Here is a 72089-nt window from a genome sequence, read left to right as displayed (position 1 = left end):
ATGCTACTTCCCATGACACTTATGTTTGTTGTGGCCAGTGTTTATGCTACTTCATATCAGTCTTTATTTCAAGTGTGTAAAACAGAAGTGGTACCAGAATTTCTAGTTATGGTATCTGTGCTGATCGTCTATGCCATTCATGTCCAGATTGTCAGATTGTTAATCATTCTAGTCCAATGGTTGGCGTATATCTAGTATCATATTATCCTTAATCTTCAAGTTTTATGCAACATATTATAGTTCCATATATTATATACATTAGGTCCTTTTTTCAAATTTACCATGTTAATTATGTTCACTTTGGTCATTGTCTATGCTACTACATATCTGGTTTATATCAAGTGTGAAAACCGAAGTTTGTACCTGAATGTTTAGTTATGTTAAATGTCTTGAGTTTATATGCCATTCCTGTTCAGATTGGCCGATTGTTAATCGTTCCATACCAATTGTTGGCATATATTTAGTTTCATATTTTCTGTAATGGTCAAGTTTTATGCAACATATTATAGTATTATACAACGCATTATATAACCCAGTCATGCAAAATATTAATTTCCTCAACCAAACATAGGTCATTGTGCTATTACAAATTTTTAATCCATCAACCTCTCTTTTTCACACTTCAAATTATTCACCCAATCCCATATGCTCAGCGGCTGATTCATTTTCTACTTCTTCATCAATACGATGTTTTTAGCAGTTGAGGTTTCATTCCATTGTGGAGCAGTTGTTTTATTGTTTAGTCTTGATCCGGCCGGTCGTCCTCTCTTTCGATTAGCCAGTCTTGCTAGTCTTGCCCTGTTCTCTTCCACAGACAGACACGTCCTGCTGTTATGTCCATCTACAATTCCACACAATTGGCATCTCCTATTCTTCTTTTTTTCTCCTTTGGCACCTAGTTTCATAATCCTTTCTTCCGTATTTTTTATTGTCCGTCCTTTTGGTCTTGCATGATCTGACATACTCAGATTTATAACATCCACATTAAAATTTAACCTCTGTATAATACAAAAACGATATTAATTAGTATACATATATATATATATATATACAGTATTTTTGTACCACTCAGCAAAATCAGTTCTCAATGCTGACCTTCTTAGCTTCTGAGGATGCACCAATCTGTTCCATTTGGTCGTGTGCTACGTGTAACGGAGAACTTGTATCACAAACCTCATGTTGAATTTTCATGTTGTCCACCTATATAGCATAACCCAAATACATCATCATTTCAATGCAGCATAAACATCTATTGCATTATATACAAATGAACACTAATTTTTGAATATGTACCTGGTTACCAGCTGTTATTAATTTTAACGCATGTCCACATCTAGTCATGGTGTTATGATCATCCTACAAAATAAAATATTTTTTAGTACATTGATTTCATATATTCATTACATACAATGCTTCATGCAAGATTATATATTTATCTTTTACATACTATTTTGTGGCATATAATTGAATTGTCATCTTCTTCCATTCCATCGCCAGCATTATTATTATTTATTTCTCCTTCCTGTTACAAAAAATATGTGACCATACATATTCATATGTTCCAAATAGTTTATCCTTAAAAAATTGAATTTTATTACCTGGTTTTCCTCATCATCACTAACATCACATGACTCATCACATCCAATGTCTGGCTCTAATCGGCATAGAACGCCATCAAGCTCATCCAACACATCCATTGCCTTGTCGTACCCTGCTTTTGACATACACACCTGGCGAACAACTTTTATTGTTTTCGTTAGCAACATTTTCTGTCTGTATGATTTAGTAACTCCATCCTTTCCCCTCAAGCTCTTATCAATTCTTTCAAACGGTACATCTTGTCTTGATGAGACAGTGTACCTTTGCAATATATACTTTGAAGGTATCTTTTGAACTTGTAGATGCATGAAGGCTCTTAAAAGATGAACACGTGATAGACCTGAAATCATGAAGACCAACCATTATTTTTTAATGATAAACATTATTTTGTAATACAATCAAAAAATTATATAATATGCACTTTTATTCGTATAATCAAGACAATATGTACAAACCTGTATGTTCCCACTGTTTGCACTCGCATGTATACTCTCCAGCTTCTATGTCCGTTGTTATCTTGAATTGATGTTGTCCCCACACAATTTTATTAGACCTTTTTGTATGTTGTACGATCCAATCTTTATCACAACCGTCTGTGTCCTTCAATATTCTGTATGCAGTGGCGTATTTCATTGATTCCTCAAATCTATTCATAATAGCTCTGGTGTATGCCCTAGAGACTCTCACTTCGAACCTATACAATGTATATGTTGTCCTTGCATTGGTCCCTATAAGACGTTAATATCATAATTAAATAATGTATTTACATAAACATGTATGCCATACATTATTGATAACAAACACGATATACCTTGCTCATCAATGCCTCCTTTGATTCTTTCATTTTCCTGCTATGCAACATTTTCATCATTTGTTTAGCGAACTCATGCAGAGGGGTGTTCGCATCTACATGTGATTTCTTCACTAATCTGTTCATGCTCTCACTTCGTTGTGTAGACACCATTACCCCACAGAAGTCATTTTAAAAAAATGCTGGTATCCATTCTTTCCTTATTTCATATAATTTGCTTAGATGAGTCATATCTTCATGCAGATTGAATTCTTCTAGCATCATTTCCCAGGCACATTCAAACTCATGACGAGTTAAAGGATGATGTATAATAGATTGGAATGTTGTTTTAAAATCCTTATCAGCAAACCTTGCATATAATTCATTTAAGAATGACATAAATCTATTCTGGACATGCCATAAACACAGTCTGTGAATTGTTTTTGGAAATACAATTCTCAGAGCAATTGGCATTGCAGGATCTTGATCTGCAGTAGCTCACAAACTATTATTTTACTATCACAATAAATTATTTAACGTGTTTGCATAATAAATTCACATACCACATACCTGTTAGCATAACTCTCAAACCCTCGCATCCCATACATGTTTTGAATGAATTGAAAGCCCATTCAAAAGTCTGAACTGTTTCATCTCCCAACAACACAAATCCGAACACTGTACACTGCAGATGGTTGTTAGCTCCAATAAACATGCTCAGTGGTTTATCATATATATTCATCTTGTGTGTTGTATCAAATGTCACAGCATCACCATAATCAGCATATTCCCCCTACATACTTGCGTGTGACCAAAAAATACTCACTATTTTCCCATCATTGTCTAGCTGAAAATCACAAAAAAAATTGTGGATTCTGTTTCTTGCATTCCGTAAAGAAAGACAGAAGTTTGGCTACATCATTTGCGCAGTTTTCTCGTCTCCTTGCTACCCTCCTACATTTGTTGTACAAAAAATGAATATCCAAACATTTACTATAGTAATATTTATGGCACTCAATATATACATAGTCAACACAAAAGATTTCGTACATGTTTTTCAGATCTTGAGCAGTTACCGGTACGTTCTCTGGCCCATCATGCATGTCTGATATAAAATCAAATATGCAATGCTGGGGCACTCAGCTATCATGCATTGCATCAACAAAATTAATGAATTCAGCATCCCTACTTTTGTTGCAACGTAGATGTTGTTTCTCCGCTTCATCAATTATGAACTCATGGTTATGCTCCAAATTCACCAGTTCAATCTTTGCAGCTACCACCCTTTTTTTCATCATCATATATTTTTTTAATTTCATTCCAGCCTTACATTGCGTACGACCCGAATTCCTATTCCTCATCCTAGGTGTATCATTTGGTTTTGGTGCACTTTTACCTTCACGTGAATAATTTATCCACTTACTGAATGTCTTCTCTCTGTATTTCTTCAATGGAAATCCAACTTCATATGCATACCTTTTATAAAATTTATATGCATCATCAACATCCTTGAAAGTCATCCCTACTGTTGGCACTATATTCGGATCAATGTTTTTTTGCTGCAATTCATTGACAATGTTGTTTGTACCACGGATTATGATCATAACAATCTAATCATTTAATAATAAAAACAACAATTGGACTTACATGTGAATGCAGTATTTGAGGCGTATCCATCTCCCTGGAGCTAATATTGGACATTGGCGGTCTAATCCGTTGTTGTACTTCATCCCCATGCTTGAAGCGTCGATTACAGGCCCCAGTAGAGCAGGAGGTGGTGTAACCATTAAGTTACCATCAACTACTCTCTCAGTGTTTGGACCTAGATGACCGCCATCTCCTACCATCGCCGGCGATTGTCCAGAGCCGGCCATCTCCACCGCCAACTAGTTCTCCAGTAGTGGGATATTTTTTTCGAATGCAAGGAAATCACGGAGGATACTCTAAACAAGTAACTGCACCCACGTTTCCAGGGTATTTCCATAATTTTTGAAACCGTATCGATATTTTAGCAGTGTACATGTAATACAAAAACATTACAAACTTCTTACGCACAATGACTCAACGTTTTACGCCATTCTGTATATACTATATATGCAACATTTATAGCGTACCTGTTTTATGCCAAACCATTCATCATCTTATACGATATTACCTTTAACTGTCGCCATTAAACCTCATGCAAGATCCTTTCGCGCCCACGTTTCAGAGTACGCACGTTTGCATGTGGAATCTAATCCCTATAATTCTGCTCACTACCATATGATTCCCGCCTTTCCATTAATCCACCCCGTCACGGCGCCGTCGGTTCTGCATGGTCTCCATCTCCTCTCCATCAGACCCACGCGTTGTCGGCTAAGCGGACCAGACCCCGTCCACGACCCGGGCTCTCTTTAATATTCGAAGCCCAAGGCTCCCGTTATACCTGCCTTATATATATATATATATGATAAGGATATTGGAAGTCCTGATCTTCCAATAGATACATGCCTGCTAGTCTCTTGCAGCATGCGTAACATTCCTTGTATGCGCGCAGGTTGTTTCCATTTGTATGCGCGAGAAATTAGAAAGTGTATTCGTTAACTGCTGCATGAATGGAAACAAAAAAACCTGTTTTGAAATGCTTTATTCCGTCCATAAATATAGGATCTCTATAACAGTCGTGCAGCTAGACTTGTTAGAAACATTTTATGATATATAATACTATTACTTATGCTACATGGTGTATGTATTTATGCAATATGGTACGCTGATAGAAAGTATGTTTCCTTCTGCATGTTCACAAATTTAGGATGACAAGAATGTGCGTTGAGAGTAAATAAATTGACATGCATGGAAACAAAAAAAAATCTGATTTAAATGCTTTATTTCCCCATACACTACACCAAAAATATAAACTCCCTACGACTTCTTAACTTCCTACAGCTTTTATAATAAACCGTAGGAAATTACTAACTTCCGAGAGGCTACTGATAGGAAATAACCATAACTTCCTATGGTTTCAAACATGACTCTCGGAAGTTAGATTTCAGCTCTTTAACCAACTAGCGCGGTCAAACGGACATCTAACTTTCGACGGCGTACTCTAGAAAGTTAGTCATGACTGCTAACTTGCTACGGCCTCCTCTAGAAAGTTACTTAATTTACTAGAGCACTTGTACAGCCTCTAGGAAGTGAGCCACACCTGCTAACTTCCTACGAATTCCCTCTAGGAAGTTAATTTTTTACACTAGTTATATGCCCGTGCGTTGCTACGGCTTCTATATATCGCATAGATTAACCTTATTTAAACGAGATAGTTTTTTAAACACGTTCTAAATCATTGCAATGATTTATGCTCTATTTGAATCAGTCGTTGTGCTTGATCTCAAGGAGTCTACCATGTTACCTGAAGCAAATCTGTTTTAAGATATTCTGAGTTAGCAGATTTTAGTTGTTCCTTCATCTCATCCATGTATAAGTAAACTTGCATCTCTCAGGTTCCCTTGAGATAGTTACCTTAAGGGCTAGTTTGGGAACCTCATTTTACCAAGGGATTTTCATTTTCCTAAGGGAAATTAGTTCATTTTCCCTTCGGAAAATTAGAATCCCTTGGAAAAACGGTGTTCCCAAACTAACCCTAAGTAATGAATATTATGCCACAAACAAAAGCACAAAGGCAGAGGTTCAAGTCATCACTAATTCAGTCTTGTCTGCATCTGCACCAAGTGAAGGCGACATCAACCTACTGCATCAAGCTAAGGGTTAAAATAAGAAGAAAAACATAGAATTTCCTAGGTTCACCGTCATCCACTTTCTTGATGTTACAAAGTGAATCCTATTCAGTATTCACTATTGTTTAAGGGGGTGTTTGTTACCCAGATTATATAATCTAACAACTTTTGAACTAACACTTAGTTCAAAAATTGTTGGATTATATAAATCTGGGTAGATTATAATACCAAACAAACACCCCTAAGTATCATCCACGTAACTGAACATAGCTAACAGGCTTAAACACAACCCAGAACCCATATTCATTTTAGTCTTCCAGAGCAAAACCAAAAGGACATGATTTGAATATTTCTGCAAAAAATGATGCAGCATGCCAATGCTAAAAATTACAACAGATTTAGTGCCTAATCAGAAGCAGACCGTTTTGAAATAGATATGAGCAATAACATTTACAAAGGTCAGAGTACAACAAGAATAACAATAAAATATCAGTAACAAATAAATAGTAAATAATGGACAATTAATCAATCTAAGTAATAGATAGGCAATGACCACTTTATATCAGGGGCTAGCCAACACAACCCAGGAAACATAGGAAAACATTTGCCAAGGTACCCACATTGAGAGAAGAGAATATGGAAGCACACTCTTCTTCAAGGTTTATGAGCAGCGGCGACATTCCAGAAACTACTCAGGCTAGGGGAGGGAAGAATGGTTGAGCTAACAGATCTCCGGTCACAGCTGCCAAGTTTCTTGTCCGCTGTGCCTGTGGGTGTGCAAGAACCATCGAAATCCAGGACTCGTGCCTCGGTCTGCAATGTAAATTGCAATTAGAATACATGACTAATCTTTAAACCAAAAGCATATTTGCAATTCCACCACTAATAAGGCTTGAAACGTGCATAGCTATCCCACATTCAGACATGTAGCTATGCACGTTATAAGGGAGATGGCTAGAAATGGCAGATAGTAAACTATGGTTTCCAAGAGAGATTGTTTCCTGATTATCAAATTACTATCCTGTAACAAGTTGTTGTTACACACTATGATTTTAGTCTATGATCAATGCACACAATTGGGCAAACGACGATATAAAAACATAGACTACAAATTAAGGATGCAAATATAGTTCAAATACCGAAAAGAAATATAGATAATTAGCTCCCTCCATAAATATCTTAGTCTCTTGCCCAACAGGCTAAAATCGTAACCGGGAGGATACACACATGAACCTCATATCGACTGGCCAAGTCGAGCAGAGTGTACCAAATCAAGTAACTGCAACAAACAAACCAAGTTACGTTACGCAAACAATAAAATACACACTCATGAAAATCAAATTATACATGTACCAAACTGAACAAGCAAGCATCGCCAATGTCCACACAATCAGTATGTGATGACCAAACAACGAACTAATAATGGACAAATCTTTGAACAGATCATGCCAAAATCATATGGCAACCCTATAAGAGACAGAAGAAACAATACTGGACAAGAGGAGCATTCTTCTATGTAGCTAAGTCTTCCCTCAAAGAACAACACAATTCTTTTACTTGTGCTCTTAATCTTGGTATTTATAATGACCAGGGTTCAAGAAAAAGCACAATGGTGTATGAGCAGTGACAAATGCAATACAACATGGGAAAATGTACCTACAAGAAGATCAATGGGACGACGATCTAGTGCTTTGATGTCCTGCTATGCTTAGCTGATGTACTCTTGCGTATGGTTGAGAAAAATAATCTATAATTCAATTATTAGTTCTCAGGAACATTAGAATGTTTGTAACAAGACAACATCTTTGGCGACTAATGGGTACCCTTAATGATTGAACGACACTATGACAGCAACAAGATGCAGTGAGGAATCAGCCAACAGCCATACCTGTGTAGGACGCCTTGGCCTAATTGCAGATTCCTCAAATGCAAATGTCAAATAGTTGGGAATAGCGAGGCTAGTGACTCAAATTTTGGTTGCATTCTTGTGAGAATGGGCACCACGAGGCATAGAAAACTACATCAACATAATCATCCTTGTTTGCATGAAAAAGATTAACTACCATTGACAAGGTGACCTCATCTCCCTGAAAGGATAGAAATCGGTCAGATTCTTATTTTACAAATAAAACTGACAGAAAGCCCTTATGCTCAAAGCTTTGGTTGCTCTCTATTATAGTACAACCGAAAACAAAAGGAAACAGTAAGGCACATACCTTGCAATACCTCACATACTGCCAATCAAATTAAAACCTCACAAACTGCCAATCTTCAACAAAATAAGAACGAGCCCTAAAGCTCTTCTTTATCGATGACAAAAACAACATAAATGTAGAAAATTTAACTCAACTAACACTATGTTTGACACGAGCAAATGAACAGTTGTGGATTACACAGCACGCTGGCACGTTTCTAGACCATATATCCATCAGATGAGCGTGTGGAAACCAAATTCACTCAAGAGTAGTTCCCCATCATATAGTTGTAGCGGATCTTGCGCTGCTCCCAGTGAGCTGGCTCAAGCTGTCCATCCTCACCATGGCCTCTGTGAATCCCTCCTGAAGGTGTCAGCATAGAACCTCACGAGGGCGTCGAACAGCTGCTGGTCCAAGTGGAGGACTCCATGTTGCGCAGCAGCGAGGCGAAGTAGGCGCCGTCAAACCGCACGGGCGTGGGAGATGTACCGCCGTGGTGACGATGACCGGCTGGAGAGGGACAACATATGGAACATGATCCAGGTGCAGAAATCGCAGATCCAAAGACGTGCTATGGGGGAAGAAGGGGCGACAATCGCAGATCGGGATGGGGGGCAGACAACTATTTTCAACAATAGCAAATTAAATCACTTCATATTTGAGATCCAATTTTACTTTAAACCACTTGTCTACTTTCTCCAATAGTCTGAAGCTCCTAATACAGAAGAGGGTCATATTAATTAGTAGTACATGTAGTCATGTAGAAAGGACTGGTAGCAATAGAGAGGAAATTCGGACAGAGATGGAAGGTTAACAGTTACCATAACAAGGAAAAAATGGTTCGTTCAGCATTCCAGTTCAGCTGCCCAATAATAAATAGTGCCCCGTGCTTTGCTACGGAATCTTGAACATGTTAGTTCCATTGTCACAAATAAGGGGCTCTCATCATTTGCCATTTGATATAGATTCTGGAACAAAACAAGACGATGAGACAAAAGGTAAAATCAGTAACATAATATTTATCTCAATAGGAAACAACATAATGCTTGGTATTAACAAGATAACTATATTTTCAGCAAAGGAAACAGGACAAAAGCACTCTCAACGACTATCAACCAAGACACATAGGACCTTGGGTCACCTCTATTTTCAGATTTAGCAAAGGATTCAGGTGAATCTTGTCTATATTGACACTCATCTAGATCTAGAAATATAAATGTCTAGGGAAGTGCATATAACAATTTACGTACTAACAACAGTTTCCTCCCTGATTCTGCACGAGCTCAAGCGCCTGCTGTTTGGAACCTCGACAGCTTCACGACAACCTTCCTCTCCTTCCCAGTCCGAGAAGGTGGTGGTGCCGGAAGGCCTCTGCGCAAACGGAAAGTGAAGAGAAATGTGTGTGTCAGGTCTGCCAGTGGTACAATGGAGTGTTAGCCGCCAGTGTGAGGAGTTCAACAAAGAAGTCCTGCAAACCTTGCTGGTTTGGTTGTGTAGCGAGAGGATGAGAAGGAAGGCGACCCGGCGGAGCCAGCTGCTGGGTGGGGACTGGGGTGGTGCTAGCAAGGGGATCATGGTGGGGACTGGGGGCTGGTGAAGATGCACAGGAAGAGAAGAGGGCGGCGACGGAGGCCTCATGAAATATGTCAGTGTGAAACTTCTTTGGACGGATTAAATGATCCATGGATAAATTGTTGTGGTACAACTGCTAGAATATATACTGCATTACTGCTAGGTTGATTTTTTTTAGGACTGCAAAGGTCAGCCTCATGAAATATGTCAGTGTGAATTTGGTCTGACTATCTGTTCAACTGATTCTCTTGCAGAAGGAAGAAGTGGGTTTTGAGCATCAGGCTGCAATCATGCCTGATGTTCCTCCGCCAGAACAGGCAAGGATTTTTCTCTCTTTCCTTTGATATCTGTGGATGAAAAAACAGATATCTAATAAGCAATCAAATGTAGCTCTCTTTCCTTTGATGTATCTCCTTCTATAGATTGGCTTTAATTTGTGCAACCAAAAAAAGGCAGACAAACAGAGAGCTCGTTCCGCACTTTCTGAAAATTTATTGCATTCCGTTTCTTCCAGATCTCCAAGATGGTAAAAGGGGTGAACCCATTTAAACACCCTTGACAGTTCCATTCCATATCTATGCTACTTCCTTGAAATTAGAGGACAATTAAGAGCATATACAGTTGGTTAGGAAGAAGAACATTTGCTGCAGATCACTTATGCACGGTGAACTAATACCAAGGAAGTAGCATAGAAAACAACTAGAGCAGAAAATAAAAATAAAACTTGCACTACATCCATTTAACTATAGAAGCACTTTGAGCCAAAGATGATGATAGGCTACCAAGAATGACATCATGCACATACCTGTCTTTGGCTAGGCTGGTTTCGTGGGGGTGATCCACCAAGCGACGAGGGACGAGAGGAGCCTTCACTATAATTTGTTGTCTGTTTCTTCTCATTAAAAAACAAAGTGAGAAGCTGAACCAAATCCTGTTGTACCAATATATGAATGATTATATGATTATACAAATTAAATCTAAGAGAAAAGAAAAAATATTATGTGATTGCTAACAATGACATAAGCGATCCAAAGTGCAGGGGCCATTCATAGATAGAAAATATCCACATAATATCCATAATCATGATACATGAATTGATATATTCTGAAGAAACTCTTATATACAAAGCAGGGTTAATAATTGGATCACACAAGTTGTTAAACATCGCAAAACACCACTATTGCATCAAAATAATAGATATCCGTACATTTCAGCAGTATCAGAATTGAATCAAAACAAAAATAACAAAGGTTTAAAAGTAAAGATTACATTGCTTTTGCATCATGTCAAAAACAAGCAAAGCAGTATGTCATGTTTCTTTGGCATTGTTCTAAAAGAAAAAGATAACACTAAATTGAGAAGAGCAGACCGAGAGCCCCCGGATTTGAGAAGATCTCCCAGACCCAGACCCATGTCGTCACACCGGGAGATCCACCACGGCTCAAAGCAACCTAGCAGCGGGAAACATAGACGTGGAGGTCAGATGGCCACGCACAGCCATAGGGCATAACATGGCCACACTTTGCAAGTTATAGGGAATAAACTCAATTATTGCTTGAATACTGTAGTTTAGATTAATTAAACCAATAGAACACTTGCTTTTTTGTTCTGGTCACCAAGCAAGAAACAAAACTGAAACATAAACTGGGAACTCACTATATTATAAGCAAATATTGACATCTTAAGAAACATTCATTGTATATGCTCAAGTGATAAATAGTGGCAACACAAGACAAGATTATACTCTAGAATAATAGCAGTTTGACAATATGTGTGGTGATTTGAATCCCTGTCTGGGCGCCGCGGGTGACCAATCCAAGCAGTGATCGTCGATGTTCCAGTGTTGCGCGTATTCATGACAATGAACTGAAAGCGGGACTCAGAGTTCCTGGACCAATCGAGCACATTTATGACAGAACCAGACCGCATAGGAGTGCAAGCCAAAAAAACCCCAACATAAACCATCACCTCCTAACAACAAACAGCGACCCCTCGATGTCCTTCCAGCTCTGCACGAAACAAACCAATAACCAGAGAATCTGCCATGAGATGATGCTGGCTCGGATAATGGTCCAGTAAATGGAGCGCGAGGAAGGAAGAATCTATGGCTCACCTGACGTGCGCGGTAGTGTCCACCGTGAGATCTTGTTGGATCAGATCGGGGTCTAGTAAATGGAATGTGGGGGAAGGGAGAATCTATTGCTCACCCACTGGTTGAGGTCGGTAGGAGCAGAGGATCATATCACGCGGGCGACCGGTGCTCCAAGGCCAGATGGTGGTCGGTGGAGAGCATCACGACGGGGAGCGAGGCAGTGAGGCGGATGGTTCATCAAGTTGGCGCTGGTGGTCATCGGAGCCCCCTCGCCTCCCGATAGGATGTCGCGCGCCTGCACGCGCGGGGCCACCGCCAGGAGGGTTCGGGGCTAGGGCGGGGTGGTTGGGCGAGAGGGAGACACGGGTGTCGCGACGGGGGACCGGTGCTCCAAGGCCAGATGGTGGTCGGCGAAGAGCATCACGATGGGGAGTGAGGCGGGGAGGCGGATGGTTCATCAGGTTGGCACTGGTGGTCATCGGAGCCCCCTCGCCTCCCGATAGGATGTCGCACGCTTGCACGCGTGGGGCCGCCGCAAGGAGGGTTCGGGGCTAGGGCGGGGCGGGGTGGTTGGGCGAGAGGGAGCCACGGGTGTCGCGACGGAGGCATCACGAGCGAGCTGTACCGATTCACTATCTGGGCCGCACCAAACATCGCTGGAATATGGGCCACATGAAGATTTTAGCCCAGGACACCAGCATTGTTTGTGGTGCTTTCTTTACTATTGTGGTTAGTGCCATACCGGCTAGTGAAACAGGTAGAGAATGGCTTATAAGCATTGGTGCAGCCCCAAATGTCAACTTGTTTGTGACTCAATGGCGTTGGTAGAAAACGATTTAGGTAATGTAGATATTTGTTTTGCTTGGCGAGGAAATGGGCGTGCTGGGTTGCATGTGTTGGGAGGGCGCGAGAGGAAGCAGAGTTGCGTCTTGGTGGGGCCCACGGCGTGGGAGGCAGGGCGCGAGAGGGAGCAGAGCTGCGTCTTGGTGGGGCCCACGGTGTGTGAGGCAGGGCGCGAGAGGGAGCAGAGTTGCGCCTTGGTGGGGCCCACGGCGTGGGAGGCAGAACCGTGCACCACCCGGGTGTGGACGCCTACGCTATGGTCTTAAGTAGTAGTAGAGATTTTATTTGCTTAGTAATTTACTTTGTTCATGATGCATCTCAGGTTTGCACTGGATCATGCAGCAAAGTGGTCTAGAAGAACTTACACGGTGATCAGCAACACATAGTGCATGTGATGTTGCAGCTTCTAAAGATCTTTAACGACCAATCGTAGGTCGCTTAAGGCGCCTTTAGCAACCAATCGTATGTCACATTAAATGAACCATCGTGTAGTGATGGATGAGATGTTGTGATATTGTCTCTTATGACTATGGATGAGATGTTGTGTCTTATGACTATGGATGAGATGGTGTGTCTTATGACTATGGATGAGACTTTTGTGATATTGTTATGTAATTGATGAGACTATGGATGCAATTGTTGTTTTGTGATTGTGTGTGAGATATTTTATGTGAAAATATGTTGTGCTATATCTATTAATATGTTTGTTATGTTGTGGAATGTGGTGTAAAATGAAAATAATCATCATTTGTAATGCTGGTAAAATTAACTTCCTAGAGGCTAACTGGGCCTCTAGCTAACTTCCTAGGGGCTACAGTAAGTCGGAGGAAGCTAGCTGGCTGACGGCGCTAACGGCGTGAACCTACTAACTTCCGAGAGGGGCAGCTGGCTGTAGGAAGTTAGCTAACTTCCTAGAGGGCTCTAGAAAGTTAAGCTAACTTTCGACAAAAGAATTTCGAGAATTAAACTTCCGATGGGATAGCTTTACTTCCGAGGGTTTCGCTAACTTCCTAGAGTTTAGGGCTAACTTCCTAGAATTTAGGCTCTAGCAAGTTAACTGTTTTGGTGTAGTGATAAATATAGGATCTCTCCAACAACAATGCAGCTAGGCTCATTGGAACCAGTTTATGACATATATTGATACTAATTATGCTACACGACTTAGATATTTATACATTGTGGTACACCGTGTAAAAAACTGTTTCTTACTGTATGCCCACAAATTTAGGATCACAAGACGTGCGTTGAAAAGAAATGGAATGACATGCATGGAAAAAAATCCGATTTCAATGCTTTATTTCGTCCATAAAAGTAGGATCACTACAAACAGATATTTAGCTAGGATCTTTGGAACCAGTTTATGACATATACTGATACTAATTATACTACACGGTATAGATATTTATGCAGTATGACACACCGTGTAAAAAATTTGTTTTCTGCTGCATGCGCATAAATTTAGGATGGTAAGAATGTGAGTTAAAAAGGAAATAGATTGGCATGCATGGAAACAAAAAAATATGATTTAAATGCTTAATTTACTCTATAAATATAGAATCTCTTCAATAGTCATACATCTAGACTCGTTAGAACCAGTTTATGATATATACTGAGACTAATTATAGTACACAGTGAAGGTATTTATGCACTGCGATACATTGTGTACAAAATCTGTTTTATGTTGCATGCGCACAAAATTAGGATGGCAAGAATGTGAGTTGAAAGAAAATGGATTGGCATGCATGGAAACAAAAATCTCATTTTTAATGTTTTATTTCGTCCATAAATATAGGATTCTCTAACAGCCATGCAATTAGGCTTGTTATAACTAGTTTATAATATATACTGATACTAATTATGCTATATGTGAAAGTTATTTATGCATTGTGGTACACTACGTCAAAAACAATAAGCGTTTACATAAAATGATAATAGAAATATCATAAACATACAAAACATGGAAGGAACCATAAACTGACAATGTATCATAAAACCTATTGACATTGGTATAAATATGTATACAAAATCACATAAAAATAGGTTCGTCGATCCACCACTGCTCACTCCTAGGGAAGTCCATCATCGTTGCTCGCGCAGGAGGTGGGACGCCAATGGGCGCCACTTCGGGGCGCACGCCTCCGGGGAGCCGACATCGCGCACACGCCTTTGGGATCCGCCACCGCGTGCGCACCTCCTAGATCTGCCGCTGTCGTGCTCCCTCAGGGCCACCACGGTCGCTGTTGAAGCCTACCGCGCCTCGCGCAACTGTCGTTGCCACTAGGCTTGGGGTGCGCTGTCGCTCGATACTAGGGGAGCGCCGCCGTCGGTCGCCCTCCTCGGGGCACCACCGCTGCAACGCTGCTTGTCCCTGGGATCGCCACCGCTTGCACGTCCGAGGAAACTGTTGTCGCCACCGCTCGCTCGCTCGAGAGAACCACCGCCCCGCTAAAACCTAATCCCTGACGGCCTAGGGGTGTTTTTATAGCCGCCTGAACCTGGTGCGGTTGAACCGGATGGCACCATTGTGGCAGGGCTTCCTCTAGTTATTGGAAGCCTAGGGCTCCAAATATACAAAAACTATATATATATATATATATATATTAACTAGACTTTAGAATGACTTAAAGTTATCTAGAATGACTTAAATGTTGTCTGCATGCTAGAATGACTGAACCAATAACGTAAGAATGTCTAAGATAACCTGGAAAAAATAACTGAAATAATAATAACTCAATGTTTTCTGAAAAATAAATTAATATTTATGTTGCCTAGACTTTGAAATAACTTAAAGTTACCTATAATGACTTAAATGTTGTCTCAACGCTAGAATGACGTAATATTTTCTGTAATGACTGAAACAATAACATAAGAAATATCTAAAAAACCCAAAAATGGCTAAAACAATAATAACTTAGTGTTTTCTAAAAAATTATTTAATATTTACTAGAATGACTTAATGTTGATTGTAATGACATAATGCCGGAGGGGGCGTTGTGATCGGTAGGCGCGCGCCAGGATGGTACATGTGATGGTCCGTTGGGTCCATCACCTGGACCATCATGGCGCATGTGCCCAGGCGCCCAACCGCGTGCGCCCCTCCCACGCGGCTCCGCCTCTGTGCGGCTCCGGCTTCGGCCCCGCGCGGCTCAGCCTCGCATGGCCCTGCAGCTCACGCCCCGCACGGCTCATGCCCCATGCAGCTTGTTTCCTAGCCATATTAAGTCATTCCAATCAACATTAAGTCATTCTAATAAATATTATGTCATTTTTCCAGAAAATTTTAAGTTATTATTGTTTTCAGCCATTTTTCCTATTTTTTCTCGGACATTTCTTTTGTTATTGGTTCAGTCATTCCAAAAAAAAATTATGTCATTTTAGCCTCCAAACAATATTTAAGTCACACTAGGTAACTTGAAGTCATTCCAAAGTCTACGTAACATAAACATTATGTCATTTTTTCAAAAAACAATAAGTTATTATTGTTTCAGACATTTCTGTTTTTTCTCAAACATTTCTTATGTTATTGGTTAAGTTATTTCAGAAAATATTAAGTCATTCTAGTATCCAGACAACATTTAAGTGATTCCAAAGTTTAGGTAACATTTAAGTCATTTTATGCTACATTAAGTCATTCATAAACATTAAGTTATTTTAGACGAGGGAGCTCGGATCGACTCTTGCGCGGGGGCGGCTCCATTGGCCGGCTGGACGGGCGCGAGGGCGGCTCGGTTGGCTTGCTGGGCGGACGCACCAAAGTGGTCCAGGTGATGGACTGTTGGATCCATCACCTAGGGTGATGAATTGATCCTAGGTGATGGAAGCCCTAGGCTTCCAAATGTTAGAGGAAGCTCTGGCCGATCACTCTCGACCTGGCTGGACCGCACCAGTGTGCCCACCTACACCCCACGCCAGGATGTCAGGTGCGTCCCCCCCCCCCCCCGCCCATGAAGCAGGCAACCTCCCCCACATGCGTTAGTCAAACTCCCAGTCCAACAACCAACCTCCCGCGTGGAACACAAGCCATAATTTGTGGTTCTGTTTTTTGCGCAAATAGCATAAATAGTCCATAGAAATGTGTAAATAGTTCACAAAGATTGTATAAAAACCCTGCCCAGCCACTGGATCACGTGCACATGCGCAGGTGCATGCATGTAGATCCTATTTTTATGGTAGATCCCATAATTATGGTAGTTCGTGTGAGTTTTTATTGCATGTACGTAAATTTTGGATGACATTTTTGTTTCCATTGGATGCGCAAAAATTGGATGACTCCATAAATATAGGATCGCTCCAACAACTATGCAACTAGGGTCATTAGAACCAGTTTATGATATTTGCTGATACTAATTATGCTACACAATGTAAATATTTATGCAATTCGGTACACTACGTAAAAATTTGTTAACTACTACATGTGCATAAATTTAGATCTTGCATTTCCTCCATAAGTATAGGATAGTTCTAACAGCCATGCGGCTAGGCTCGTTACATCCAGTTTATGATATATACTGACACTAATGATGATACATTGTCTCGATATTTATGCAATTCGGAACGTTGCATAAGAAAACTGCCACATGATACAGTGGTAGACGTATCTCCAGATTCGAGCGTAAAAACATTAAGTTTTGAGCATAAACCCCCTCAGTTATGTGCGTAAGTACCGAGCCATTTGAGAGAGGTTGATAACTCTATTGTGTTGTATTCACGATCCTATTTTCATGGTAGATCCAAAAACTATGCGAGTCGAATGCATGTGGTTTCTATTTTTATGCAGATCCAAAAATTATGGAAGATCGTGAGAGTTTTTATTGCATGCGCGCAAATTTGGATGATATTTTTGTTTCCACTACACGCATGCAAAAAAATAGGATGATATCACACAGAGCATAAATTCGTATACAAGGTCGCATAAATACATACATCGTGTAGCATAATTGATAAAAAAAACCTAATATCGGTTCAACTAACACCACCGCAAGAATTAGGAACAGTTTTATGGCAGAAGTAAAAATGGTATTCATCATCGTAAAAATCATCACTGGAATGCATAAATAGTGTAAGTAGCAGGCATAAAACATAATCATCGATGGCATAAACATGGATTGGATAGTTCGTCACCGGAGGACGATCCAGAAGCCGCCAGATCAAAGGACGCCTCACAGGCCATTAGGTCGCAGGTGGTCGGAGGAGGACGCCCTCCGATGCACCGCATCGAAGGAGATTGTTGTCTTCGGATGTCACCACGGACGGTCTCCGCAGCCATCGCCGCTCGCGCCTCGGAAGGTCGTCACCACCGCCACAAATCGCGCCTCGAGAGGTCGCGGTCGCCGCAACCACTCACGCCTAGGGCAGTCACAGCCGCCACTCGCCTAGGGCCGCCGCTCGCGATGTCGCCTAGGACCACCGCTCGCGCCTTACGAGTTACAACGCCGCTCGCGTCTCATACCGCATGAAGTCGTGTTCGACGTCTGATCGCACTCGCAACCGCTTGCACCTCACGAGGCTGCGGCCACTGCCAGGCGTCTGAAACCCTAATCCTTAGGGGTCTAGGGTGTTTTTATAGACTCCTGTACCTAGTCCGACTCAACCGGATGGCACAACTGGCCTAGGTTTACTCTAGCTATTAGAAGGCCAGAGCTTTATATATATATATTTATATATATATATATATATATATATATATATATATATATATATATCACAAATTAAACTTAGACTAAAACAAATTGTACTATTATTTCTCTAAGAACTACCTAACATTTTAAAACCATATTTTAAGAGTTTACACTTCATACCCTTTCATCATAATTTAACTTATATAATGTAAGAGGAAAACAAATAGACCGATGCAGTTTGCACTTCATAGTAAACGTGACACTAAGTCTTCAAATTCAAAACATATGGATTAATCATATCAAATTGGCGCTTGTGTGTGTGGGTGGGTGGGGGGGGGGGGGGCAAATCGCATCCACAAACAAGCAGCTTTACTGAATAGACAGTATTATTGTTATATAAAAAAGAATAATGTAAGTTTCTCGAAAACATAGAAGGCAAGTCATTTATTAGGTGCCGCAGCGTAACAAAAGAACAAAATCTAAAGGCTCGGCTTCAAAAGCCCAAAAGTGAGCTCCAAAAATTGAAGAGGATTCCTTTCTCTTAATCTATCAAAATTGAAGAAAATTCAGCCTGTCTAGACAGTCTAGTATTATTATTCGTAATACTTCCATCTCCTATTAGTTCTGGATCTCACAAAATTCCTTGCATCTTTTCTGGACTCTACACAGGATTGTCGGTACCTGTAAGGTAGTGTAAATAGAGTGGTTAATAGTGCATGGCAAATCACCAAAAAACTTGGAGCATAATATAGATAAATCAAAGGAGATTTACTGTATGCTATGTCGGTTCTATTAGTTTTTATGCTCTAGAATCAGTGCTCTAGTACTGAAGTGTAAAAAGAGTGGTCAAGGTTATCTCATGAAAATAGCACAAAGTCAATAATGTTAAATAAGAAGGAACTGCATATGGTGCCTCCTAAGTCCTAACACTAAATTTACAAAAATGGGTAGAATCACAGTTCTACAGTTGAATCAGAAAATGGGACAATACTCAATAGGTGAAGATCTTGTTACTTTGCAGCATAACAATTTAAAATGGTGTTCTTCGACTATTTACAAAATAAATTTTCTCCCGTCCCTCTCATTTCTACAGAGTTGATTAAGTCATATTATGTCCTCAAATTTCACATGCTAACTGTACCAATAATCCTGATGGATCAATGCTGTAATGACTTTCTGCTCCAAAGAACTCTATGACATGGTTGATTTTACAACATAAAACATCGAAAACTAGTGCACATACATAGATGCTGTCAATCATAAATATCACCCTTCAGAAGTTCCAAAGGCACTAAAACAATGCTTATGTTTATGTATGCTGATTGGAAGAATATTTAAGTAGCTAGAACTGCAATAGAAACTTATCTAGCAAATAGAGAAAGAGTTGAACATGAAATAACCAAAGAAATTGTTGCAAAGATAACATACCGTATTTGAAATGAAAAAATATTTATCCTTTTTGAATAGTTTCGAGTGGTGGGATTTCATATCTGCAAAAAATATTGACAACTAGCATATCAATGAATGGAATATTATGGATAGACAGGGAATGTTTATGAACCAAATTTCTCATTACCTGGAATATGGTATGAGAATAATGCTGCCTTCCAAATAATAACTTCATTTCAGTACATTTGAATTGGAGATCCATGACAATTTTCTTTTGGGTACTAATGTCATAATTAGATGCTTTAGAATTTGCATAACCTAGTTGCCAGATGAAACAACTTCAGCAAAGGACACACTTGAAGGCCTGAAGATGTCATTCTCTCTGACTACTTTGTTATAGACAAGCTTAAATGAGCGTGACCCATATGTCTTGTTAAGCAAACTTATTGGGATTCTCAGAGTTTGTTTCCGACGGCTTTTCCCCTTTACATATATCCTGAAACTACCTTCATCATGCTTGTTGTCTTCTTGCATTTCAGGACTCAGTTCAATTCTAGTGGCATCCTTTAATTGTTTATCTTGATCATCATGTTTGTTGCTTATCAAATTGCCACTTACTGCCACTGCAGGAGTCTCCATCTCCTCTTTGGCCACTACAGCGCTACTGTCCAGTGAAGGGCCTATACTAACAACAGCTGCATCAGATTGAATATGCTTATCTGCTAAAGATTGAGAAATAGGATCAACAACATGTGGTGTGGGAATGAAGTCAATTGTATGGCTACTTGACCATGCTGACATTGGCACAAATTCTGATGGCGCTGGGCCCATATAAGGTTGCCATCCATAATGGTTAGGCCGAAAAATATTAGTGTTCATGGGAAATGTGGTGTTTGGAACCACCTGTGGTTGACTATATGGTGGATAAATAAATGGCACAGGATGCATGAGATTAGGAGATCGGGGAGCAGGAGGGTATAAATGATGAGGGGAAGTGCACAAAGGAGGACCACTTGGCACCATAGTTGAATGCCCAGGATGCAGGGATACATTCACAGGCCAAGGTGCTACTCCTGGAATGGCACCTGGTGGCGGGAGACCAACATTGCCAGAAAGTGGGCTAAGTACAGATGGTGGAGATGGATTAAACGGTGGTGCAGAAGCAGATAGCTTCTTATTAGGCATCTCTCTCAAATCAATATTACTTAGCACTAAGTTAGGCTTGGACTTCTCACTTCCATCACCTCCAAGACTCCCTGTGTTTGTAGTAGATGCTGAAACTGAAATATTTTCTATACTGCGGGGTAGAGCTTCAAAAAAATCCGTATCAGACTTCTCAGTCTGTTCAGTTTTTACAGATCCAGTTGACTCCGAAAACTCAATGGCTGCACCATCATTGCTACTACTTGATAGTTCTTGACTTGTGTTACTTAACACATTGGCATCTTTTTTACTATTTACAGGCTCACTTCCAATTCCAGATTCCTCAGCCTTTGGTATTGGCAAATCTTGTACCCTGTCTTTGCACAGATTCTCAATCTCCAGTTCCCCTTCAGAGAATTTTGTTTCTTCTAATTTCTGGAGTTTTCCTAGCACATTGGTTTCTTCTTTAGAATTATTGGTATTTGCAGAGACAGGTCCCTGTTCCACTTGGAGTGAATCAACCAAAGAATCTTTCATTTCTTGTGCAATAATCTGACCAAGTGATGGTTGGTTCTGTGGTACATCGTCTCTAGGTTTCTGTATTTGAGTCTTGGCAATTGTTCCAGGCCGTGCTAGTGCAACATCTTTGTATGATGGAGCATTTCCACTACTTGCAACTAAAGTTCCATGTGACTCACTTCCTTTGTGATCTGTTGAGGTAGGATTGTGTGCTTGTGAGTTTGCTACCTGTGATTCTGCTTTACCACTCATCTGCTCTGTACTCTTAAAAGTATCTAGCACCTCTGTTGTTGCAGTCGCTGGCTTAACCCGATAGGTCACAGCCTTGTAAATCTTGCGACCAAACCTGGCACCAAATGTCTGAACTTTCACATGCTGTTGAGGATCTGTGTACGTTGTAGGTACAACTGTTCTCTTCCTTAAGAAATAATACCGGTTATTTGAATAGGAATTCCTTGCCTTGTATTGTGAAGTATATGTTGGATCATGACTATCAGGGTCATACACCTTTCTGGTGGTTGGGCGATAATGTTTCATCTGTTTTCCTGAACCCCCAGCTGATTTAGGTCTTTGAACAGGCTGCCAACCATCTTCAGGTTCTGAATTTTCAACTTCAATAACTTCCTTAGGTGCATTAATGTTCGCCTCAACTATCTCTAGTTGTGGCTCAGAAGGTGCTGGATGCTCAAATGATTCAGGAGTCTGTTTAACTTCAGCTTCAGAAATACTTTTAGTGCTGTCATCTTTTGATGGCTCTTTAACTTGCTGTTCCTCATCTATAATGGGATTTGAATCTCTTGGAGATATCTCAGGGCTTGCTCCATTTGAACTTTCATTTGAATGAGATAAAACCTGACAGAATGAGTATGGGTGAATAAATTCTTAGACAAAAAACAAATTAAGGCAGAAAGAAATAAAGGTAACCAACCTTTATGCTTGAGTATCTCCTTTTTCCAAATTCAGAATCTCTTCCCTTGCTCTCTTGGTCAGGATTTATGTAATCAAGCAGATCAGATACACTGGACCAAAGTAGAAGTCAATACAATATCTGAATATCTATTCAAATGGAGCATCAAAATAGCAGTGAACAAGTTTTTTGTGTACTAGCTTAGTGCAGGACAGAAATTTATCCAAGGATTTATTATATGCTTTGGTGAGAAGTGTAGAAGGAAACCCTAACCTAGCAGGGGTTGAGAGATGCATTTATAATAGGAATAGTTGGGCCTAGGCCCATTACAGAGGGACAAGAGGGTGGACCCTAATACATTTCTAACACCCCGTAGTCATAACGCTATCCTGTACAGATGTTGAGACTGGACCGAAAGTCTAGGAATACACTCGTCGGTAACCCCTTGGTGAAGATGTCGGCGAACTGCAGCGTGGTGGGGACGCTAAGAACCCGAACGTCACCTGCAGGGACACGCTCGCGGACGAAGTGCAAGTCGATCTCCACATGCTTCGTGCGCTGATGTTGCACGGGATTGGTGGAGAGGTAGACGGCGCTGACGTTGTCACAATAGACGAGGGTGGCACGCTGGAGTGGGTTGTGGAGCTCGTGGAGTTGGCGCAGCCAAGAGGCCTCCGCCACGTTGTTGGCCACGGCGCGGTACTCAGCCTCTGCGCTGGAGCGAGAGACGACGGGCTGCCGCTTGGCGGCCCAGGAGACGAGGGTGGCACCCAGGAATACGGCATAGCCGGAAGTGGATCGGCGTGTGTCAGGGCAGCCGGCCCAGTCAGCATCAGTGTAGACCACGAGCTCTGACGTCGGGGGGATGGTCGGAGGAGCAGACCGTAGTCGAGTGAGCCACGTAAGTAGAGTAGAATCCGCTTGAGAGCGGTAGGTGGGGCTCCCGTGGTGTGTGCATATGAAGGCACACCTGCTGAACGGCGTAGGCGATGTCGGGCCGGGAGAAGGTGAGGTACTGGAAGCGCCTGTCAAGCTCCGGTAAGACGTCGCGTCGGCGACCGGGGGGCCGTCGTCTTTAGAGAGCTTCGCCTGGGTGTCAACAGGTGTGGAGCAGGGCTTGCAGTCGGACATGCCAGCCCGCTCCAGGATGTCGAGGGTGTACTGACGTTGATGCAGGAAGAGTCCCTGGGGCCGACGTTCGGCAGTGATGCCGAGGAAGTGATGGAGAGGCCCCAGGTCCTTCATCGCAAACTCCAGCTGGAGGGCGATGATTGTGCGCTGCAGGAGGTCGGCGGTGGATGTCGTGAGGACAATGCCGTCGACGTAGAGGAGGTAGACGAGGTCCTCGCCCCGCCGGTAGATGAAGAGGGATGTGTCCGACTTGGCCTCGTCGAAGCCGATGGAGGCCAGATAGGTGGCGAAGTGGCTATACCAGGCCCGCGGCGCCTGTTTGAGGCCGTAGAGTGAGCGGTTCAGCCGGCAAACCAGGTCCGGGTTGGCGGCGTCGATGAAGCGGGTGGGCTGGCTGCAATAGACAGTCTCCGTCAGAGTACCATAAAGGAAGGCGTTCTTGACGTCGAGCTAATGGATCGCCCAGTTCTGGGAGAGGGAGAGGGAGAGGACGGCGCGGACGGTGGCGAATTTGACGATGGGGCTGAAGGTCTCGTCGTAGTCCACGCCGGGGCGCTGGGTGAAACCCCGAAGGACCCAGCGGGCCTTGTAGCGGTCGAGGGAGCCATTCGAAGTCAGCTTATGACGTAATAGCCACTTGCCAGTGACAACATTAGTGCCAGGAGGACGAGGCGCCAGGTCCCAGGTGTGGTTGGCCAGCAGGGCCGCATATTCCTCCTCCATGGCTCGACGCCAGTGAGGGTCGGCGAGGGCTGTACAGACGGAGGAGGGGACCGGGGAGGCGTCCGGTGGAGTAGCAAACGTGTCGGCGGCTAGGATCAGCCTGTCAACAGGCCGAAGGACACCGGAAGCACGACGAGTCACCATTGGGTGAGTGTGCCCGGGGGCGCGGTGAATGGTGACGGGGTGGTACACCATCGGCTCAGGGACCACGGGCGTGGTCAGCCCGCGGCGATGGTAGATGACGGCGGGGTCGGCGAATCGGGGCGCATTTGTCGAGGGGCCCGGGTCCGTGGGCGCCGAGGGAGGAGCGCTCCCGCGGCGGTGGTAGACGATGGCGGGGTCAGCGAAGCGGGCCCCGCTCGTCGACGGGGCCGGAGTCTCCGAGGTGGTATGAGGTGCAGGCGGTGTCGACGTGGCCGCGCGTGGCGCGGGCGGGGTTGACGGGGCCGTGCGAGAGGGCGGTGACGCGGCACGAGGTGCGGGTAATGGTGCGAGGCGAGGTACCTGGGAGGGAGGGGTACTCGGATCGAACTCAAGGAGGGAGTCAAGATCGGGGGGCGGGGACGAGCCGGCAAGGGGAAACACATCTTCGTCGAAGACGACGTGACGAGAGATGATGTTGGGATGTGAGCTCAAGGTAGCGGCACGCCTTGTGGTCAGGGGAGTAGCCAAGGAAGAGGCAGCGAGTGGAGCGTGGAGACAGCTTATGAGGGGCAGTAGCGGAAGTGTTGGGATAGCAGGCACAGCCAAATACGCGGAGGTGGGCATAGGAAGGGGCGGTGTCGTACATGGCGAAATAGGGAGTGGGGTGGCTCACTGCCTTCGAGGGGAGGCGGTTGAGGAGGTGGGTGGCTGTGTGAAGGGCCTCGGCCCAGTAGCTAGTAGCAAGAGACGTCTGAAAGAGAAGGCAGCGGATCATGTTGGTGATGGTGCGAATCATGCGTTCAGCCCGACCGTTCTGGGCAGATGTGTAGGGGCACGAGAGACGCAACTGAATGCCACTGGCGAGGAAGAACGGGCGAGAGGCATGGTTGTCAAACTCGCGACCATTGTCACACTGCAGTGCACGGATGGGGCAACGGAGGGCGTTGGCGTCCCAGCCTCCAGCCAACGGGGACCATGGTGTTGTGGTAGATGTCTCCATAGGCTGGAGCGGAGGTGGTGTTGGGTTTGTCGGTGGCGCGTCGTATGGTGGTACGCTGTAGGCAGGTGGTGTGGTTAGGAGAGCTGGCGCCGGAGCCGGAGGACGAGAGGCACCAGGAGTCTGACCCGGCCACATGGAGATGGTGCCGGTCCAGGGGTTATAGAATGACGACCAGTTCTGGCTGCCGCCCCGGCCGGTGGTACCTCCGCGCGAGGAACTGTCACCCCCACGACCGCCCTTGCGAGGGCGACGACCGTCGTCGGTGGTGGAGGCGTGGCGAGGGGTCGCGGAGGGGGGCGAGTGGGGGCCCCGGTTGACGAAGTGCGGGGGGCTTGCCTCCCGGAAGACGCCTGGGTAGCGGGGGCTGAGGCCACGCAGGAGGTTCAGCACCAAGGTGCGGTCTGCCACCGGCTCGCCGAGATCACGGAGGGAGTCCACCAGGCCCTTCATCTGGCGGCAGTACTCCCCCACGTCGAGATCCCCCTGGGAGAACTGGTGGAACTGTGTGTCGAGGTGCAGGGCGCGAGCGTCCCGGTTCCCGAGGAACTGTTCCTCGAGGGCGAGCCACGCCTAACGGCCCGTGTCCGCCTGGTCACGGATGATGTCCTGGAGCTCGACGGTGATAGTTCCGTGGAGCCAGGAGAGAACCACGGTGTCCATCAGGGACCAGGCCGGGGACGACGGGGTGGTGACGTCATGGAGGACGTGGTCGTCGAGGGCGTAGCGCCGCAGGGTGAGGAGGACCTACCCTCTCTAGCGAGGATAGTGGGAGGACGTCGGGTCCAGAACGATGGACACAAGGGACCGAATGTTGTGAAGTCCAGCGGCCTGCGCGTGGAGGGCGGCAATGTGGTCGGCGTCGAGTCCAGTGGCAAGAGGTGTCTCGGGAGGTGGCAGGGGGTTGCCGAGGCGGTCGGAGGGTGCCCGAGGAGGAGACGCTGAGCAGATGCCATCTGGGCGGTGAGAGCGGCGCTCATGGCGCGCTCGCGTTGTAGGACGAGGGTCGCAGCGCGCTCGCGGTGGCGGGAAGCCTCCACGCCCGCCTGTATGGTGGCGATGGCGGTGACCAGTGCCGACGAGGTCGGGGGGGGGCAGTGGCATCGGCCCACGTGGCGGTTGCGTGGGCGGAGAAGCCCGGCGGGGATCCACATTGCCGCTGCAGTTGGTGCTGCGCAGTGGGGAAGTCGTCGGGGAGGGGCCCAAGGCCGGAGATGTAGGGGGCCCTACCAACAGCGAGTTTGCTGCGAGGCCCGCGGGGATGCTGGTCGGCAGCGACGTGCGCACCGGGGCCAGCTGTCAGGCCGGCAGCAGCGCCCGCGGGCAAGGCCGCGACGGCGACTGCGCCCTGGCCGGCAGCCACGCCGGCGGTGGTGTGCGAGCCCGGGGTCGCAGAAAGGAGGCCAGCAGCGGTGGCGTGCGTGATCAGGCGCGCATCTGCGCCGACGTGGGCAGGGACAGCCGCCTCCACGGCAAGGACGGTCGCGCCGTCGGCTGTGTGGGCGCCGACATCCTGGAGGGCGGCGCAAAGTGGGTCTTTGGCCGCCGCCGGCGTGGGGACAAGGGTTCGGCGGCTGTGAGTGGAGGGAGGAGGGGGAAAGACGCCGGCGGTTGGGGGCGCCGCAGCCGAAGCCGAAGAGGAGGCCGGAGACGACGACCAGGATGTCCTTGACGCGGTCCTGGGCGGACGAGGCGGCAACCTCTGGCTCGACGGCGGGGATCCGGCGGCTGGGGGCGCCGCGACGGGAGAAGGGGGCTGCACGGCTGGGGAGGGGAGGGCAGAGGAGGGGAGACGCGGCTAGGGGCAGGGGAGGTGGGAGGGAGCCGCCGGCGGCTGCAGCGGGAGGTGGGAGGAAAACCCTAAACCTAATCCTCTGATACCATGTAGAAGGAAACCCTAACCCTAGTAGGGGTTGAGAGATGCATTTATAATAGGAATAGTTGGGCCTAGGCCCATTACAGAGGGACGAGAGGGTGGACCCTAATACAGTTCTAACAAGAAGTATCCAGTTAAGGTCTCACCTTAGGTGTCCTTTACTAGCTATTGATGCGTCAGGCTTCCGAGTTCCATTCCGTGCAGCTTCTTGTTGCTCAATTACCTTTGACTCAAAGTATTCAAGCCAAGCAGCAGCATCCTGCATTCAGAAAAGGCTAAAAGATTATGAATACCCCATAAGTCCTTGTCTAGGAAAATCTGGGTGCCTATTTCTCCTTCATATAAAGCCACCTAGTTCGTTCTAGGTGGCCAGACTTTTCGTTTTATATGTCACAAAGGAGGGAATGTTTTCTTTACAAAATAAAGGAACTGGTATGTTCTAAAAAAAACTACACAGGTGTCATCTTGGACAATGAAATGCTCTATAATGTACATTTTGACTAATGACTAAATCTGTATAGTAATATGCAACTCACCACAGTTGCCTTTTGCTTAGACATTTGAAGCACCCCCATATATAATTAGTGGTACCATTTTATTGAGTTTTTCCTATTTTTCTTCTGCTTGTGGTTAACTATAAATGATTCTACCACTCTCATCAACAAAAGCATCATTTCTAGTGGGAAACATGTAATAATTGAAGGACAACCAAGGTATCTACCTATATTCGTGTGGAGTATAGAGGACCGTTTAAAGGGAGTAATTCCATTAACAGAGTTTGTTGGAGATACTTCTGATGACTATATAGTGACATTATTCTTATCTGACCAATTTCATTATTAAGTTAATACAAGTAGTGAAGCAATGTTTAAAATGCCCTCTAATTGGAGGCAGCACTTTTTGTGCATGTCAATAATCATATTTCAAGAAAGCATACCTGAGTTCTTAGATCATCTGGTCCAAGCTTTGCACGAAGGATTTGCAAGGTTGTTTGCTCATGCTGGACACTCAAGGAATATGCTTCCATCAACGAGAGAGCTATGGCTATAGCATGGTAGCTGGCAGCAGTCTACAGATTGCAGAAAATAAAATAATAAATCAACTGAAAATTCTAGAATCAATAAAAAAATGTCCTTGCAAGGACACATAATATTCCACGCACACTACATATATATAATTGTTACCTGTATATGATCAGGCCCTAGTAATTTCTGGTTGCATTTTAAAGCTTTGTGCAAGTATCTTAGAGCTACATGCACATTGCCCAATCCTTCTTCCATCATAGCTACATTGATATATGTAGCAGCTGTATTTGGATGAGATGGCCCGCACGTAAGATGCAGAAGATATAGCGCACGCTTGACATACCTAATTTACACCAGTAGTCAATATTTGCAGATACTGTTGCAGTTAATTTAAAATCATCAGAACTGCACATTCTACAAGGACTATCAAACAAACAAGTACAATCCACTTATGTTTAAAAAAAAAACTTCCATTTTCAGATATTTGAGCTTTAGCAGAACATAACAAATATCATAAAGAAAAATAAATGACCTAACTAAACAAAAAAATGATAGAAGAAAAAAGATGACTCTTCTCTTTCATCCTTTCTCAAAAAATGAAAAAAAAATGTTTGTGGATTAACATATTTGTAAAGGAATCATCATCTGCGACTTCACTTACAACGTGTATTGCATGCCATGATAACATTATTGAATAAATTCAAGTTTCACATATTATTCCATTTCCAACAATCTGTGTATGAACTATCATTTTAAATTTTGATTCACTTCAAATATAAAAATGTAGCAACAAAGAGAGAACCAAATATGCATATTGATGTGACAATTTTTTGAACAGAAAATCTATACTACGAGTAACAGAAACAAATCAATGCATGCTTGACAGAAATAACAAATATGTTTCATTGTCTCTTGCCAAATATCATTAACACCATATGAATAAACTAGATAGAATACTAACGCCCAACCTAGATCTTGAAGATAGTGAGAGATACAGTATTAACCTAAAAGGAATATTGTGGTCCTTTAGGCTATTATTAATTTATTATGAAACTATAGATGACATTCATGAAACAGAAAATGAAAGAATGCTATAGATGTGCCTTTACTTTAGGGCCAATTCTGTATGTTGCAGACGGTAGTAGAACACAGCAAGGTCTCCATAACTCTTCATAGTATCAGGGTGGTCAAGTCCAAGTTCTCTCTCATTGATGTCTAGGGCCTTTTGCTGATAAATAGTAGCCTGCAGTATTTCTTTTAACATGTCAAATGCTAGAACAGAACACTGTCACAAAGCTTATTATCTAGTATCTATAGAAACATTGGCCTTAAAATCATCAATTGATTAGTCATTACATGCTCTATGGTACTTCGTCTCACCATACACATCTAACACAAATTCTCCTTAAAAGAAATCATATTTATTTTACTTTCCTGAAATGTATCATGTCATGTCTTTAGTGCTATGATTAGTTTATTTCTTTAACATATTGTGCAAGCACTAAGCATATATAATCATTGTTTTGAACCATGCTTAGCTGTAGCCACCTGAATTGTCTGAAAACCTTTAGCAGTTTATTAAATGATCTGATTTGTTTACAACTGCAACACAATATACCTGATTAAAATCACCAGTATGGTACAAAACAACAGCTAGCAGACTATAAGCTCCAGCTGTCATTCGGTGGTAGGGACCACATACAGTTATGAGCTTGGAAAGAGCCTGTATTGTCGTAGAGAAAATACAAATCAGTGAATATTTTATGAAAAAAGATGTGACATTTACACGTGATTTAAGAAAGATACCTTGGTCCCATAATTGACAGCATCTTCAAGTTTACCCTTGTCAAGGGCAGTTTTAGAGGATTCTAGCAGTTGCCTACCATCTGCAGATGAGCATGCAACTTGCTGCATATTATGGAAAAATCAAGTTAGTTGCATTTTTATGTTATTTCCTGTCAAGCCTAACAAAACATTTCATCAAAGAAACAATATAACTGATTAGATATGATGAACCCAATTAATTTCAGAAGGATAATAACCCTATCTTGCAAACTTTACCTTATGTACAGGTACCAGGCTAATAATGTCCTGCTTATGGAATGGGAAAGAGCAATCCATAATGAAATCTCGGGGTGCAAAATCAATGCCCACCTAAAAGCAATGATTATCCTCAATTAAAGCACACCACATCAGGATGTATTTTTTTTAATAAAAACGATAAAAATATTAACTTTTACCTTATGGCACAGTCCTCTAAGGACAGCATATTTCCTCACATCATGGTAATGTTTCTCCGTGAGCTCAAATTCATATCTCTTTTTCAAGAAGATCACCAGCCATCTCCATACTAGGGGATGCACATTAGGAGAACTTCCAGAGACATCAGATTCAGGGACACCAAGCAATAAGTTCAACGCTGCAGCTATTGTTAGTGCTAATTGTCGAATGTCTGAAATAGCAGCAATCACAGAACGGACGATATGCTTGAAAGCACGCACTATCATCTCATGCACACATAGGGACTGAACATGTGAAAGCTTCTCTGAAAGCTTGACCTATACAGATAGTTATCTAGTCAGCATTTACAAAGAAATTGGAAATTCTATCAAACATAAAACAGAATTTGAAACTTACAACTCGTCCTAGAGAACGCATCTGTAAGCCTCTGGTATGCATGAAATCAGTCAAAGTCCTACCGTCAACAGGTGAAAGTTCCAGAGAACCAAAATCAGCAACCTGAATATATTCTTTGATTAGTTATTAGGCTTCTGACTAAAAAGATAAATATAAAATTACACCCATGGAAATCTATCACTAGGGCGGACCCAATGTCGGAGGCTGCCACATGAGTGAGAAGAGATAAAGCAAGGCAAACTTTTCCCTGCAAATGCAGAGAGGCTTTTCCGAATCCGAGACCTGGTGACTTTAGTAAGACGCTCTCACTATTGCACCAGACCTGCCCTCCTAAAATCTATCACTTGTAATGCCACAAAACTTGACCACAGGAGAAGGTGTTCCCTTGGGTTTGTCATAAAACTCATAATCTCAGTTATTAATACATACCAGCTTAGGAAGTGCAACTTCATCATAGTACTTCAGAGCCATCTCAATCAACTCAGGTGGTGACTGTACAATAAACAAGGTTACTCTACAGTCTTCATGGAAATTATAATACAATGAACATTTGCACGACAAAGATTGTTTTACCATTCAACAGTTAAACACGATACAAATAAAGCTAAGTTGATTTTTCAGTTGTATTGATTATTGAAAAAGAGATGCATCACCTTCTGGTGGAGCCCAGTTTCAGATTCTTTCAACCTGGTAAAAGCAGATTCTGGTAATAAATCCTTCAGCAGATTTTCATTCTCAGAAGCACTGGACTCTCCTTGAGGCAATTTAACATCTGATGGCTTATCTTTCTGGCTTTCTGCAGAGCTTTTGGGTCCCGCTGAGGAACCCAGGTCAGCAGAATCAACATTTTTTGCATTCTTAAGAGCTTTGAGAGGCTTCCCTAGCCCTTCAATCTTTGGTTCTTTAGATTTGTCCAGTGTTTTTTTCTTATCCTTCTCACCACCTTGCTTTTTATCCTTATCAGAATTTTTCTGATCCTGCAAATGCTGAACCCAGCAGGCACCAAGTTCCCATCTCATAAATGAATGTTTTACATTTTCCTCTTCCTCAAGCTTTTGAAGACTTTCCTTCAATAACTTCTCAACAAAAGTTTGTGCCGCAATTAGTTCTTCCTGCCTATGATTTTGTGAAAGGTTTGATATCTTTTTCTCCCCGGTAGAGGTGGCTTCATTAAGGAGCATCCTCAAACTAAACAAATGAGCAGCTCATCAACAAAAGACAAATATAGGATGAAGCACAAACAAAATCTAGAGAATAACATAGAAGCATTGTTGTGCTCTTGTTATTAACCTGTTAATGTTCAATGCATGTGCACCCCCTTCAGGTTGATCTGCGATATTCATAGGCTTGATAGAAGCATTTACTTTGGTTTTGTCGATGTTGTCCACCTTTGCTACTGCAACATATCCACAATATCTAAGGTTGATAATGCCCAAACTGTCGACATCCTGCAACATTAGAGAGAAAAATAAGGAATTGCTATAGTTTGTGCAGAATATGAACAAGGCAACTTAATTTAGAACCCTTACATGAGCAGCTGTGTTTTCATCTGCAGTTATTCCTTTCAAAAGGTTTCTTTCCGCAAGATCCTTAGAGTCCATTCCTGTGGCTCTGTTTCCATCTATCTTAGTGTCCATCTTGCAGCTTGCATCTGAAGAATCTCTTGTGACAGTGATGCTAAAATGTCCCACTGTCTCAGAATACAAGACTTCATCTATATTGGTTGATGCCGATAACTCTGTACCCTCCATTACATGCCTTACTGCTGCAATAGCCCGAAAGATGGCAACATCTACAAAGAGGCTGTGAAGTAGGAATGCTCTCCTGTCACGGAGTTCCCTCTCCTCAGCAGTTTTGCAAGGCATGGATGTGAGATAGAGAAATTCATCTGCCCATGGCACCATGTCGCTCTTTCCATCCCTTCCCCAACCACCTCCACTGCCTCCCCATGTTTCATCCTCAGCAGGAAGAGGAGGAAACGTTGATGGTGACTGCGCAGCAATTGGAGGAACAAGCCATGTATTTGCACGAAACCCATAAGGAAAATTTCCAAACTGCAATGTACGAGCGACACCAACTAAGTAAGGACATAACAATCGAATAGGAGAAATGTTTATATCAAAAAAAAAAATCTAAACTGTGATGTAAGAAAGATACCAGCTAGGTAAAGGACATAAAAGTGGAATAGAAAAAAGAATTATCAAACAAAGATGCAATGTAGCTCAATATACTCCCTCCGGTCCAAATTATTGGTCGTTTTGGCTTTTCTATAGAAAAGCTACACCTAGATACAGAGTAAAAATTATGCTAGAAAAGGCAAAACAACCTATAATTTGGAAAGAAGGGAGCACTTGGGTACCAGAAAACTAGACTTATCCATGAGGATCCAACAATTTTGCAATAAATGAATGTTGAATTAAGGTGCTTCAACAAAAGTAAAAGGCTATGCAACCAATCTTGTTGGAACAGGTTTATGAAGGTACATGAGCATATCTATTCGAGCATTCAGCATCTGCTTACCAGCTGTGTGTTTGCTAGGGATTTCTAGTACAGGATCTTCTTAGGTTTGGGACTAACAACTCGAACTCCTGATCGGTCTGAATTATCTTTTGCGGAGTGGTGGAGTAGAGTGACCAAACACCTGATAAAACCTACGAGAAAGGGTGTAAACTCGCTGGTGATCGTGGGTGCTTCGTCGGTCTGAAAGCACATAAATGCTGTAATTTTTGAAGGGGCTCAGCCTTGCTTGCAGACAGCTGTTCGATCTTTTGAGGATGAGCGCCAACTATGGTGCTTTGTGGGAGCTAGAAGCTTGAAAGCTATATGTCAAGTTCTTCGAGCAGGCTAGTTGTCAATAAACTAGGAGTGGTTAGGTCTTGCCTATAGTGTGTGTGATTAGCTAAAATCAGTTTGTATCAAAGCAGCCCCTTTTCTAGATCCGGGGTGGGGGTGTAGCTTGTACCGGACTCTTTTTCCTCTCTTAATACAATGATACGCAGCTCTCCTGCGTATCGAGAAAAAATATATTTTCAAGTCGTCTACCTAATCATGATTAGTTGGCCTTATCGGTCCTATGGACACGATAAGGCTCCCCGACACGATCAAGTCGGCTACAAACCTAATCGTCCGACTGGACAGAGAATAATCAGTTAATCACGACTAGTCGTCCAACTAGGGTGGCCAACGACTAAGCCCGATGCGTTATGTCATGGCCTCTTGAGGAATTTTGGCCTAGACCCAATAGGGTTCAGAAACATGCAAGGAATACTAGAGTTGCAGGTCTAGATATTGTTGAAGAGGACAATGAGGAGATGGAGGAAAATAAACCAGCAACACATGGAGGAGAATATGATTCTGATGAGAAGGAGGAAGATGCTCATGCTGCAGTTGGGCCATCTATTGCAGCAGCAGCTGGAGATGGGAGAGAAGGCTTTCAATTGGATGATGATCTACTTGTTTAGTAGATGCTTCAAATATGAAATTTACGAATATCCTATTCTCTTTGTCATTTAGATGCATTTGAACTCTAAGTTGTTGCTGTTCTAGACTTTGATATGGTTCAATTATGTAATTTAGAGCTATAGACCAATTTACTTGGTTGTTGGTTGCATGGTCATATGGTTTAATATTTTTTACATGGTTGCTCGATCATATAGTTCAATTATCTATTTTGCTTGGTTGTTGCACTGCCCCTTCTTACTCATTTAATCCTTGTTTCAGGTACGAGAACTGCAACTCAGCAACATTGGGAGTGGGGCAACCAGCAACAACACCTTTATTACCCATCAAAAATCACAAGTAAGCACTAGCAATTGACCATCATTCTAAATACTAGGGGTGACTAGTCGCCCTAGTTGTCGAGTGTCTACTAGTCATCCTAGTCGACCTTATCGCCCCTAAGGTGACTAGGGTTGACTAGACGATTTAAAAACATTGTATACGAGTATAAAATCTATTCCTAGAAGAGCTCACAACCAAAAATTTTATTTTCTACTTGAAGTACAAGTACGAAGGGTAGGCCTGGTGCAATGGTGAGAGTTGTTTCACTGAGTCACCAGGCCATGGGTTTGAAGCAGCCTCTCTGCATTTATGGGGCAAGGCCTGCCTCGATTCCCTTCCCCAGACTCCACTAAGGTGGAAGCCTCTGGCACTAGGTCTGCCCTTTTAAAGTACATGTACATTAAAATTTAATTAGTTTTGTTTTAAATCAACCATACTACTATGATGCATGTCTGATCATATAACACAATTCAAATAGAATTAATGTGAATACTTTACAGGGGTGAACGCCTATAGTAGCTTTGGCGTAGAACTAGAATGCTAAACCAAAATACTCTAAGAATAAATGCATTAGAGCGAATAAAGGCTAAGAAGGCACTACTAGCCCTATGCTTGGGTTAATTCTACTTCCACACCCCTAATAATTTCCAACATCACAAACAAAATAACAAATGATGTAATAGCAAACCTTGTTTCGTTCCAAAAATGCCTTCATAAGATCTTCATAAGCCTAAAACATATCCAAACAACAAAAAGGGTAGCCATAAAGTTAGACATAATGAAAGAACTTAGCAACATGGAACATATCGGCAGTAGTATGACACATCAAGTATGATGAAAAATCTTGCAACTTATAATTTCCGGTGATTAGATGACTCGTGTTGAACTTTAGCATTTTGTGATTCCAATGTTTCTCACGACACGATCATAAAAGAAGTGCAGATATCGAATTTACTTTCTGCAACAGCATGTCCACATTAGTATTAAAACAGCATCAGGCATAAACGAATTGCTTTTGATCTGCAACAGCATGTCCACAGAACGTTTTATCATGATAAACCTAAAATTATGCCTGTTCGGTATATTTCGATACTGAGAAAGACACATACTCTTCACATACAGATATCAGTCATTTTAATCATAATGAAGTAGATCCTCAAATCCTCCTTGAATTATGAATATGATTCAGAAAATAGTAATAAGTAATAACTCCAAGGTGGGCACTGAATAACAAGGTCAAATATCTTCAGCATTCGAAGTACTATTAGCAATAATGAAAAAAAATCCAGAAGTTCAAGGAGATAGACTAACATTGTCAAATGCTCTACTAAGATGCCTCAGAAGATCGACTAGGTTGTGGCACAAGACTCGCTGCTTTCCTAGACTGAAGAATCCCTTTCGCCGAGCTTCAACAACAAGGAACTTCCCACTACATAGCTTTGCCTGAAAAGCACCGGATGGTTCTCTAATTAAGGCCGCTAACCACATACTAACAAAAAAAACGAGGCATTCTAGCACAAATGAGCCAAAAGAAGATGCAACTTATTAGCCATTTTACCTCAAGAAAGAACAGATGGTCATCCGAAGGCTGTTCCTCCTGTCGAGGCTGCAACACTCGCCTTACAACTGAAATTAATCAAGAACTTTACGTAAATGCAACATATCGTGGGTGCTACACGTCTTCACTCCAATAACCCATGCGTGCTTCGGATTGCAGATAAAGAGATGCTGCCACTTACATTGGAGTGGCGGCGTGAGGTTGGCTAGTGAGAAGAACTCGTAGAAGGCGCCGAGGCGAGGGCACGCGCCGCTCATCTCGGCCTCCAGCTCTACCGCAGCCGCGGACTCCTTGGCTGCTGCCTCCTTTGCGGCTGACGACTCCTTCGCGGCAGCGGAGGACGGCGAGGCCGGCGGCGGTGAGGCCGTGCGGCGCCCACCCGAGGAGGCGGATGCGACGGCCTTGGATGTGGAGCTGGAGCTGGATGTCTCCTTAGCGGCATCGGCGTCCTTGGGGGACGGCGGAGGAGGAGGTGGCGGCGCTGGGCCGAAGCAGGTGGTGCAAGCGACGATGTCCAGCAGACGCCGGACATGCTCGACCGCGCTCTCCTCGCTGTACTCCTCTGCATTTTTAAATTATTATTACTATATATGTCCGAGGCGGCCAGGCGGAGAGCAGTGGAGCGACACGTTTGTTTCGGATTATAATCTCTCTAAATTATATAATCCAGCGCAAATAATCCAACATGTAAACAAACACCTAGATTATGGGTTCAGATTATATAATCTAAAGTCCAGATTATGAGAATCTCATAATCTCCTCAAGAGTAGCTTATTTGAGGTTATTTTGAGAAAAGACCTACTACCCATGGTTATGTAAATAGAAATTACAATATATACCATTCTTTTTTCCTCACCTCAAATAAATAAATGAGGGTACTGTTGTGTTTATGAATAATCTATATTTGTATAATCTAGACTACCAAACAACTACATGTAGATTATAATATGTCTAGATTATAATCTAGATTATATAATTTAGATTATAATCCAGGTTATATAATCTATAAGCTGAAACAAACAGGCCCTTAGACTCTAAATATAATTACTGTTATTTATAAACACTACATGTGTTTAGAGATGGCCAAACGGGCCGCCCGGCCTGGCCTGGCCCGGGCCCGGTGAAGCCCGGCCTGTTTTGGGCCTGGCCCGCCAGGCACGTTTAGAAAACCAGGCTGGGCCGTCTAAGCACACGGGCTCAATTTTCTGTTCGAGCCCGGTCCGCAGCGGGCCTAAACAGGCCGGTCCGTTTAGCACAAAAAAGTGGGCCGAAAAGCGGGCTATGCGGGTCAGTAAGCACGTTTTAGTGTAAAAAAAGCGGTCTTAGAGGTAAACGGACCGTGCCGGGCTAGCCCACCGTGCCTAGTTTTCTGCCCGAGCCCGGCCCGCTTGTTCGTATTGGACCGGCCCAGGCCCGCATAGAACCGAGCCGTGTCAGACTTGGACCGGGCCAAACAACGGACCGGGCCAAACAACGGGTTTCGTGCTGGGCTCGCGGACCTCCTGCTTATTGGTCATCTATACATGTGTTATGGTGGTTAGCTTCAAATTTCTAAAGTAAGAGGCATAGATTCGAGTGCGCTGTGTGGGCGTTGAGCATGGCAGGAATAAAACCGCGGTAGCAACAATTACCCATACTAGGTTTTTAATAGATTGGATATAAATATAGATATACATTATTATCGCTAGTATTTCGAGAATCCTTTGTGATCAAAGGGTATTTCGAGAAATTGAAACGGAAAAGGATACTCCCTGCGTTTAGATGTCTTGATTTTTTATAGATATATTAAGTTTATTATATATTTATATACAAGTGTATATCTAAATATATACTAAAATCTATATATCTAAAGATTTTAAATTGCCTTATCATTTAAAATGAGAAAAGGAGTAAGCAGTTAGCCGGAGATTTATTGACAAGGGTTTTCTATATATTTCTTTATCATAGAATTTGATCACGAAGAAACCATGATTTTTTTAATGGAATAAGTCTACATAACCTCCTAACATTTAAAGGATGATCTACTTCACTCACTCACATTCAAAATCAGTTGTTTAATCCATCAACTTTATAAAACCAGACAAATAACACTTTAGACAGTTTTAGTTGGTGCTTTATGATGTGACACTCATTTAAGTGGCATCAATTTTAGAAAAATTAGGGAAAATATAATATTTAATTTTCATTTTTTTGTAAAGTTATGTAAATTTTGGTCACTAGTACAAGATAGAATTGAAAAAGATAAAATCGGTGTCACTTAAATCAGTGTCATGTCATTAAAACCACTAACTAAAACTGTATAAGGGGTTATTTGTCTTGTTTTGTAATGGTGAGGAGTTAAACCACCCATTTTGAAGATGAGCGGGTGAAGTAGACCACCTTCTAAGGGGGTGTTTGGGATGACTCTAGGTTCCATCTCCAGTGTGGAGCTATAATTTATAATATCAATTTAATTAGTTTTAAAAATATTTTTATATAAATAAAATGACTTACCTAAATGTTTTCTAAAGGTTTACAACTTCAACTCCACCATTTTCTAGAACACCTAATGACATGCTCCATCAACTCTATCAAATTTTCTAGAGCTAGAGCTGTCACAAATAAGACCTAAAGATCAGGAGTCATGTAGACTTTATATCTCTTAAGCATGGAATTTGATCATGAAGAAAAACAAGGATATATTCAAAGTTTATGGAAAAAATATCTAAACTACTTTTAGTTCTTGGTATTTTCAACAGTTAAATATTTTGAACGTTTTAAACGTTTCCATTTATTCAGTATGAGTAATTCAAGAAAACAAAATAAAAAAACCCAACAATTAATTCTATAGTGCCTTGTCTATACCAATATATAATCCATCGGTTTAAACTTTGCAAAACCCGCCAAACCAAATCATCCCACACTCATAATCTCCATTAAATCCACAGAACAAATTACACCTGGACTTAACACACCAGCAAACCCAATTGTTTAGATCGCTGAATAACCCCCTCAGCCATACCCACTTAGATCAAATGAATAATATTATTTGGATCATCACTCATCTCTCCCCCTCACCCGTGACCCCGCACCCCGGCCTCCCCGCTCCTTCGCATCCTCGCTGCCTCCTTCCCCTCACTCGCGCCGCTGACGCCGGCCTCTCCCCTTTTCTCCATATGATCATGGCGTTAGTGTGATATCCTGGCCCCTGTGATGGTGATATCCTGACCCAAGGATTAATAGAATTAATAGAGTATCCATACCAACAAGGTGTGTCTTCTTTTTCGGAAGCCTATCTCGAAAGTACCTCCAAGTTAAGCGTGCTTGGATTGGAGCAATTTGGGATGGGTGACCGACCGGAAAGTTTTCTCGGGTGCGCATGAGTGAGGACAAAGTATGCACAAAAGACTCGTGTTGGTCTGTGGTGACGATATATGATCCTAGAGAGCTGCCAGGAGTAAGTACCACTGGTCCAGGGATTGGACGGGGTGTTACAAGTGGTATCAGAGCCAACCCTCGTTGTTTCACGGGCGTGTGTGGGTTAGGGGGTTCAGGTATATGGCGCATGTGGGCCCGGAGTGATGGCATATGACGACACTAGACACAGACGTGGCTAAGAGGGGAGGTTCCTGGTTTGGGGTTGACCGACGAGGACGTCGGTCTTCTAAGGGGGGTGGATTGTGATATCCTGACCCCTGGGATGTGATATCCTGGCTCAAGGCTTAATAGAATTAATAGAGTATTTATACCAACAAGGTGCATCCTCTTTTTAGAAAGTCTATCTTGAAAGTACCTCCAAGTAAAACGTGCTTGGCTTGGAGCAATTTAGGATGAGTGACCGACAGGGAACTTTTCTCGGGTGCGCATGAGTGAGGATAAAGTGTGCACAAAAGACTTGTGTTGGTCTGTGAGGACGATATATGATCCTAGAGAGCTGTCAGGAGTAAGTACCGTTGGTTCAGGGATTAGACGGAGTGTTAAAGTTAGCACGGGCTATATGTTAGTTTGTCCAAAAAAAAGTGTCTATGTTTATACTTTTTGAAGATTTTTAAGATAAGTGGAGTCTATAGTTTTGCGATACATTACATATCACATTTGTAGATTTGTGTATTACTGATGTGCAACACCTTATACACATATTTCTGTGATAACACAACACATGAAATTTAGTTTTGTGATATAACTTCTTAAATGTATAGTTTTCTTTGAAAAAATAACTTGGTGAAATTTATTTTTTGAAAATATCTTGTAATTTGTGATGTTATCTCCGTCTCCAAAAAAGATACAAATCTAGGCATGATAAAAGTTAAGCACTTGTTAAGTTAATCAAGTTTATGAAAAGTAGCATCAAACTCTATATCTTCAAATAAATTTACTATAAGAATAAATTATATGATTAATCTAGTAGTATCAATTTGGCATTATAAATGCTAGTATCGTTTAAACAAATTTGATCCGACACTAAAATATGTAATTTCTTCATAAGTGAGGATTGTATTTCTTTCAGAAGACACTAGAATGGAGGGCGTCATGGTTTCTATGTACCTTCGACCAATGTGAGAGTGCAGGGTTTTAGTGTAGCAATGTCAGCGGCATCCTTCAACGCACCATCACGCATCTGCAAGCAAGCAAATTAAATAAGACGGATAATTACTGCACGCAATTTTAGAAATTTCAGAAATATACAAAATGACTGAAAGCGAAGAGTACACGTGACTCACACACCATTTTACCCTTAAGACCCGTTTTGATCCTTAGAATTGAATTCTATTTTAGTAATTATAATTTAGACATAGATTAATTAAGCTAATATAATTTTATACCGAATATATTTATATATTATTGTTGGCCATATATAAGAGATATTTATGTACTATATTTTTATTATAGGAGAGCGATACGAAAAACATGTTCTAAGTTATAGATTAGGAAACATAACTATTAGTGATACATGAAATTAATTCTCACCCCCGAATTTAGGATAGGCTTAAATCAAATCTTTGGAAAGTGATGAAATGTTAAATTCTAAATCAAATAACTTACTCTATTAAGTAAATTCCAATTCCTTGAAAAATGAAGAGATCCCTTAATTTAGCACAGTAACACAAGTTGAAAAAAAAACAGACATTTATTTCATGTTAGGCTGCTGTCTGCCGCGCCCATGACTAATTGGCATATAGTAGTACCTCATGTGTGAGAGAATAATTTGTGATGGCACACGTGGCGGTGTTGACGCAGAGCAGCCGCCTCACATCGATGATCCTGTCCGTTGAAATACCCTGGACAAAGAAGCACGCAAATATTGAGCAAACCTATGACTTGCAATAGAGAACATAACTCTATTCTCGCTATGCGTTTCAGTTCATGGGACAGATGAGAGAACCGAAACGAGAGGTTGAGCACAGCTAGAACGGTGTGGCAAGGACTCAGAAAACCATACCTTCAGAATGACATGAGACTGGTCCGGGAGGTTGACAGTGATGTCAATGGCCACAGGGAGAACTACAATAACCACGTACAAGACGGAATCAGATTGGTAAGCTGGAAACTAAACAATGCAAATGGTCGAGAGGAAACTAAAGCAAGCAAGTGATGAAGATCACAAAGGCATGCACTCACCTTTCTCATCTTTCTTCTTCTTCTCGCCCTTGGCCTTCCCACGCCTGCTCTTGGGCGCCATGCACGCGCGCGCCCAACGGCAAGCTCAGCTCAAGCTAGCAGCCCAGCTGCAGCTGCGCAACAGCACCAAGAAAATCAAAACTTTAAACAACACAAGCTCTGGAGGTCGTTTGCCACACACACAGACAGTTAGATATAGAATGGCCGTCGGGCATTTGGGTTTAAATTAACAAGAATAGTACCAGTGCAATCATGCATGGATCTGATTTACTTTCACTAGATACACCTTGGTTATATTAACATGCCTGTGTTCCAACCTTTCTATCTTCAGTCGCTGATAAAAAATAAAAAAAAACAGGAACGACACACCGGCACACCGCCTCTCTATCTTCAGAGCGGATTAAAAATGCTTAGCAAGCATCGTGGCCGCCAAACAGCCGAAAAGAAAAGGCACTCGCTTTGCTTCCTTCTATATATCACAATTAGTGCTATATATACGAGAGTTGGCATCATAATGACATGATGATGATATGATTGTTAGCAACAAGAAAGCGGTGGTGCTGCGCACTGCGCTACTAATGATATGATACTAATATATATGCATGTAACACGCCACCAGCTTACATGTGCATGTTTTCTCACGGTTATTCGGAAGAAACGTGCGTGCGCGCGGCACATGTTCTTGAGGAAGAGAGCGAGCGTGAAGAAACAGGAAGACTAGCTAGCTAGCTAGTCAAACTCAAACTGGGGAGATGTCCTTGACGTGTGGGCATGCCATGCCATGCCATGCCATGTTCATGGTAAAAGCTAGCCGTGACAGACAGAGAAACACTCGTCGTCATCTTTACATGTATCTGCCCGGCGCACGCCACGAATACTGACCAGAAAAAATACACACGTACGGTGAAGAGCAGCAGGCAACAGTTTTTGGAACGCCAGCTACCACCACCACACCAGGTGAGAGAGATGACTGACTGACTTAGCTTGTGCATGACAAAAGTGTGTGTGTGTATATATATTTAGGGGGGAGTAATTCAGAAAGTCGGTTCTGTAAGGGCCGACTAGCAGAAAAATGAACGGATAAGGTTTTCATGTGGAGCAGCGCAACCTGTGGACCAAGAGCGTTTGCCTTTCTGCAACCGAGATAGCGCCTGCCGACTGCCGACTGCCGAGCAGAGAAAGACTATTGGGAGGAACTGAACAGGGACGGGTTAGGCGGGCCTCGTAAGAGTTTTGCACACACGCACCTGAGTGACGCACGCACGCTACTAGCAGAGGTGCTCATCGTGAATTCACCCTTCTCACGCACCACCACCACCACCAGCAGCAGCTAGTATATGCGGCAACAGTAGCACTGTAACGTCACGCACACTTGCTGTTCTACTAGAGAACACGAGTTCTGACTTCTGAATGGCAGGCAGGCAGGCAGACACAGCAGCACCAGAGTGCAAGTAAGCAATTCGCTGGGAGAGAAGCAGAGCGGTGCGTGTTCATCTCCAGTGCTCGGTGCTCGCGGTCGTAGCACCAAAAAAAAAAACAGTACAGAGAAAGAAGAGCGAAATGGCTTGAGACGCCAAATAGAAAAAAAAAGGGGAGGCTCAAGAGTGTATACCAGTGGGCCGGCGCCCAGGTGCGTGCTGCCGCTCCTCCTCAGAAGCTGGACGACCTGGCTCAATGCAAAGTGTGGTTGTTGTACGAGGCGGAACCGACGCCGAGCAGCGGACGTACGTACGTGTTGCGTGGAGCGGGCACGGCTAGCTAGGTGGTGCTGCTCGAGGCAGCCATTATCGGGATAAGCTAGAGAGAGAGAAGGTTGCAGAGGGAACGAGAGGATAGAACAGGGAGCGAGAGGGGTGGGGAGCCCAGCTGGGAGGTGAGAAGCTGAGCAGAGCAGGGCAGAGGCGGAGGAAGTGGCAAGGCCAAGGAAGGGAGGGAGGGAGCGAGAATGATAGCGAGCAGGGGATTGATAAGGGTGGATTGGTGGAGATTCAGATAGGGTCCTGATTGGCCGCGTCTGCAGCTCGTGATATCCCTCTCTCTCGCGCGCGCGGACTCACTCACGGTGGGCCGGACCGGACCGGACGGGCCCAAGATCCCGCTCGGACGGGCCCATGCCGAGCCTCCTCCTTCCTCCCTCTGCTCCTCTCGCGGCTCGGCTATGTAGACATTGCTTCAACCCTTCCATCCATGGATAAGTGATGCGTGGTCCACCTGCTGCTCTTCCCTTCTTCGTCACCGTCGTCTTCTCTTGCTTTGGCAGGCAGCTCGATCGATCTATGAGCAGTGAGTATCGATCTATGAGCAGTGAGCTCCAAACATCTCCTCACTTTCGAACTATACGCGTCGTCGGCGAGTTTCAGAGGCGCCTGATGAGTAATAGTGTAATCAATGTGCATGTGGATGCACTGGGGGTGGGGTGGCCCTGGGGATCATTGCAGGGAGGTTTCACTCTGGTTGGCTCGCTCAATCTAGGAAGGGTGATGAACTGAAGAGGTGGAGCTTGTGCTCCTGTTGGATTCGTTTGATTGCTGCCTTGCTCCAAGTTCCAAAGGTATATTAAAAAACATTTAGGACTAGTTTGTAGGGATAACAATGGGTGGAGTCGGATGGAGCAAAAACCCGTCCGCGATCGCACCCGTGAAAACTATCAAAACTCGCCCATGATCGCATCCGCACTGCCATTCCATAACCGCACCCGAACACATTGGGGTTTCGGGGTCATCCACGGGTTTTATTGAGTGTACAATTTTATTGAGTGTACACTTTTAAATAATAACTAGGTATATACCCGTGCGTTGCTACGGATAGATCGTTGTTTAGTGATGCTATCAAGAATCAACTCAACAATTATAACAAATGTCGAAGTCTATTATTTCGAACAATTATTATAACACGAGGCTGATGCAGGTGTCGTAACTAAACTCCACTTCTGCGAGTCTAGCATGGCAGCATGCACATTCGTTCCTTCAAACGGCTGTCAAAGGCTCAAACAAAGCTTCAGAACCCACTCTTATGTGTCTAGTCCTCAAGAACCTAGATGGACAAACCAGGGGACACGATACCACTACCTTCAATCGATTCACTGATACAATGGAGCCCCTATGATTGACCAATAAAAACAAGTAGATGATACATAGACCGATCTGGCCATGGGATGACCATATGTTCCCTTGGCCATCCACTGCAACTATTTCAAACATGTCTGTCGTACATTGGTAAAAGAGAAAATGCAGCATGCCATTGACAAAGGCACTGCCACATTTCTTTTCTATGGAACCATAACTTCCCCATTTCTCCCATCCACCGAAGTTGCTTTAACAGATTGACGAATTTCTGCTTGCAAACCAAACCAGTTTCCTTGTAACAATTCTCAAATCAACTTCTCGGTGAGCTCCCTTGGAACACCTTGAACAATATCCATAGTGTTGACCTACGCAAGCGCAACCACCCCAGAAATTACAAAGGGCCAGAATAAGGAATTGAATTCGCGTTTGTTCTACAACTGCAAATGATGTTATCTTCTTCTTTTTGCATGTGAAGTACAAATATCGTGGTAATTGCTCACCAACTTTTTTATGAATTGTATTGTGCTGAAACTTGATATGTAGAAAGAAATGCAGAGCAAAACAAATGTCATAGTGATCTGTAGAGCAAAGTCCTTACTTAACTTTTCAGTTTTGAGAAGATCTCGACATTCCATCGGTTACCTCAGGTATGTCCCGTCCTCCTTTGGTAACCCCAGTGCTCAAGTTGGTGACAAGAACGAAGTTAACTGCAAACGCTTGATCATCTGAATACCCTGTCAACAAAAGGCAACCATTATATTTTTTTCACCTGAATATGACATTTCGTTTCAGTTTTAGCATATATGAGGCTGCATATATAAAGTGGGTAATGAAAAACAACATGAAGGATGCATATTTAAAGCGGACAATGAAAAAAAGTAAACATTGCCATAGCAGGTAGTATTTCGCCCACATAATACTTTCGCCAGCTGCCATTGTAGATTAATAAAAAAACTCTTGTGATGCATTTGATGGATTGGTTTGGTGAAGGTTCCACTCTAGATTATAGATGCCTTTAGTCCAACTGATACATCGGCCATTTGATCGACGATACTCTATGACCAGAGCATGTTCATCCGTCGCACCAACTCACCAGTTCATCTGTCTAAGGTCAGAAATGGTCAATTCCTTTCTAGTAAAGGTTAGAAAGGAAGATTAAAAAAATAAATTTTATGTTTCAAGATGTTTATGACATGGAAAAAATTTATAGAAGACAGTGCAGTTTAAAAAATTCTGTTAATTTTCCTTTTTGTGCATGTTGAGCTCCCACACCGCACACATGTTGTCATAGATGAATGAAACATTACCCTTCTAACTATGAGATGTCCTATGAGTCAGCCCACAGTGTCATTGGGGTCATCTCTAACATATAACTGGGGTCAAGCTTAACATGGACAAGAATAATATGTTAGCTATAGAATTACATAATTCTGCCTGGGTGCATTGACCCTGATAACATGGGATGTATTCACTTCTGCTATGACGAAACCTCCCAAGTCATTAGACCCGCCTACAGTTGTCCTTGTCCAACGGACCTCGGACAACCCCGTAGATACACCTGATCACTTGACAAGTTTGGTATCTAAATTCCTTACCTTTCCCAAGAGCGTTTCACCCGTCACGCAGATATTACAACACATCGGAGGAACGAATAAGCGGAATCAATTACAGTAACTTAATTTATGTTAAAATACATAAGAGTGTTATTATTACATACCAGTCATATAGGAGTGCAGAAGTAATATTATTACAAACCCTGGGAGGCAAAAACCCCTCCCGCTTAACAGTAAAGTGTTTTAAAAGGAGGACAACATCCTCCCAAGGCTTCAATCTTGAGTTTCTTTCTTTGGCACCACCTTAGAACAAAAGCAACAAAAGTTTGCTGCTTCCTCACCTACAACAACATGGGTTCGAAAACCCTGAGTACGAAGTGTACTTTCGCAAGTCTTACCCATCAAAATAAAAGACTCTCAACGATATGCTGGCTTGAGGGAGTCAAGGTAAGGCTGAATCAAGAATAAAGACTCTATTTGCAAAAATGCTTACTAATAGTGGATCCTTAAAAATCCAGTTTTATTAGCAAGTTAAGTCATTACCTGGATCTAGAGTTCTTTCTACCCTAATTCAAGCACTTGGCCTATACTAGCCATCTTTTTATCAACCCTTCTTGTTCACTGGAATGCTACGTGTAAGTCAGTGACCAAGTCTTCATGTCCGAGAAGTAACGACGATCCAAATCGATTAATACCCAGCTGGGGATCTCCAATCACACGACATATGTAGCACTTAACCCTTGCATATGTCAACTCGCCACTGGGGTTCTTAAGACCAGATCAGGTTCACACCAACCGAGAGCATAGATACACCACCGTCCAGCCTCTTGCCACGGAGGGTACACGCTACTCTCGCCATCTCTCCACTCCCATTGCGTGTTATCTTATTCTGGTATTAGTCTGCTCGAGGCAAAGCTTACCCATGATGAGGCATGTGACCAGTTAAAAGGTCCTCGATCATCAGGCCTACATCGACAAGGTCCTTAATCGACACAGACAGAGACACTACACCGAGACTCTCTTCTCTTGTAAGTCACCCGCCCGGTCTCAACTTTATCATTTCAACCCAAAGTTTGGTACCTGCCAGAGGTACATCTTTTTCGATGTTGAACTCATCACGGCCATGATGGATTCACCATCAGTTTTATTTTTTAAAAACATACCATCCCACTTGTAGCATCATCTTTTGTCAAAACAAAACATTTTGTTTTTATAGAGCAAGACTAAGCATAAGAAAAACCTTTTCATAAAACAGGTGATCAAGGAAAGGTAAACAATTCTGCAAGGAAGGAAATGCATCAATTGTTTAGCACACAATTCCTATCACCTAATGCATCAGACAAGTGAGAAAGATTTTAAAATAGCAAGGAGGTGGCAAATGCACTGGGGCTTGCCTTGTGTTATAGTAGTCAGGTTCTGCTCCACAAATATCAAAATAAAAGCAGTTCCCGGCAGGCGGGTCTTCAGGTGGTGGTGGTGCAACTTCTTCTTCTTCAACCACTACTTCTTCGTTCTCTATATATATCATATATAATCATGAATGCTCATGTAATACTGATGAAAATGCAATGATAATAAGGGTACATCATATTAGGTCTTGAATATAATTTTCCTTCACGGTACTCCAGGAAACTAGGGTTTGTGGATTCAGTATTGTAGTTCATAGGGCAGACACTACTTAGAAGTCTAGGGTTTTGGGGTTTAGGTACCAAACATTGCTCAAATCATGCCAAACTTTAGCCAAGGTTTCTAAATATCATTTTAAGCTTATCCAAAAAGTTTAGTGATTTTTGGAGTTATTAATCAATTTCTAAAATTTCAGGAGTATAGGTTTTGGCTATTTTAAATACCCCAAAATTTCTTGTTTGCACTACAAATCATAAAACTATTTTTATTAAATACTATAGAAATTTAGAAACCCAGAAAAATTGGTTTCACCATTTTAGCATTTTCCTAGAATTATCTATGATTTCTCTAATCCTACAAGAAAAAGAAAAAGAGAAAGGGTCAATAGTATTGGGCTCATTTCAGTCCGAGACGGCCCACGATAGGCAGAATGCCTCTGCGCGCGCCCGCACTGGCGGATTTGCACCGAGGCCCTCAGTGGTTTAAATAACTAGCGAAGAACCCCGCACACTATTTGTTTGGGTCACTAACAAATGCAGATAGGCCCTCGTACTTCTATTTCTTCACATCTCGCGATCCCCGACGGTGAACGGCGATGGACCGAGCTCCGGCGAGCTTGTATTGGCTAGAATAAGCAATGGCTAGCCCTCCCGTTTGCTGGACACCAAATTCAACCCTAGACGATCACTTCCCCTCAACTAATTTCAAGGTTCTAGGCCTCAATCGCTCTGCCCACGGTGACAGTGCGATCAACGGATAACAAGAAGCGTTTCCGGCGATCTTATGGGTCCTAGCTTAATTGGATGGGTCAGGGAGTATCAAGAGCACCTAAGGATACTAAAACGAGGAACCATAGGACATGAACAAACCTGTAGCACTCTGGCCACGGCGAGGTCACTCCGCGCGGTGTTCTGGACCGATTTGGGGGAAGTGAGCAATTCGGAGGCTCTGGTGAACAATTGAAGGCATGAGTTGATGGATTGGGTGCTTGACTATCTAGCGGAGCCGACGACACACTCAATTTATAGGATCCCTGAGCGGTGGCCCGTGAATTTGAGATGGTGCGGTGGCGTTCGGAGAAAGAAAAGAGCACTATCGCAAGAGATTGGTGGCTTTCACTGTGGCGGCTCACCGACGATCACCGGATAGGTGTAATATGAGCTACTGCGATGTGGTAAGACACCAAGGAACGTGGCGCACAATCGTTGAGCGGCTAACTCCGGTGAGTTCATCCGAATCGGCCGTGAGTTAGGCAGACACGACAGCCGGAGTGAACAGTGGCTCAAGTTCATCCACACGACGATATTTACTACCCCGAGCAACAATTAGTACTTACTTGAGCACGAATCGTAGCGTTTGGCGCAAATCCGAGCGCGCGGCTCACCGGCGGCGAGGTTCTCTGAACCTAGGATATTTCCAGTGCACTGTACCATCGCGCTGCCCATTTAGTCAGTCTGACAGACCACTTTGCAGAGCCTAGATCTCAAATTTTCATGTGAATACTCACTAATCTGTCTTAAACAAAGTTGTAGCTCATCCAACATATAACTGGGGACTAGATCCTACTCCAATTTGACCCAAAAGTCTTGCCAATGTCACTGGTGACCTTAATTCATTTATCAGTGTGAGTGACAGCACAACTTTGAGCTCATTTTTCTCCAAACTTTGTATGTGATCAAAGCTTAGTTACTTAAGCAAAGTTGCACTCCTATTATAGCTCTATAAGTTTGATATGTTGACCCTAGGAAAATTCCTTGTATTTTTAAAAATACAAAGCTCCAAAGTGAGTCCTATTCACTGGTTTTGGACTTAGGCCTATGAGAGGTATAGAGTGGCTTTTTGCAAATAAGCCCAAATATCATGGTTTGATTTGCAAATCCTCAAATATGTGAACCACATGATTTGAGGTGCCCTAATATATTGGTTTTCACGCTTTGGTCCCAAAAGTGTACAAAATTTACACATAACCCCCTAGGGTTCTAGTCTATGGTTTTCCAGGGGTCTTTTCAGAGTTTTCAATACTTTAGGGTTTTGGTGCTATCCAAGTTCATTAAATATGATATCTTATGATCATTTCTAATGAGTTTTGGGATTTTAACTTAGTTGGGCTTCACTTTCACTCATAATCCCAGTTTAGGGTTAAGTACTCTAACCTAGGGTTACTCACATATCAAGTCACATCAATACAACTTGTTTGAAATTTTTGCCTAGTGAATGCACTCTAAGTGCAACAAACACATGATATGCCAATGCTCATGATGTTATGCTCAAGTTTTAGTGACAGTAACACCAGGGGTGTTACATCTGCTATGGACTTCTGGCTAAAAGAAGACAATTATAAGATGTATTATTTGCTAAACTAATGTGCACATGATCCAATTAATATGTATAATCTTTTCTGTTTATTTGTAAAATTAAGAAGTTGCAAGTACACAAAGTTAATAGGGGAACACATATAGATACAAGCTTTGTACTATGTACAATCAGGCACCACTGTAATCTCCATGTGGGGTTACTGCAGTAAATAACCTCCAATCAAGCTTATATTGATTTCTTTCCTGCTTTTCAGAAAACTACCGCTCAGAAAGTGAGCAATATCCTTTATTTTTTATACATATGCTGCTTATTTTAATGGTTAATGGAGTAAAACACCTCACTGGTAACTGGCACCAAGTTCTGATATAAGTTAAACTGCAATGCTTAGTGTTGGTGTTTCTTCCAGCAAAACTCGGGGCCAAGGAGCTGCTGAATTGGCAACACTTTCTCCTTTGATTGGATCATCCATTGAGGTAGAATATGTAAAATCAACATTGAGTACACATCTTTGTGATAGATTGTGAACTAAACCTCATCAATCAATCACCATGCTTCCCTTGCTCGAGTTTATTTTACCTTTTAGGCACGATGGTGGTGGGGGCTACTGCGGGGGCTGCGGTGGTTGCGTGTCCTGTGTGGAGGACAGGATACCGGCGACCACGAAGGAGTCCCCTCTAGCCTCGCGATAGACATAGGCAATCTGATCGATGGTGGCGCTAGCGAATGCGTCGAGCAGTCCCACCGCTCCTCACTGACGGACGACGACAAAGCTATGGACACCGACAAGGAAAAGGCGGAGAAGGAGGGCGAGGACATGATCACTCTGTGTTGAGCGAGATCAAGCCTGACGTCTCTGACGGCATCGACCTGGAACGGAAGCTGTGAAAGAGAGCGCATCACTGGAACCATCCCCGTAGGTGGGCGGCAAGCAGATACGAAGTAGCTCGGGTGACATATCAAACAAGGTAAGATGAAGTGGTGGCACCGGAGACTTACAGAAGGCCTCGCGCTAGATCTCATATGGTACGGGACACAGGAGGTTGAGGTAGTCCACCTTCACCTCGGTCGCCTCCTCCTCATGGGGTTTCGGTTGCGGGACGGCGGCGATGGAGTCAGTGGCAACGGGCCTGAAAGGAGGAGGGTCAACGTGAATGTGAGAGGATGGGGAGGAGGGGCCCCGGCCTAGCTGATGGAGGATCCCATGGCGGGGAGAGCGGGGTAGGCGTGGTGTCGCGCGACGTCTATGGGGATCGAGTGACGTGCACCGGACGGGAGCTCTACGAGGGAGGTGAACACGCGGTGAGGGGGATCCCGGGTTGCGCGTGCGGGTGCAGGCTGGGGTGCAGGGGGCGAGGACGCGGGGCGGGCATCGCACGCGAGTTTCCCGGTGGGGATGACAAATAGGGGCAGAAGGGAGGAAGGTGGATGCGGGACAACAGTGGTAGCGTTGACGAAAGGTTCTGGGAGGGGAAGGAAATCGGGCGCGGGGGAATTTCAGGCGCTGCGAGCGAGATTTCAGGCGCCGGAGGAATTTAGGCGCGGGGTAGAACCGTGCACCACTTGTTTGTGTGGACGCCTACAATAGCATCTTATAGAGTAGTAGAGATTCAGTCTTTTTTGTTCGGGTTCACATGGAATCCTTTTCAAAGGATCGGTTTCAATTGTTGTTTAGACAATTTAAATACAGAATGTCCGGTCACAGCTCTCCGCTGTCTCCCTATAACCGTTCCGTTCCCTGAAATCTCTCTATGTACAACTACACAGAATTCACGTAGTGCACCCGATTGACGTGATAGTCTATGTGTGGTACTTGATAACCAAATAAATAAATGACAAAAAATAAACTACTGTTTAGAACACGTCACGATGTGATCGCGCATCATCGCAAGTCACAAGTCACGCGTTTTGTGTGTCTCATATGAAAAGTAGAGCACACCCCTCACATATAAATTGATTATCTCCCACCTAGATGAGCAGTGTGCGACTAAAGCTCCATGTCATCTCTTCACACCACCTTGGCTTCCTTATATGAATTGGGCAACCACTAGCGGGCTTAAAGAGGCCAAATTCCAACAATCCCCACCAAAGTCAAGATCTCCAATTGACTCAATTTCTATGCTTTCATATACCAGCTTTACAGTGCAGACCTGTTACGAGTTGAGCTACACCTTGCATTACAATATTCACCTCTTCATGACTTTGCAATGGACAAAGCCTTGAATTGCTAGTCTTGTGTAAGTAAGTTTCACCTATAAGTGTCATTGATACTAGGACGCCAAATTCATCTCTGATTGGATCGTTACAATCATGCTCTTGTGTCTTTTAATGAGTTTATTTGAAATTACCCATATCTCATAGACTACGACCTCATAGTCAAACTCACAGGTGGATTCTTACAAGTGTACCTTGTACGATAGTACCTTGCCTTTTATAGGCTTTAGAATATATTAAGACAGTGGCGGACCCAGGATTTTATGGCAGCTTAGGCTGTGAGCCAGTGCTGCGGTGCAGGCCTGCGGTAGCCTAGGCTTTGCATCCTTTTTTGAACTGGGGTCAAATACATGCTCCATACAGACGCGCGAGGCAGCCCAGGCCGTGGCCTGTGGTGCCTGTGTACTGCGTCCGCCTTTGTATTAAGACAAAGTTAGCCTCCCTTGCAGTACCGGGAGTACACATATTTTATCAGAAAATGTGTAAAATGATGTGTTGTCATGTTATACAAAATAGTTTGTTCTTCCCAATGTCTAATTCAAGGGATCTTCAGTCACATAGATTGGATTGTCATTGTATGGTACCATAGTGTGGGATTTAATCCCATTTCTCTTGATGCTTCATCAACCACAGCACATGCTAATCCCTTTGTAAAAGGGTCCACCAAGTTTCGAGCAGTATTAATATACTTTGTGGCGATATCTCTAGTATTTCTCAAATGCCTTACTGAATTGATTCATCGTTTCACATGTCTTGAAAACTTTGCATTTTCCTTTACATTACCTACAATTGTGATCATGCTTTGATTATCGCAATGCAAAAGAATGGTTGGTACCGATTTAGCAACCATTGGCAAGTCCATCAAGAACTCTTTCAACCACTCAGCCTCAATAGCGGCTGACTCAAGTGCTACAAGTTCCGCCTCCATAGCAGACTTTGTTGAGATAGTCTATTTACGAGACCTCCAAGAAACTGCAGCCCCACCAATAGTGAATATATATCCCCTTGTGGTCTTGATCTCAGCTACATATGAGATCTAGTTGGAATCACTATACCCTTCGAGTATAACAGGATACCCAATATAGTGAAGTCCATATGTAGAAGTACATTTCAAGTATCTCATTACACATTCTAGTGCGCACCAGTGATTGCTTCCTAGGTTAGAAGTATTGGTCACTTGCTCTTGATTACTTCATGGTATCAAAAACAAGGCAACACAAGTTAGAAGTGTGACACCCCAGGTGTCAGTTTCGTGTTACGTCACGAGATTTATCCTAATCTCGGATGCTCAGTGAAAATTTCTATTTCTCGCTCGCGTATGTCTCTGATTATCCAGACTATTCATTTATGTTTCACTGAATTCGGAGTTTCTCAGTCTCACAAAAGGCCAATTTTGGAGCCTGTTAAAACTTTTATCCTCGGCACGAATGCGAACTCAAAAAATCATTCTCGAATTATAAATCTCACCTGAAGCTCATTAAATCAAACTCTTGACGGCTATTATTTGATTTGAGCCCGAGTCTAATTCCTCGATCCTCGATCGATGTCTGACTATTTTTATCCGAGTCCGTACTCTCAAACGGAATACTCGATATGTCGTCCTCTAATCAAATTTATTCGACTCGGCCAAATATCTCATGTCCAAACCGAATTCAAAACCCCGTATCGACAGCAATTTTAAAATATCACGATTCGCCTTCTCCGACTACGAATCCGAAACTAACCAGCCTCAATTCATTTTGTTCCTAAATGGGTGCGAGGAATTATTTTTACGAGCGACGCTAAACAAATCAACTTCTTAGTACGGATAATCCGTCATTCTGTCCGACCGAGCACCAGCTCGCTCTGTTTTTACACAGACGACTTCCGCGAGAGCATTTTTATTCCGAGAAATATTTTAGCGCAGCCCGATTAAGTGTTTTGGGCCGAATCCAGCCCGGCCCATTTGGCCCATGAGAAAATCCTAACCCTAGTGCCCCTCTATAAATAGCAGCCCTCTCCTAGCAAATGGAGGCATTTTTGCACTCCCACCCCTCAATTTTTCCCAGCCGCCACAGCCATTCTTCCTCCCTGTCTTCTTCTCTCACGCAGCAGCTCCCCCATTCCTCCTACACGGTAGCAGGCAGGGAGCCGAGCTCCAAGCCCCCATGCCGCCGAGCTCCTCCCAGGACGCTGGCCTCTCTCCCCTGGCCGGCCCTCTGCTCCTGGCGCTCGGTATCCCTGCAGCAGGACGCCCCTCTTCCTCGGCGCGCTGAAGCTGCTCCCATGGCGCCCATCTCTTCCTCCCTCTCTCTGCTGTCCATGGCAAGCAGCCGAGCGCCCTCCCTGTTCTCCTCTTGGCGCGAGCTCCCTGCTCCTTGCTCGACGGCCAACAGAGGACAGCGACGCCCTTCTTCCCCAATAGCATGGAGCAGCGGCTTCCCTCTCCCAGCTCGTCCTCGCCATCGCGCAGGGAAGAGCCAGCGCCCAGCAGCAGCTCACCCCATGGATGGCGCCCAGAAAATTCCAGCCAGCGCCCCTTCTTTTTCCCCTGCTCGTTCTCCCTCGCGCAGCAGCAGCTCGCCCCACCTCCCCTCGCTGCACAGCTCCTCGGCGAAACACCGCTGTTCCTGCAGCCCCGGCACATCCCCCAGCTTCCTCGCTGCGCGCATGCCAAGTGCTCGGCATAATGTCGAGGGAGACGTGTTGTTGCAGCATGCCGTGACGCTCGCTGGGTGTTCAATGTTTTTGGCGCAGCCCCGCTCGCGACGCCGTCGAAACCCGTGGTGAGAAAACCCCCGCTGCCCTTGCAGCTATTATTTTATATATTTTTTGTTTTGTTTTGTGCTCGGTAAAAATGTTGAACTGTTGCGTGTGTCTAATCGCAGCTAGTGGTCGACGCCGCGCTTCGCGCCTTGCCCGTTCGACGAAATGCCGAGCCATGTGGACAGCCCATGCGTCTAGTCCCGACTCGTTCAGGTTGATTGATTTATTGTTTATAATACATATGATTTGGTTGATGTCGGGCAGTGCATGTATATATGTGGATGTGTGTAATATGTTTCAGCTTTACACGTTGGTAGGATCGCTTTTGCGGTTGGAGAACAAGAAGTTGTTTGATGTGTGCGATTTGTAGTTTGTCTAAATACGTTTTGGTCGATGTGGTGTGTATTGGTGTTTGAATATATGTGGTTGCGATGATTCATTTAGGTGTCACGAGGATGGTTCGTGGATGGTATTAATCGTTTGTTAAAATACTTCGTCATAAAGCAGTGTGTTAGTCGTGGTAAATCTAATAAAGCGTAAAGCATGTGGTGGTTTCCGCAGTCGGCTAATGAGTTAGTCTATGTAAATATATTTTATGTATTCATCATGGTGTAGGTTAGAGTGGGTTGAAAATGTAAATTATGTCACATATGATTAAGTGTTTCAAAGGCGAATGTACGAATAGTCAGTTGGTGTTTCACTCGTCTAATCGCTAAGTGTTGTCATAAATAATTGCGCTAAAATTTGGTTATAAGAATGTAGTGGTCACGTGGTGTGTTTGGATGTGACAAGTAGATTAGGAGTGTGGGGTCTGTTGAAGCACTGTGATGTCAAACGTGTATATCGAAGTGCATTGTGGTGGTAATTGCGTTAAGTTAATCGGTAGTGTCTCGAGTGCATGCCACAGCATGGTTGTATGCGAGACAAGGTAACATAAGGTGTGCTCGACACGAATGTTCGGTCGATATAAGTAGGAAATTGTGTTTGCTTAATTAGAGAGGTGGTGACATGCCGAAGTAGTCATCGCTTTCTCAATATTTATAAGTCGAATTGAGTCGATGCGTATTTTGTGTTCGTTAAATTATGCTTCGCATATAATGTGTGATTGTGCTCACGGATTCGAGTAGACACTTCAAGCAAGTCAAGTAGGTTTGTGGTATGAGTTGTGTAAAGGAGTTAATTGTTTTAGGATAATTATTGAAATGCTCTGTTCGTATGATAAACATGTATGTGTTCATGATTGGGAAGTAAATGCATGGTGATTGTGAGTTGGAGACCAGTAGTTTACGATTCGTATGATTTGGTCGGTGTGCGAATATACTTGTGAATCTGTGGGTTTATAAAAATGTTGTAGTATATGTTGTGTCTCGGATTGCGGCAATAAAAGGCAAGTTGACGTGTATGTCATTTAGCGGCGATGTTGTTGCTCTAGTTAACCGAATAGTTAGATAACTTGGTTAAGCTCGTAATCACAGCGAATGGCTTGTTGTGGTCTAAATGTGTAGGGTTATGGGCACGGGTAAAAAGTAGTAGTGCTCATGTGGGGTCTAATTGAAACCGCAAATGGTTGGGTGATTATCGGGGAGAATGCGTCGTTGATTGGTTATAGTAGTTTTAGTGCACTAAATGACTTGAATAAAATTTGCAAGTTGACTTGTTGGTCCTCATTTGATTGTTTTAACTCTAACAAATGGTAAAGTGTTAGAATAATTCAAATCTCTAGAATACGAAATTGTGCTGTATGTTTGATGAACTAAATTGTGTTTTCTGTAGATATGTGCTATAGAAAAGTGGTAGATAACTTTATTATCTTGCTGGTGTTAAAATTTGACAACCATAGGTCTGACAGTTTAGGAGTTATGCTTTTTACAAATTCAGTAACTGAATCTGTCCAAATTCTGTACAGATTTCAGAAACTGCATTGTTTGCTCAATTTAATGTTGCAATCTGTTCATGGTCGTTATAAGAAAGTTGTAGATGCTTTTCTGATCTTGCTTGTGTTAAAATTTCATAACTAAATGCCTGACGGTTTAAGAGTTATGAAATTTACAAACTGATTGCTGTGTTCTGTCCTCTGTCAGAACAGATTTCGAAAACTGTAATATTTGATTTGATTAAAACTGGAATCACTTCTTGGTGATTATAAAAGTTATGTAGGGCTTTTTCTAAGCTTTCCAAAAAGTCTTGGATCACTATTTTTGGTGATCTGAAGATTAAGTTAAGGATGTTTAAACTCTGAAGACTGAATCTGTCCAATTCTGGACAGCAAAGCCTTCTAGTGTATTTTATCCTTAGTTAAATATTGAATCACCTTAAGATGTTTATAAATGATATGTAGACAATTTTATTACCTTTCCAGAAAGTCTAGGATCACCTTGTTTGGATGCCTGAATCTTCAGTGGCGAATTTTTGAAGTTGCAAGTCAGAATATGTCCAAATCTGGACAGTGCTGCTGTAATTGTACTTTTTGACCTTGCTAACAGCTGAATCCTGCGGAGGTAAAAATACCAAAGTTGTAGTTCACTTTTTAAGCTTTCCAGAAAGTCTTAGTTGGCTATTTTTGGATTAATATTTGAAGAGTTATGATTAAAACTAGCAACTGCTGTATTGCTGTCCAAAAATTCTGCTAGTGCGCTTTTGATTGTTTAGTTCACCCTTCTCGCTAAAAATGTTTGGTTTGCTCTTAAGTAATGTAGACTTGCCATGGTTAAGCTAGAGATAACATATGTGCCATGTTTTTATACGTTTCTTTCTCTAGTTAAATGTGATGTATTATTGTGTTGCGTAAGTATCTAAAATGTCGTCGTCTTTTTAATGGTGTTAAGGATGAATGTCGATAACGTACGACTAGCTAGCGCGTGTGTATAGTCGTTGCAGTGTTTTACTAATTAATGCTTAGTTCGCTATCATATACTTGCAGTATCTTGTGATATTTTTCATTATATTCATACATATGCATCTTGCATCTCATTTAGGATCGAGAGACAATCGTGCAAGTGATGTGGTGCCAACCACAAGGTGCAGTCGGTGGACGACCCAAAGAAGGATGGACATAACCAGTGGATGCTCGCCAAGCGAGTGCCACCCCAGCAAACACTATCTAAGAAGTGTTAAATTAAAGGCAATCCCCGGTTTTATGCATAACTGTTATATATATGCTATTTTACTGCACTTAATGTTTGTAGGCTTGTACTGTGCACTTAAGTGTAGGAGTTGCCTGAAACCCTAGTTGCATGAACTCAGGATTCCCTTTGAGATGGATACTAGTATGCTAGGTCGAGTAGCTGCTTTACTAATTAGGGATCTCGGTAGAAGTCGAGTGATTTTTCTAGCACTCGCGCGAGGTCAGGAATTGAATGTATCCATTTTTATATCAGAATGATGTTGTCTGTGGACACAGATCCATGGGGATGCGTGGTCTACGAGATGAAATTGGAATAAGGATTAAGGTGTGGTACCGTGTGTCAAGCGTTTGAACGTACTAAACACATGCCGAGAAATATGGTAAATCGGTAAGCCTAGTACCTGATTGAACCTGGCAGTAGACTTTGCCCCTCACGCGACCTGAGACGTGGTCTCTCATTCCGGTTATGGTGGGTACAAGTGCGGTCATTGCACGACGGCAGTCGGGGTTAGTGAGGCATTGTACGCCAAGGCGGTGAGCCCTGATCTGCTGACGGGGAATCGATGGGAACGGTTGATGTGTGTGGGGACGGAGTGCCCCTACATGTCGTGTGTTTAGGTTTACCTTACAAGGTTTAAAAACTCGATTCGAATCGTCTGCTTCTCGCAGCTAATGAGACTGCTTGATCCATGCTGCTGCATTGAGTAATAAGTGGAAATGAGGTGACTGGAAAAAGATGTTGATTGCTAAAAATGTTTGATATCATGTATGAGTAGCTAGGTACTCACTTAGTTAAAAGGATCGTACTAAAACTTGAAAAGCTAAAACTTGATTTTAGACTCAGCTAGTGCTTTTGGCAAACCAAACCCCTCAGCCAAACAGCTGCATGTCTAGAGGTAGAGGAGTAGACTCCTCACACCGGGTAAGTCTAGCTGAGTATTAGTATACTCAGCCTTGCTTGTGGTATAATTTTTGCAGGTACTCCTTAGGATGATTGGTTGATGGTGTGACTTGGCCTTCATCCCTGCCACCGGGATAGACGGTCGAGTGGGTTATTACTTCCGCAGGAGAGGACCAGGAGGAGTAGTGTGGCCAGGCTTCGCCATGTTACTCGGTTTTCTCCGTTAGTTATTTCCGCTACATTAAAATTTATGGTTATTATTTTTGAAACTCCGATAATGTAATCACTAATGATACTTATTAAATTTGTGGTATTATGTTTTATTGTATTTCTCTGTGCCTCACCTTCGTGTGAGCTAGTGGTATTCGATCCTGGTAAGTGGCTTTATCGGACTAGATCCAAGGGACTGACGGGTTATTCCTGTTTAAGTGTGTTGCTGCCCTTAAGGGTGCGACTTGGGCACTTAAGCTGAAATAATTCGGGCGGTTCCGCCACAAGAAGACTGTGACCTTCTCCCTTTGATTACCTCTTCTTCGAAGCGTAATCCAAGGGAGAAGATGAGAGAGAGAGAAAGAAACATACGAAGCAATAATGAATGGAAATGTAATGAACAACAAAGCATGCTACTCATCTCATGTGCCTTAACACTTTTCATTCCATCTTTCTCCACGCGTTATAAATGTACAAGCGTACCTTCGAATTTACACGCGAAACAACTCGAAGATACATCGAAGGCTAAGAGAGATGAAGCTTAGGGCCCTCAAAAGGTACTTTATGCATGGCACTGTTCATTTATTTATAGGAGAGGGGTACAACTTCATGTGAATTTACATACATGCCCATGAGGTTTATAAATATGGATTACAAATGTCACTGGGGCATTATCGTCTTTTTCTCTTCCTTTCTTGACGCCCAAGTCTTCGACGCTTTTCCTTTCCCTTTGCTTCATGCGCGAAGCTCTTTCTGACGTCGAGGGTGATGGCTTCGGCGTGCACCTTCGCCGAGTGCACGATCAAAGTGAAGCCCTTCGCATGCTGCTTCAGTCGAAGGCCGACTTCGTTTGTCCTTCATATAGCACCTGAAACATACTTTTCAAGTCAAATGTAAGGTGATTTGAGGATCTTCAGCGAAGTAGGCCCCCAACAATAGCCCCTTGTGGAATGAGTTTGTTTCTTCATTATGAGCTTAGATCGCAAAAAAACACAATTGGGAGGCCTTGTGCCGAAGGTTCGAAAACAACTTCCCAAAGTTCATTATGAAATGTTACTTTTTGGACCATTTTGGTCAGTGGGTCTGAATGCTCAGTGACTATAACAAATTAAAATTAAAAATCGCCCATATAAAAGGAACGACACCCGTGAGCGTTGGCACGACATTTGTTGTTTGCACTCTTTGCTTTCAATAGTTTGCTCTGCCTTCGAAGCTTGCTCTGAATGCTCTGTTGTCTTCGATCCAGCCTCAACCAGCACAAGACAAGTATTTTTTCGTTAGAAATGGTTAGAGAGCAATCTGCCCTCGAGCTATCTTTGGTACCTTCTTCAGATTCCCAGAGCTGAAGGTTGAAGACTTGGTCATGGTGGTAGAGGCCACTACTTCTCAAGCCGAAGCTGCTGCTGCAAATCTATCTGAAGGATTGGGCAAGGACAACGATGATATTGATATTGAGGAGGATAATACTATCATCTGTACAACGAAGCCAAGTCACGTGGAATTTGGAAAGTCGAAGATTAAAGGACATGTTGAGGTACTCACTAGGTTTGATTACGTTGACAATGTTGAATGGGTTCGACTGGTGGCAATGACTTAGTGCTGAAACCAAAAGAAGATAAATTGTGGTTTTCTGAAGCTTTTTGAAAGTTGTACTTAGATTTCTATTACATAAGATGATAGTCACTGTTTTAAAAAGGTTTAACATATATCTCCATCAACTTACCCCAAACGCCATAATGCAGTTAGGAGTTTTTATTTGGTTCGTGCGAAGCCAAGGTGTTGAGCCCGATGCTGAAGCTTTTTTCCAGATTCACGAGTTGCACTTTCAGATGAAGGCAACTAGGGGCCTTCATAACAACTTCGGCTGCTATAATTTTGCTTACCGAAAGGGCGTTATGTTTCCGACTTTTGCGCATCAAAGCAAATGACCAAACAAATGGACGAAGGAGTGATTCTATATGAAGAACGATTTGAAAGCGAGGGGTGATATTAAGGGGGTTATTCAAACTTCTATCCATACATGCTTCGGGTATAAGAGGTTGACTTGTTATATCAATTTTGAAGCTCAGCCCACTATAGTTACTTTTAGTGCTGTATGCACACATGTTGAAACAAGAGACCTTGTTTAGGAGTATTTAGCATTTAAGACATGGCTACTAAGGGCTGAGTTGGAAATACCGAAGATGACCGAGAAAGATGCTTCGGATGCGAAGCCTGGGCTAATCAGACTTCGTTATAAATACAAGTTTGAAGATGAATTTGGAGAGCCTTGTGATGAGTGGCTAGATTCTATCGAAGCGAGCGCAATGAGATTCTTGGCAACTATAGCAAACCGGAGGTCGAAGCATTGTATAGAGCCTTTCTGTCGTGAAAGAAATGTCAACTGAATCGTGTTTTTGATGCTATCGGTTTCTTTTGCCTTGACTACCATTATACGATTCAGGAGACCAAGAAGAGGAAAAAACAAATGATGAAGGTGACAACAAAGCACCACAAAATCTTGAAGGTAAAGCCTGAGGTGACAACTTCCCACACTTCTGAAGAGACAGGTACAATAAATTTTGAAACTTGTTAGGCGACAACTTCCCACACTTCGGAAGAGGCAAAGGTACAATAAATTTTGAAACTTGTTATGATTCTGTTAATTTTAGCCGCTTCTTGACTTTTTTGTAGACTGCGCCCGAAGCTGCGGGGTTAACTACCATCGAAGAAACTCCCTTGGCAATTGTTGTTTCCAAAATAAAGGAAATTGTTGCCTTGAAGCTCCTGCTGAGCAGCAAAGAATAGAACAAAGAACGCATAGCTCCAGTGATGAGCTTGTTCTTCTCTAATGACGACGAATACGATAATGAACAGACCAAGGCCACTGCTACAATGTTGTGACAACAACAGATAAGATGTAGCGTGTTGTAGCTGCAGTGGTACTGGAAAGTCGGAAGGTCTAGATAACGCCCCTAGTGGCAATACCTTCAGCAATTATGTTGGACGAGGAAAAAACCGGTTCTATGAAGCCTGCAACGACAAGTGACAAGGGTAAAGGGCCTGCAGAAATCGAGGAGGCCAAAAAAGACATTGAATATGACACACCAGTAGGAGAAGGGCCTTTTGATCAAGAGTTTGGAGACCGGCGGTATAGGGTTCACCATTTGGCCGAGAAGGTTATGAGCGCCAAACAGGTGGCTGAGGCTATTGGCTTCGCCGAACAACTTGGGTGCCCTTCAAGGTGTACAATCTTCTAGGGAGGTCCAGACGATTACCTATACTGCTGTCAAGATAGCTTGGAGACCAAAGTATGCCTCTATATGGCATACAATATAGGTTTTTTCGAAGTTGGAAGCCATGCTATCGACTATGCCTTCTGAGAATTTTTTGGACTACTTGGCCTACACACATTTGGAGGTATGATTTGTATTGATTCTTTCCTGCTTTAGATTGTTAATTGTATAACTTGATTATTTTTTATTTTGACTTTGTAGGGCCTGATTTTGAGCATGGCGCTAAAAACAGGAAAAACTATGTAATTTTCTTACTTTTTTCTATGGCACCCTTTTCCTTTCATGAGGGGAGAAAGGTTTTTAATGGGGCCATATGTTGTAATTTTCATTTTTTTTTCTTGCGCAGCCCTGTGCAATACAAGGGCCAGCTTCCCCCACATGTAAAATGTAAAGATATGAGATTACACCATCGAGTGTAAAAAAGTATGAAAAAGCTCCAAACTCGTCCCTAAGGGGATGCAAAACTAAAATTCCACCTAAGTGAAAGGTGACGAAGCTTCAAAGTCGTTCCTAAGGGGATGCAGAGCTAAAATGCCACCTAAGTAAAAGGTAAAGAAGCTCCAAAGTCGTTCCTAAGGGGATGCAGAGCTTAGCTCCAAACTCGTTCCTAAGGGGATGCAGAGCTGAAATACCACCTAAGTAAAAGGTGAAGAGACTCCAAAGTCTTTCCTAAGGGGATGCAGAGTTTGGGTGTGTATTCGCGTGAGTTTTTACCTTTGGCATACATTTGCATACTTCATCACATCATCTTTTGCATTCATACGAACATACGTTAGGCATTTGTAGCTTCATAGCATCATGACATAACACATAAGGCATTAACATGAGAAGAAGTGAGGGTTTCTGCCTTCAACGTGAAAATGCTTCGTTGTGAATGAAGATGCTTCGCTTCAAATGAAGTTGTTCAACATAAAAAGAAAGGAAAACACTTCGTTATATACGAGGGGGCCATTCTTTGATTTTGGCCCAAGGGTGCTTCGATGTGAACGAAAAGAAGGGAAGGTGTTTTTCGCCTTCGTCTCAAAAAGCTACGAGCATCGGTTTCATCCACAACAAAGCAGACAACAGTGGAATAAAAGGTAAATTAGCATTATGAAGCATTCACAAATATTTACAAAAATTTGTTTACATTCAATTACAATTCTTCGCCGAATGATACATTTTCTTGTACAAAGAACCTCTAAAAGTGTTTCTACAAATATTAGCAAGAGAAGCTTCTGAAGTCTCCTTCAGCACTCCACAACAAGCTTCGGTTCATTAGCTTTCGGCTTTGTTAAGTAGGTTTTGAGCTTCGTCTCTAGCCATCTCTCGGCCACCCTTTGCCTAAATTTGAGTGATGAATCTGTTGCCTATGGTTCGAGCTTCGGCTGGAATATCAACTAGGTCAGATGGTGAGAGGCTGAAGTTTGGCCTATTAACAACTCTTATATGATTGCACCTAGCTTTGATGAAAGCAGCAGTCGTGCCATGAGAAGCCACTAGCGCACAGAAATCACCATGTCCAGTTATAACTTTGTCGAAAACGTCAACCTCTTTCTCAACACATCCAAGAGCCCCAGGAATATCTTCAGCAGAAAGATTAACTTCTTCAGATACGACTCCAACAGAATTGAAGATACCCCTTAGCTGAGCGATGCATTGAGTAGCAGAGCTGAAGCATTTATTTCGAAGAGTTTTGATTGTTTCGTTCAGTTTAAGATTCTTTTTAACTTCGGCCTTGATTGTTGCATTTAACGCTTCGGACTCATGATTGAAGCGATCTTGAAAGTCGCATAGAGGGGGGTGAACAGACGAAACCTGAATTTTACAAACTTTAAATGCGCACTATGCTTGGGGTTAGTGTTAGAAATAATTTGGAGTGCGGAAGATAATTCTCCTTGCCAAGAGTTGCTCAATCAGTGCAGATAACTTTGGGAGCCAACTCAAAATAATATGAGCCAGAGAACTTTTAGAGAGAGGAGGGGAAACAAATCGAGTGGAGATCAACACAAATGAACACAGTGATTTGTTTACCGAGGTTCGGTTCCAAAGAACCTAGTCCCCATTGAGGAGGCCACAAAGGCCGGGTCTATTCCAACCCTTTCCCTCTCTCAATCGGTCACACAGACCGATCAAGGCTTCTCCTTAATCACTTAGGTCACTAAAACCCCGCAAGGATCACCACACACTTAGGTGTCTATTGCTAGCTTTACAAAGCACTTAGAAGAATAAGAATGGGAAGGAGAAAGCAATCCAAGCAACAAGAGCAACAAAAGAACACAAATGATCCTCTCTCAAGTCTCTAAGCAATTGAGTTGATTTTGGAGCTTGGAGTGGATTGAATGCTTTGATTGTGTCTTTGGAGTGTTTGCCTTTGCTCTTGTACTGAATGAGAAGTGTAGGAGGCTTGGATGGCTTGAATAGTGGTGGTTGGGGGTATTTATAGCCCCAACCACTATTCCAGCTGTTGTTGTCGATGGGCACACCGGACAGTCCGGTGGTGCACCGGACATGACACTGTTCACTGTCCAGTGCCTGCCACGTCAGCAGACCATTGGGGTTTGGAGCGGTTGACCGTTGAAGTCTTTTGTCCTCTTGCTGCACTGGACAGTCCGGTGGCACACCGGACAGTCCGGTGCGTTCTGACTTCGTAGCTCTGACTTCTGCAGTGTGCACCTTTTATTACTGTTCATCGCAGTCGACCATTGGCGCAGCTGACCGTTGCTCGTTGGCTCACCGACATGTCCGGTGCACACCGGATAGTCCGGTTAATTATAGCAGAGTCACTCCAGAAAAACCCGAGAGTGGCCAGTTCGTGGAGTGCCCGGCCTAGGCACTGGACAGTGTGCGGTGCGCCACTAGCAGCACTTCTATTAGTCTTTGCTCTAAACTTTGTAGAGTTCCCAACTTATATTGTTTGTTGGTTTGTGTTGAACTTTATGCACCTGAGATAAATGACAACTAGGCAAACTAATTTGTCCACGTGGTTTGTGATGGACGTCAAACACCGACATCGTTTATAGGAAATGTTTTAAGCCCATTTCCCTTTCAATCTCCCCTTTTTGGTGATTGATGCCAACACAAACCAAAGCAAATATGAAGAGTAGAAATGTAACTAGTTTGCAATTTTGACAGATGTGCATAAGTTACTTGAAGTTAAACCAACTGAAAGTATGTCTAAGTATATATGATTGCTTTCTTCTATTTAACATTTTGGACCACATTTGCACCACTTGCTTGTTTTTGCAAATCTTTTGGAAAGTTCTTTAAAATTATTTTGCAAATAGCCAAAGGTATAAGAATATGATTTCCGAAAAGGTCTTTCAAGATTTTGAAAATTCCCCCTTATTTCAAATGCTTTTCCTTTGACTAAATACAAAACACCACCTGAAGAAGTTCTCCCCTTAGCTGTCAAGAGGGTTTTTGCAATTGAAATGATTTCTTCTCTTTTGTGAAACAGAATACCAATTGAAATATTTTCTTCCTTTTTGTGAAATAGTTTTAAAGTTAAAAATGGTGGTGTGGTCCTTTTGCTTTGGGCCAATAAATTCTCTCCCTTTGGCATTAATCGCCAAAAAAGAAGAATCTTGAGAGCCCTTTTAATTATCCCCTTTTGGTAAAAGGATATGAGTGAAAAATTATGAGGATGGCAAAGGATTAATGATACAGACAGAGTTGAGTGGAAGCCTTGACTTTGCCAAATTCTCCATTTCCCTTTCAAATCTAAGGCTAATCATAGAGATACTCATGGAAGCATATTAGTCTTAGCCTTGGCACAAGATGAATAAGAAATATGCATTTGTACCAAATGAAAGAGACATGATCAAAGGTATATAGATGAGCTATGTGTGCAATGTTTCAATCAAAGTTCCAAGAATCTAGGATGTTTAGCTCATTCCTAAATTTGCTAAAAGTCTTTTCGTCCAGTGACTTGGTAAATATATCGGCTAACTAGTTGTGGGTGCTAACATAAGCAATTTCGATATCCCCCTTTTGTTGGTGATCTCTCAAAAAGTGATACCGGGTGTCTATGTGCTTAGTGCGGCTGTGTTCAACGGGATTATCCACCATGCGGATTGCACTCTCATTATCACATAGGAGAGAGACTTTGCTCAATTTGTAGCCATAGTCCCTAAGTGTTTGCCTCATCCAGAGTAATTGTGCACAACAATGTCCTGCAACAATATACTCGACTTCGGCGGTGGAAAGAGCTACTGAGTTTTGTTTCTTTGAAGCCCAAGACACCAGGGATCTCCCCAGAAATTGACAAGTCCCTGATGTGCTCTTCCTGTCAATTTTACATCCGGCATAATCGGCATCGGAATACCCAATTAGATCAAAGGTAGATCCCTTGGGGTACCATAACCCGAACTTAGGAGTGTAAACTAAATATCTCATAATTCTTTTCAGGCCTGGAACCTTGCACACATGCATACGAAAAGCATAATATCAGATCGTGAAGCACATAAGTAGAGTAAAGATCCTATCATCGACCGATATACCTTTTGATCTACCGATTTACCTCTCGTGTCGAGGTCGAGATGCCCATTAGTTCCCATGGGTGTCTTGATGGGTTTGGCATTCTTCATTCCAAACTTCTTGAGTATGTCTTGAATGTACTTAGTTTGACTAATGAAGGTGCCCTCTTGGAGTTGCTTGATTTGAAATCCAAGGAAATACTTCAACTCCCCCATCATAGACATCTCGAATTTTTGTATCATAATCCTACTAAATTCTTCACAAGATGGCTTGTTAGTAGACCCAAATATAATATCATCAACATAAATTTGGCATATAAACAACTCTTTAACAATTGTTTTAGTGAAGAGAGTAGGGTCAGCTTTTGCAACTTTGAAGCCATTAGTGATAAGAAAGTCTCTCAGGCATTCATACTATGCTCTTGGGGCTTGCTTGAGCCCATAAAGCGCCTTTGAGAGCTTATAAACATGTGTAGGATACTCACTATCTTCAAAGCCGGGAGGTTGCTCAACATATACCTCTTCCTTGATAGGGCCCTTGAGGAAGGCACTCTTCACGTCCATTTGATATAACTTAAAGCCATGGTAAGTAGCATAGGCAAGTAATATATGAATTGACTCAAGCCTAGCTACAGGTGCATAGGTTGCATCGAAATCCAAACCTTCGACATGTGAATATCCTTTGGCAACAAGTCGGGCTTTGTTCCTAGTCACCACACCACGCTCATCTTGTTTGTTGCGGAATACCCACTTGGTACCTACAACATTTTGATTAGGACGTGGAACTAAATGCCATACCTCATTCCTTGTGAAGTTGTTGAGCTCCTCTTGCATTGCCACCGCCCAGTCTGGATCTCTTAGTGCATCTTCTATCCTGTATGGCTCAATAGAAGACACAAAAGAGTAATGTTCACAAATACGAGCAACTTGAGATCTTGTGGTTACCCCCTTGTGAATGTCACCAAGTATGGAGTTGACGGGGTGATCTCTAGAGATTGTTTGGTGGACTCCTTGGTGCGGTGGTCTTTGACTTTGAATCTCGTGATCATCTTCCTTGTCTTGATCATCTTCATCTCCCCCTTGATCAATGTCCTCCTCTTGAGGTGGCTCATCGTCTTGATCTTGATCCTCTTCCTCTTGAGCCATTTCCTCATCTTGAGTTGGTGGAGATTCTTGTATGGAATATGATGGTTGATCTTGTGCTTGTGTAGGCTCCTCAGATTTTTTTGGACACACATCCCCAATGGACATGTTCCTTAGCGCGACGCATGAAGCCTCTTCATCATCTAGTTCGTCAAGATCAACTTGCTCTACTTGAGAGCCATTAGTCTCATCAAACACAATGTCACAAGAAACTTCAACTAATCCAGTGGACTTGTTGAAGACTCTATATGCTCTTGTATTTGAGTCATAACCAAGTAAAAAGCCTTCTACTGCCTTAAGACCAAATTTAGAATTTCTACCTCTCTTAATAAGAATAAAACATTTGCTCCCAAAAACTCTAAAATAAGAAACATTGAGCTTTTTACCGGTGAGGAGTTCATATGATGTCTTCTTGAGGATTCGGTGAAGGTAGAGTCGGTTGATGGAGTAGCAAGCAGTGTTAATCACCTCCGCCCAAAACCGATCTAGTGTCTTGTACTCATCAAGCATGGTCCTTGCCATATCCAAAAGACTTCTATTTTTCCTCTCCACTACACCATTTTGTTGAGGTGTGTAGGGAGAAGAGAACTCATGCTTGATGCCCTCTTCCTCAAGAAATCCTTCAATTTGTGAATTCTTGAACTCCGTTCCATTGTTGCTTCTAATCTTTTTGATTCTCAATTCGAACTCATTTTGAGCTCGTCTCAAGAATCTCTTTAAGGTCTCTTGGGTTTGAGATTTTTCTTGCAAAAAGAATACCCAAGTGAAGCGAGAATAATCATCCACAATAGCAAGACAATACTTACTCCCACCAATGCTTATATAAGCAATCGGGCTAAATAGATCCATGTGGAGTAGTTCAAGCGGTCTTTCGGTCATCATGATGTTCTTGTGTGGATGATGAGTTCCAACTTGCTTCTCTGCTTGACATGCGGTACAAACCCTGTCTTTTTCAAAATGAACATTTGTTAGTCCTAAAATGTGTTCTCCCTTTAGAAGCTTGTGAAGATTCTTCATCCCAACATGGGCAAGTCAGCGATGCCAGAGCCAGCCCATATTAGTCTTAGCATTTAGGCAAGTGTCTAGTTCAGCATTGTTATCATTAAAATCAACTAAGTATAGCTGACCATCTAACACTCCCTTAAATGCTACTGAATCATCACTTCTTCTAAAGACAGTAACACCTACATCAGTGAATAAAAAGTTGTAGCCCATTTTGCATAATTGAGAAATAGAAAGCAAGTTGTAATCTAAAGAATCTACAAGAAAAACATTGGAAATGGAATGGTCACGAGATATAGCAATTTTACCCAAACCTTTGACCAAACCTTGATTTCCATCCCCGAATGTAATCGCTCTTTGGGGATCTTCATTTTTATCATATGAGAACATCCTTTTCTCCCCTGTCATGTGGTTTGTGCACCCGCTATCGATTATCCAGCTTGACCTATCGGATGCATAAACCTACAAAACAAATTTTGGTCTTGTTCTTAGGTACCCAAACGGTCTTGGGTCCTTTCACATTAGAAACAAGCACCTTGGGTACCCAAACACAAGTCTTAGGACTCTTGTGTTTGCCCCAACATTTTTGGCAACTACTTTGCCTGATTTGTTAGTTAGCACATAAGACGCATCAAAAGTCTTAAATGAAATGTTATGCTCATTTGATGCATTTGCAATTTTCCTTTTAGGAATTTTGATATGAGTTGAATGCCTAGAGCTAGATGCCTCATTACTATACATAAAAGCATGATGAGAAACAGAATGGGGTTTTCTAGCATGAAGTTTCCTAATTTTGTGCTCAGGATAGTTTTCACGATATAAAATGTAACCTTCTCTATCCTGAACCATGGGAGCCTTACCCTTAACAAAATTAGATAGTTTGTTCTTGGGGGCATTAATCTTGATGTTGCTTTGGCTCCCTTGTTGGAAACCCATGTCATCCTTAATGTCAGGGCGTCTCTCATTATAAAGCATGCTTCAAGCAAATTTAATTTTTTCGTTCTCTAACTCATGCTCGACAATTTTAGCATTTAATTTAGCTATGTGATCATTTTGTTCTTTAATCATAGCAATGTGATCATTCATAGCATCAACATTAACATCTCTACATCTAGTGCAAATGGTGACATGCTCAATAGTAGATGTAGATGGTTTGCAAACATTCAATTCTTCAATCTTAGCAATCAAATTATCATTCTCAATTCTATGACTAGAAATTGAATCATTGCACATACTAAGCTCTTTGGATGAATTTTCATATTTTTCTACCTATAGAGCATAAGCATTTTTTCAATTTAACAAATTTCTTATTTTCCTTAACGAGCAAGTCCTCTTGGCATTCCAAGAGATCATCCTTCTCGTTAATGGATTATATCAATTCATTTATCTTTTTCTTTTGGTCCTTGGTAAGGTTAGCAAAAAGAGAAGTTAAATCATCTTCATTATCAGTAGAGCTACCCTCATCATCGGATGTAGTATGTTTGGGGGTATCTCTAGAATGTACCTTCTTTCTTTTGCCGTCCTTAGACATGAGACATTTGTGGCCGATGTTGGGGAAGAGAAGTCCCTTGTTGATGGCGATGTTGGCAGCGTCCTCGTCGGAGGAGGAGTCGGTGGAGCTCTCGTCGGAGTCTCATTCTCGTCCTATGTGCGCCTCGCCACCTTTCTTCTTGTAATATCTCTTCTTTTCCATCTTCTTCTTCACTTTCTTATCGTCGTCCCTGTCACTGTCACTTGTATATGGACATTTTGCAATGAAGTGACCGGACATACCACACCTATAACACACCCTCTTGGAATGGGGCTTGTAGTCCTTCCCCTTCCTTTGTTTGAGGATTTGTCGAAAGCTCTTAATGATAAGAGTCATCTCCTCGTTGTCAAGCTTGGAGGCGTCAATTGGGAGTCTACTTGGTGTAGACTCTTCTTTCTTCTCTTCCGTTGCTTTGAATGCAACGGGTTGCATCTTGGGTGTGCAGGTGGCGCCTTGCTCCAAGTTGACAATGTGTTTGGAGTCTTTGATCATAAGTTCTGTTGGGGTCATGCTTCGCCGCCAAAGGTCCTACAGGAAGAAACACCTTCGGCAAATCCGTTTAAACGTAGTGCCGAAGCTACCACTCATGAAGCTTCGGTACTATAACGTATCTGAAGACGAAGGTTCGAACCGACTTAAAGATGAAATGACTTCTTAGTCCATTAGGGTCTGAGTCATAATTGTAATCTTTTGTAAGGGGCATGATTGTAATTTCTCACAGGCTGCGTCCTGTGCCTATAAATAGATGAACAGTACTCCTTTACTATTCACGCAATCCTGTAATCATCAACGCAACACACTGAAATTATTGTTCTTTACCAAAGGCAAAGGTATAAATGTGTCTAAACACCATGTTTTAATGCTTAAGTTTGTATAATAAAATATATGTATAATAATATTTGTTTTTGGTATAAATTTCTTTAATGTTTCATGTTCTAGCATTGTCTACATTGTCTTATAGAACTGATCACGAAGGTAAGACCTTCGTGATATTTTGCTTATGGTCTTCGTCCGAAGTTCATTATATCCTAAGGGAGATAATGCTTCAGCAGACGGAGGGCATCAACATTTAACATTTTAT

General features: G+C 42.8%; 2 protein-coding genes across 2 annotated transcripts; one reads left to right on the top strand and one right to left on the bottom strand.

Moving 5' to 3' along the window:
* Nucleotides 1-35843: 35843 nt before the first annotated feature.
* LOC100272691 (uncharacterized) lies at nt 35844-43737 on the bottom strand. Its single transcript, NM_001147146.1, has 8 exons — nt 43462-43737; nt 41850-41962; nt 41671-41732; nt 41417-41509; nt 40776-40848; nt 36433-36813; nt 36252-36319; nt 35844-36136 (listed from the first exon to the last, which is right to left on the bottom strand). Exons 2-8 carry the CDS (start codon nt 41908-41910, stop codon nt 35987-35989), a joined length of 888 nt encoding a protein of 295 aa, NP_001140618.1. The 5' UTR covers nt 41911-41962; nt 43462-43737; the 3' UTR covers nt 35844-35986.
* A 10905-nt stretch (nt 43738-54642) lies between these two features.
* LOC118472914 (uncharacterized) lies at nt 54643-55598 on the top strand. The gene is made up of 2 exons (XM_035960875.1): nt 54643-55385; nt 55488-55598. Exons 1-2 carry the CDS (start codon nt 54886-54888, stop codon nt 55489-55491), a joined length of 504 nt encoding a protein of 167 aa, XP_035816768.1. The 5' UTR covers nt 54643-54885; the 3' UTR covers nt 55492-55598.
* Nucleotides 55599-72089: the final 16491 nt, after the last annotated feature.

The sequence above is a fragment of the Zea mays genome, chromosome 7 (genome assembly GCF_902167145.1).
Source record: "Zea mays cultivar B73 chromosome 7, Zm-B73-REFERENCE-NAM-5.0, whole genome shotgun sequence".
Taxonomy (NCBI): Eukaryota; Viridiplantae; Streptophyta; class Magnoliopsida; order Poales; family Poaceae; genus Zea; species Zea mays.
Note: the sequence above shows the minus strand (reverse complement) of the source record. Positions and strands in the feature narration are given on the sequence as shown.

Coding starts and splice junctions, on each gene's coding strand:
- LOC100272691 (NM_001147146.1), bottom strand. CDS start 41,910: ATGGCGCCCAAGAGCAGGCGTGGGAAGGCCAAGGGCGAGAAGAAGAAG. Junction 36,814..40,775: donor CACTCTCACATTGGTCGAAG/GTACATAGAAAC, acceptor TTAAAAATGCAG/AGGAGTACAGCGAGGAGAGC. Junction 36,137..36,251: donor ACCATCTGTTCTTTCTTGAG/GTAAAATGGCTA, acceptor GGTGCTTTTCAG/GCAAAGCTATGTAGTGGGAA.
- LOC118472914 (XM_035960875.1), top strand. CDS start 54,886: ATGGCGCCCATCTCTTCCTCCCTCTCTCTGCTGTCCATGGCAAGCAGC.